The sequence below is a fragment of the Zea mays genome, chromosome 7, assembly GCF_902167145.1.
Source record: "Zea mays cultivar B73 chromosome 7, Zm-B73-REFERENCE-NAM-5.0, whole genome shotgun sequence".
Taxonomy (NCBI): Eukaryota; Viridiplantae; Streptophyta; class Magnoliopsida; order Poales; family Poaceae; genus Zea; species Zea mays.
Genome location: NC_050102.1, coordinates 32,032,784 through 32,104,872, shown reverse-complemented (window position 1 = coordinate 32,104,872; position 72,089 = coordinate 32,032,784).

Genomic DNA, 72,089 nt, shown 5'->3' with positions numbered 1-72,089 from the left:
TCTCGTGAGCTCGCTGCTACTCGTAGCAATACATACAATCAAGCAAACAATGTATATGGTAACAAACAGTGTAATAATATTCTATGCGTTGTAACAAACAGTGTAATCACTAAATTCTGAGTTATGGTTGAAGAGAGATGGTTTTCGAAAGATCTATGTGATTAGATATGAAAATCATATACTTTATGGATTAACATAAAGCATGCGAGAAAGATATTCCGAATAAATAACTATTTCAAATTTAATCTAAGTTTTAACTTTAGTCGTGATCATCTTTTTGTTGGATTATAGACGAATTATCTTTTGATTAGAGAGATTAATCCGTTAAACATAGGTTTAAACAACATCTAATTATATAAGTATGTGATACGGTACAAAGGATGCTATTATTCCGTATAAAATATTATTATAAAGCTAACACAATTTGAACGGATCAAATCAGAGTTATAACAGAGAGATATGATTTATCTAAGCTTTCTAGAATTTACACCTAAAAATTCAATTTCCATATTTTTATTTTAATTAAATAGATCTCATGTACTGCGGGTTCTATTTTTTTAAAAAGTCGAGGGCTAATCTGTTAAAAACATGATTAACCGGTAAGAGTTTTACTATAGAATGGGATTGCGGGTTGAATCTACAAAAACTTGAGGGTTCTTTAACAAAAACGCCCGAGGCGAAGGGGTACAAGTTTATCTGAGTCGTCCGATCTTCCACCAATGGACCAGATTAGATCTATAACCAATTGAACCGGTATGCAGTCCCAAGCAGTTAGATCTTAAATCAGTGGTCGTGATTGCTTATGTTGTATGTGTATCAATTAGTGTTCTTGCAATCCATGTCTTTTTAATATGAGAATCGTGCTTGATTAATTATGGATGTGTGCTTTATAGCTTATTTCTCTTAGATCTTTCACTAGGTAGCTTTTCATTTGATATATCCATATGCCATGATTAGCTCTTTTGGTGTATATGGATAAACATGTATCTTTTTGTATAAATCATGCTGTGTTGTTTTGATAATGATCTATGTGCAAGCATGATAGTTTTGTTTAGTTCATATTCACATAATTTCCTTATCTTGATACTATGTATGTATCAAAATAAGAAATATGTGTTGTGTCTCTAATGCACCCCTTTTGAGCTATGGTGAGATGATTTTAAGGAAGGAGGTGCATGAGCAAAAGGATCCCTCAATTGGTGACAATGGGTGCTCTCATCAATTCTACCTAGAAGAATGGATCTCATGGCATTCAGGTAAAAGTCAAAGTCTCAAGGTGGAAAAGGGAAGATGAGCAAGATATGGAGCAATCATAACTTGGGTACCTCTACAAGTCGAGTAATTGGTATCTAAAGTTGTGAGTAATTGTGTATTTAAATATTGCTCGTGCTCTATGATAGTTGGTGATCCTAGATGCTTGTCTTTAAATATCATGGAGCTATGTTAGTGGTGTCGGGTACCATAATTAGGGGTACCCCCAATACTCCTAAGCATGGCTGGAAAACGTCTTTAAAACAAACCGTAAAGACTGGTAAGAACAGCTCAAAGTAAAAGCCTCATCTGCCAAGGGACGCGATCTCGTCTCGTCCGAGCCCAGCCTCGGACAAGAACAGTAGTCCCGAATGGATTCACGCCTCGCCTGAGGGTCCACTTAGGCAGCAGACGCACCCCCGGCTCACCCGAGGCTAAGCTCGGGCAAACTTTGTCGTATAGAAACCTCGGCTGAATCGCCCAACCACCGACCGTATCGCATGCGCATTTAATGCGGGGATCACCTGACACCTCATCCTGACACGCGTGCCTTAGTTGGCAAGGTCGAAATGACCGCAGTCACTTCGCCCTTTCACTGATCGTTTTGACAAGGTAACAATACTGTTCGCCCCGTTCCGACTACTGTGCCAACCACCAGGGTAAGACTAACAACAGTAAGTCGCGGCCTCTCCCGAGTTCAGCCTCGAGCACAACAAGGAGCTCCGCCTCGCCCGACCCTAGGCCTCAGCCTCGGCCTTAGAGAAGGTCTCCGCCTCGCCCGAACCCAGGCCTCAGCCTCGAGGGAAGGTCCCCGTCTCGCCCGACCTCAGCCTCGGCCTCAGGAGAAGTCACCACCTCACCCGACCTCGGCCTCAGACCGACTACGCTACAGGAGATACATCATTGCCCTGCCCCTAGCTAGCCACCCCAGGCTGCGAAGCAACAAGACTGGTGTCACATCAAATTACTCTAATAACAGGTAATGATGGTTCCCTGCATGCGTCCATGACGTCGATTGTTCTCAGCTCTCTACGAAGGCAAAGAAACATCAGCAGGACCCAGGCCGCACCGCCAGCTGCGCTTCTACAGGGCTCAAGTACTTCTCCGCCGGCCACGTTAGCACATAGCTACACCCCCATGTACAGCTAGACCATCTCCTTGTATCTATAAAAGGGGATGTCCAGGGTCTTCCCACGACAGGCGAAAGAGGCTAACTCAGACGGCTCACCTCAAGGCTGAACCCTCTCTCTCGCGACGCTAGTAACCCCTACTACGAGCGCCCCGGTGCAAGATAATATAAGCCTCATCCTCCCTCTTGTGTTTCATCTTGCATCAACCCATCTGGGCAGGGACACGCAGCGCCAAATTCACTAGTCGGTTGAGGGTCCTCGCGGGTCCAAAACGCCGACAGTTGGCGCGCCAGGTAGGGGTCCTGCTGCGTGTTGACAAATACTTTCCCGTTGAGTTCTAGATGGACAATCTTCAGCAGCCTCTTCAGCCCGGGACGGTGCTCCGCTTTGGGACTCTCGAGTTCATGTCCCCCGACGGCAGCTACGACATGGTACTCCTCCCCCCGCAGCACGACAACAACGGCGATCGTCGGCTCGCCCGGCCGAGGCGAACCCAACGACGACATCTCCCCGTGGCGGAAGAGGAGCACCCGGGTTTGCCCCGCCACCCTCCTCGCTGGAGGAGGAGACAGAGCAACCGTGGCCAGGCACGAAGCAGCACCTCGTCGGCTGTCGGACCGGAGCGAGTCGACGGCACCGGCACCCCTGCGGGGGACATGTCGGGTGTTGTCCTCGCACCTGAGACAACGACGGGTGTCACTTCCCAGCAACGTGCCAACCTCAGGAGGATTGATGACGCCAGCACCCTTGCGAAGGCTTGTCGGGCATTAGTCTCGCACCTGAGATAACGACATGCTCCATCTCCAATGCAACTTCGCCACCGTCCACCAACCAGGAGGTACCATCAGTTTTCCATCCTGTTCCCTTTAGATTTAGCTTCGATCCACCAAGCGACCCCACTTCGGCAAATGCTTTCGCAAGGGCATATCCTGACCTTCCGGGGTACCATATGTGGTCAACTTGGGACCTACTGGTGGCCGTCTCAATCTTCGGACCCGCGGGTTCTGAGGAAGATGACGACCCCGACTTCAGTTGGGATTTCTCCGAACTCCATGATCCCAGTGTCGTGTGAGACTTCATGCTCGCATGTGACCACTACCTCTCTGGCAACTCTGACGATGACCACAACCTTGACAACGAGGGTTACGACCCAACTCGCGAGTGCTTCCACATCGATCAGGAGGATCACGACGAAGACAACCACCTCGGCATGCCAGGGAACGACGATGCCCCTGTGCCTGCGTCTCGCATTGAGATCCCGCGGGAGCTAGCTGTGGCCCGGATCCCCGCCGGGGGTCAAGGCACATAGCTCGAGCAACTCCGCGAGATGCAGGCCAAGCTCGACGAAGAAACGAGGCGACTTGTGCAGCTCTGACAAAACCTCGAGCAGGAGTGGGCAGGCCCAGCACTCGCCGGAGGAGCGCGTCATCAGGCCCGGGACGTCCACCACCGTATTATTGACGACGCCAGGGCAGGACTGCCCCCGGCCTTCAACGGGGCCGGCCAGAACCTAGCTGCAGCGGCGATGTTACTTCGAATGATGCCGGAGCCATCCACCACCGAGGGGCGACGTATCCAGGGCGAACTCAAAGATCTCCTGGAAAATGCCGCAGTTCGACGAGCCGAGAGCTCTGCCTCCCAAAGGCAAGGGTGCCCCTCGGAGCATCGCACAGCGTCCTCCCGACGCATACGGGAGGCCTCGGTCCACACCGAGCGCAAAGGGGACGGGACGCCTGCAGCCCCGGACCGCCTCGGCAGCGAGCAACACCGCCGCGACCGTCGAGCTCGCCTCGAGGAAAGGGTGCACCGAGGCTACCACCCCAAGCGCAGAGGACGATACAACAGTGAGGAGGATTGGAGGCCCTCACCCGAACCACCAGGTCCGCGGGTCTTCAGCCGGGCCATACGACGGGCGCCGTTCCCGGCCCGGTTCCGAGCCCCGACCACCATTACCAAGTACTCAGGGGAGACGAGGCCGGAGTTGTGGCTTGTGGATTACCGGCTGGCATGCCAGTTGCGAGGGACGGACGACGACAACCTCATCATCCGCAACCTCCCCCTTTTCCTCTCCGATGCTGCCCGGGCCTGGCTGGAGCATCTGCCTCCTGCGCAGATCTTCGACTGGGACAACCTGGTCAAGGCCTTCGCTGGAAATTTCCAAGGTACGTACGTGCGCCCTGGGAACTCATGGGATCTCCGGAGCTGCCGCCAACAGCTAGGGTAATCCCTGCGAGAGTACATCCGGCGGTTTTCAAAGCAATGCACCGAGTTGCCCAACATCACCGACTCGGACGTCATCGGGGCATTCCTCGCCGGCACCACTTGCCGGGACCTGGTGAGCAAACTGGGACGCAAGACTCCCACCAAGGCCAGCGAATTGATGGACATAGCCACCAAGTTCGCCTCTGGTCAGGAGGCGGTCGAAGCCATCTTCCGGAAGGACAAGCAGCCTCAGGGAAGGCAGAAGGAAGACATCCCCGAGGCGTCCGCCCAGCGTGGCATGAAGAAGAAGACCAGGAAGAAGGCGCAAGCGAAACGCAACGCCGTTGATGCGGATCTCGTCGCTGCTTCCGAGCACAGGAATCCTCGGAAACCTCCCGGAGGGGCCAACGTGTTTCACAAGATGCTCAAGGAGTCGTGCCCCTATCACAGGGGTCCCATCAAGCACACCCTTGAAGAGTGCGACATGCTCCGGTGTTACTTCAATAAGGCTGGACCCTTGGCAGAAGGTGGCAAGGACCAAGGCAACAACAAGAAGGGGGGTGACAAGGAAGAAGAGTTCCCGGAGGTCCACAACTGCTTCATGATCTATGGCGGGCAAGTGGCGAATGCTTCGGCTCGACACCGCAAGCAAGAGCGCCGGGAGGTCTGCTCGGTGAAGGTAGCAACGCCAGTTTACCTAGACTGGTCTGACAAACCCATTACCTTCGATCAAGGCAACCACCCCGACTGCGTACCGAGCCCAGGAAGGTACCCGCTCGTCGTCGACCCTGTCATCGGCAACGCTAGGCTCTCCAAGGTCCTCATGGACGGAGGCAGCAGCCTCAACATCATCTACGTCGAGACCCTATGGCTCTTGGGGGTCGATCTGTCCTCGATCCGGGCCGGTGTAGCACCTTTTCACGGGATTGTCCCCGACAAGCGTGTCCTGCCCCTTGGGAACTTGATTTGCCCGTCTGCTTCAGAACTCCCTCCAACTTCTGAAAAGAAACCCTCACTTTCGAGGTAGTCGGGTTCCGGGGGACCTATCACGTGGTGTTGGGAAGACCATGCTACGCCAAGTTCATGGCCGTCCCCAACTACACGTACCTCAAGCTCAAGATGCCAGGCCCCAAAGGAACCATCACCGTCGGATCTACATACCACCACGCTTACGAGTGCGACGTGGAATGCGTGGAGTACGCCGAGGCCATCGCCGAGTCCGAGGCCCTCATCGCCGATCTGGATGGCCTCTCCAAAGAGGCGCCCGATGCGAAGCGGCATGCCGGCAACTTCGAACCAGCCGAGGCGGTTAAGTCTGTCTCTCTCGACCCCGGCAATGACGCCGGCAAGAAAGTCAGGATCAGCTCCGAGCTTGACCCTAAATAGGAAGCAGTGCTCGTCGACTTTCTCCATGCAAACGCCGAAATTTTTTGCGTGGAGTCCCTCAGACATGCCCGGCATACCGAGGGATGTCACCGAGCACTCACTGGACATCCGAGCCGGTGCCCGACCCGTGAAACAACACCTGCGCTGTTTTGATGTTGAAAAGCGTAGAGCCATAGGCAAGGAGGTCCACAAGCTAATGGCTGCAGGGTTCATCAAAGAGGTATTCCATCCAGAATGGTTAGCTAACCCCGTACTCGTAAAGAAAAAAGGTGGAAAATGGAGGATGTGTGTAGACTACACTGGGTTAAATAAAGTATGTCCAAAGGTTCCCTAGCCTCTGCCTCGCATCGATTAAATTGTGGACTCCACCGCTGGGTGCGAAACCCTGTCTTTACTCGATGCCTATTCAGGCTATCACCAAATCAAGATGAAAGAATCTGACTAGCTCGCGACTTCTTTTATCACACCTTTCGGCATGTATTGTTATACCACTATGCCATTTGGCTTGAGGAACGCAGGTGCAACCTACCAAAGGTGCATGAACCATGTGTTCGGGGAGCACATCGGCAGAACAGTCGAGGCTTATGTCGATGATATCGTTGTCAAAACAAGGAAAGCCTCCGACCTCCTCTCTGACCTTGAGGTGACATTCGGGTGCCTAAGAGCGAAGGGCGTAAAACTCAATCCCGAGAAGTGTGTCTTCGGAGTCCCCCGAGGCATGCTCCTAGGGTTCATCATCTCCGAACGAGGCATCGAGGCCAACCCGGAGAAAATCGCAGCCATCACCAACATGGGACCCATCAGAGATTTAAAAGGAGTACAAAGGGTCATGGGATGCCTTGCGGCTCTGAGCCGCTTCATCTCGCGCCTTGGCGAGAAAGGATTGCCCTTGTACCGCCTTTTAAGGAAGGCCGAGCGCTTTACTTGGACTCCCGAGGCCGAAGAAGCCCTCGGAAACTTAAAGGCGCTCCTTACTAATGCGCCCATCTTGGTGCCCCCCGCTTTGGGAGAAGCCCTCTTGATTTACGTAGCCGCAACCACTCAGGTGGTCAGCGCTGCGATCATAGTCGAGAGACAAGAGGGGCATACACTGCTCATCCACAGGCCAGTCTACTTCATCAGCGAGGTGCTATCCGAGACCAAAATCCACTACCCACAAATCCAGAAGCTACTGTACGCAGTAATTCTAACACGGCAAAAGTTGCGACACTACTTCGAGTCTCATCTGGTGACTGTGGTGTCATCCTTCCCCTAGGAGAGATCATCCAGTGTCGAGAGGCCTCAGGTAGGATAACAAAATGGGCAGTGGAACTCATGGGGGAAACACTTTCATTTGCCCTGTTGGGGACTTGTTCTCAAATGCTGAGTTAAGAACAAGGCAACACAGAAAATGTTAAATGTTAAAGTCCTTCGTCCTTCGAAGCATTATTTCCCTTGGGATATAATGATTTTCGGACGAAGGTTATGAAGGCCATACCTTCATAGATATCACATATCATAATGAAGAAGGAATCACATGGAATATGAAAGATAACATAAACAATTATATATTATTATCAACTCATTTCTATTTTATTGCTATGGAGAAATAGAAATGACATCGGATTACAAATGTACCTCTGACTTGAAAGAAGGTGACAGTACAAGCGTGATGCAAAAGCAAATGCCAAGTCAGCGTGCCCAGTACAGGGTTACTGTTCATCTATTTATAGGCACAGGACGCAACCCATGTAAAATTACACCTATGCCCTTTACATCTGATAATAACTCTATAATAATTCTTCGAGGTCTAAATAGCCTTTTCATCTTTAAGTCGGTTCCCCTTTCCGCTATCATGCCGAAGCTCTTCTACAAACAGCTTCGGCTCCGCGCCATCCTCCGTACCCCTTCTGTGCTTCTTCATGTTGTTGTTTTAACTCAAGTCCGAAGATACCTATTCACACATTGTACTCCAGAAACATTGTTAAATCATACTTTTGAGGACCTTCGGAAGCCGAAGGCCCCCAACAGTAGCCCCTCGCAATATTAATTTGTTAGAATGATAAATTCAGATTGCGATATGAACGAAGGCCCCGAGCCGAAGGTTCGAAAAAACACCTTCCCTTTGCTAGAATAGCAACAGCCACTGACAAGCGGGACCCTTCAGTTTTCGACGTACTCGGCATATAAATAAGAGCATATTGCGGATTTATTTGACACACTCCCTTGCCATCTGCTTTTGCTTGCCTAATTTTTAGCCCTTGCGCACCAACACTTTCTCGGCTTTGAGTTTTTAAGCTTCGTATTCAAGAGTGGTTTTTCAGCACCTCCGAAGATGTCTCAAGATAAAAAAGCTGTTGCTGAATCGAAACTAAGTCTTTCTGAAGAGAAGAATCTTGGTTTTCTTGAATTAATGGCAAAGACAAATATAGAGAAGATTACCAGGGAGATTTTGGAAGGCTTGTCTGAAGATACTGGTGATAGCAACAATTATGATGTAGAAAGTGGGGGTGAAGACTCCGAAGATCGACCGTGGCGACCAAGTCACACAGTCTTCGGTAAATCGAGTATTAAACAAAGTCATCTTGATAACATGAGGGGGAGATATTTTCGAGACATGTCTACTGTGAGGGCAGATGATGGAGAGAAGACTGTGCCCACTCCCGAAGAGAATGAAGTCGTGATCTTCCGAAGCTTTTTTAAAGCTGGGCTTCGGTTCCCCTTAAACAAATTTGTGGTTGAAGTTCTGAAGATATATGAGGTGTACCTTCACCAACTTACTCCCGAAGCAATTATAAGAATGGGAATCTTTGTATGGGACATGAAGAGCCAAAGTTTGGAGCCAAATGGAAAAAGTTTCTGCAATATGCATGAACTATTATATGAGACGAAACCTTGGGGTAAAGAGCAATATCATAACAATTTTGGCTGCTATAGCTTCGGTGCTCGATCTGGGTCAAGCTGTCCCGTGCCAACCTTTCGAAAGAGATGGCCCGGAGATTGGATGAAGGAATGGTTCTATGTGAAAAACGATTTGAAGGCATGAGAGGATATTAAAGATATCATCATGCGCCCTATCTGGCAGCGATTCGGCCTTTGGAAACCGAAGGTGGATATTGACGAGGCAGCCGAAGAATGCTAGAGGGCCTTCGACGTAGTTTGTTCTTTCATCGGGATAAGGGATTTGATCCAGGAACACATAGCCTTCAGAGTATGGCCACTTGTGGAGAAGTGGGAAATGCCAAAGGAGACTATTACCAAATCTGACGAAGGTGGTTTGGTTAGGATGAAATACACCTTCAGGTATGAAGGTAAGTTTGTTGAGCCAGACGATGATTGGTTGAAATGTATTGAAGCTACAAGCGATGAACTGCTTGGGCCATACTCGAAGGCAGAAGATACTGCACTATCTGCGGCCTTCGGAGGCCGGAAGAAGAAAAGACTCAACCGAGTTTTTGATGCTATTGGGTTCGTTTATCCTGACTACCGTTACCCAATACGGGGTCAAAAAAGAAAAGGTACGACTTCTATGAAGGAAGTTGCTTCGGCCGCTCCTAGTGATCCAGCGCCGAAGAGAAAAAAGACGAAAGTTCTTACGCACCGGCCACGCTATATTGAGCCGGCCACAGTGCCTGAGTTTGTCGGTGAAACCTCTTCGGCCACTAAAGCCAAAGAGCCTACTCATCTGCAGAATATTGAAGAGCTGGCTGCAATGCCGGAGACAGAAAAAATGGAAGAACCGAGGGCTGAAGAAACAAAGACATCGGAAGTTTTAAGTTCTTCAGCAAGAGTTGAGGTGCCAATGCCAACGCCGAAGGCACAAAAGGACCTTACAACAACTCCCAAGAGAAAGAGAATGGTTAATGTGCTAGATGTGCTAGAAACAATAAAATCTTCAAGCTCTACTTCGAAGATAGCTGTCGAAGCTCCAAAAATAGAAATTGAGGCCGAAGCTGCCAAAAGCCAAGTGGAAACCGAAACTAGGCTTTCAGAGCCTGCCAAGAGGGAATTCTTGGAAATGGGAAAAGAAACAGAAAAAGAATCTGTAGAAGAAATTTTATCTGATAAAACCACCATCCCTATTCCCGAAGCATCTTCCAAAGCTCCCAACTATGTTTTACACCATGCTTCGGGTAAAAATCTGACTGAAAAAGAAAAGCGAGAAGCTCAGTTCTATGCGCAAAAATTGAAATATCCGAAAGGGGCGTTGATATTCAATGGCAACGGAGAAGAAGACTTCTTGTATTGCCTCCCAGACAGCAAGGAGATCTCTGTCTGCCGGGAGATGGCAAGAAACTTCGGATTCCCAACTCTAGAAGATGGGCTTTCAGTTTTGTCAAAAGATGAATTGGCCGACAACTTAGCATATAACAGCTTAAAGGTGAGAAAATACACTTTTTGTGTGGTTAAAAATTCGTGTGTTTATTTCTTAATATCACATTCCTTTTGCAGGGCCTTATTCTCAGCAATGCCCTCAGAGCGCAAAAAAGTGTCGAAGATGAAGGGTGCGCCATGGCTTTAAACAACCTTCGTTCCAAAGTAATTGAGCTAAGGAACGAAGGTCTTGAGAAAGATAAAATATTACATTCATTGGTGAATAAAATAAAAGAAGACGAAGCTGCTTCCAAAGCTCAAGCTAAGGCCCAGATGCGCGAAATTGAGGATCTTCGGAAACAGCTAGCTGAAGCTAAAGAAAAATGCGCAGTTGCAGAAGCTAAACGAGAAATCAGTGAACAATGGACAAATCATTTAGAGAAAAACGTTGAAGAACTTCGTGCATCCAAGGAAAGGTGTTATGAAAAGTCTATAGAGTGTGTTAAGAAAATAAAAACTAGCTTCGCCAATGTTGGCGCGTATTCAAGCGAGGAAAATTTCGTAAAAGGCAACCCCGAGGGCCCAATTGAATGGACCAGCCACGAAGCCGAAGCTTTTGAGGAAGTTTTGAATGGCCGCAGAGACATATGTGCCTTCTCGGGTGCTAGGGGGATTGCCACTATTTTGGAGAGTAGAGGCTGCGATCATGTGAAATCCTTGGCACAAGCCGAGGCCGCCTTATCTTCTGAAGATATAAAAGACCCCTCGGCCGAAGCATGCTTGGTTGGTGGTAATTTTTTCACCGAAATCTAGGAAAATGGTGGCCAGGAGATGACTCAAGAAATTATAAGGAAAAGTGAAAAAGGTATTCACGACGCTAGAAATGTAGCAGAGGCCGCTCAGAAAAGTGCGGATCTCGAGAGGCGAATAGGTATTGACTACTAAGTTTTGACTTTATGTTGTAATTATATGATTTCGGACTTATTTACACTTTGTAACACAGCAGCACTATCTTCTCCCCCAGAGCCCGCCGAGCCATTGGCGGACCCCAACGCAAAGGGGGATAACGAAATTAGAAAAATGGCCGAAGCTATTATGGATAAGGTTGTTGATCAACTACTAAACGAAGCTACGGAAGTAGTCTTAAGAGAAGATTAGCTGCTATTGTAAAGACATTGAGAATGTAATTATTTGCTGGACAAAGTGTGTAATATTTTTATAACCTTGAATGTAATATATAAGCTGCTTGTAACTCAATTCTTTACGATGCATGAAACTTTACGTACATACCGTTTTTGAGCCTTCGGCGAAAAAACACCTTCCCTTCTTTTCATGCTTCGTGAAGAATATCCATATTTCATAAAAACATCCAATCCTCGTAAAAAATATTGTGCCTCGTAAGCAATAGGTCTTTTCATTTTAGAGTTTGACGAAGGTATGCTTCTTCAGTAATTATTTTGTGCCTTGGCACTGCTTCTTCGAAACAATCTTCGAAGATCAACATTGAACCCCCTTCTTGCATCATTGATGCAATATGATGTATGATGTTATGCTATGCAAATGATGTGATGATGTGATGTTATGCAAAATGATATTTGTGCCGAAGATCAGTGCTGACTTTTCGCTGCAAGCCTCACTTAGGAGCTTCTTCGCCTTCTATTTCGGCGGAATCAGCGTTTATTTTTCGCTGTAAGCCTCCCTTAGGAGCTTCTTCGCCTTCTATTTCAGCGGAATCAGCGTTTATTTTTCGCTGTAAGCCTCCCTTAGGAGCTTCTTCGCCTTTTATTTCGGCGGAATTAGCGTTTATTTTTCGCTGTAAGCTCTGCATTCCCTTTGGAATGACTTTTGAGCAGAAAACTTACGCTGCGCTCCCTTAGGAACGACTTTTTGTAACTTTGGCAACTTACGCTGCGTTCCGTAGAACGACTTTTTTGTATCTTCGGAGATACTTTCTGTAATCATGAGCTCTTAAGACCGAGCTTTCGTGCTTCGACAATTTTTCTGACTCCGTAAATCTATGGAGAAGATATATTTTCACTATGGTAAAAAACGAAGCTGTTACAAGAAATTGAAAATGAGAAGAAAAAATTAAGCTTTAATGATTGTTCCTTATTTAAACTAATGCAAGAACTGTTGCCGAGGTAGGATATCTTCTAGTAGATGTGCTTCGACTCTGGCACAGTACTGTTGACTGTGCGAGCTTCGGACTCCTCTCTGAAGTCTCGTTGCTGATGAGTGTGCTGGCTCCCTTCTGGCTGCTGGCCTCGTTGCATTGGTGGTGGAGATGGAGGCTGTTGCCAAAATGCTTGAGGTTGGCTTGCCGAAGCAACAGAAGCTGCAGGATGGTTACCCACATACTCTGGAATGTACGGTGAGTGATATGAAGTAGTATGCATAACTTGCTTCGGCTGGCTCTGTTGGGCTGCAGCTTATGCTATCTCTTTCTGTTTCTGGATGGTGACATGGCACATCCTGGTAGTATGGCTCTTGTCCTCACCACAGAATAAGCAATAAATTTTCCTGGGCTGGTCCCCAAATCTTCCTCCGAAGCCCCTGGCGCCTCTGCCCCTTGGAGCTGGCGGCCGAAGATAGCTCTGTTGTTGCCCCGAAGCCTGAGAGGAGTATTGTGGCCACTGTTGCTGACTTCCTCTGTCATCATTTTGAGTGGAATGGATTGATCTTACATGTCTTGGGTGGATTCTCCCTCCGAAGCCCCTGATCATTTCGGAGAACCTGTAAGCTTCCTCTCTTCTTTGACGAAAATCATTATCAGCGCGGATGTATTCATCCATCTTTTGGAGCAGCTTTTCCAGGGTCATCGGGGGTTTCTTGGCGAAGTATTGGGCCGTAGGTCTTGGTCGAAGCCCCTTGATCATGGCCTCAATGACAATTTCATTGGGCACCATTGGTGCCTGTGCCTTCAGACACAAGAACCTTCGGACATACGCCTGGAGGTATTCTTCGTGATCCTGGGTGCACTGGAATAAAGCTTGAGCGGTGACCGGCTTCGTTTGAAACCCTTGGAAACTGGTAATCAACATGTCCTTCAGCTTCTGCCATGACATGATTGTTCCTGGCCGAAGAGAGGAGTACCAGGTTTGTGCAACATTCTTGACAGCCATGACGAAAGACTTCGCCATGACTGCAGTATTGCCACCATACGAAGATATGGTTGCTTCGTAGCTCATCAAAAACTGCTTCAGGTCTGAGTGTCCGTCGTACATGGGAAGCTGGGGTGGCTTGTAAGACGGGGGCCAAGGTGTAGCCTGCAGTTCTGCTGACAGAGGAGAAGCATCATCAAAAGCAAAATTTCTATGATGGAAATCCTCATACCAGTCATCCTCGTTGAAGAAGCCCTCTTGATGAAGCTCTCTGTGCTGAGGCCTTCGGTTCTGCTCATCTTGAGCTAGATGACGAACTTCTTCAGAAGCTTCATCTATCTGCCTTTGCAGATCAGCTAGCCGATCCATCTTTTCCTTCTTCCTTTGTACTTGCTGATGGAGCATCTCCATATTCCTGATCTCTTGGTCCAAGTCGTCCTCCTGGGGCGTTGGACTAGTGGCCTTCCTCTTCTGGCTTCGAGCCTCTCGAAGAGAAAGGGTCTCCTGGTTCGGGTCCAGTGGCTGCAGAGCTGCAGTCCCTGTCGCTGAAGCTTTCTTTGGCGGCATGACAAAGGTCGATGCTTGCCGAAGGTGTTCGAAACTTAACAAGTGGAAGTGAGTTCACCGGAGGTGGGCGCCAATGTTGGGGACTTGTTCTCAAATGCTGAGTTAAGAACAAGGCAACACAGAAAATGTTAAACGTTAAAGTCCTTCGTCCTTCGAATCATTATTTCCCTTGGGATATAATGATTTTCGGACGAAGGTTATGAAGGCCATACCTTCATAGATATCACATATCATAATGAAGAAGGAATCACATGGAATATGAAAGATAACATAAACAGTTATATATTATTATCAACTCATTTCTATTTTATTGCTATGGAGAAATAGAAATGACATCGAATTACAAATGTACCTCTGACTTGAAAGAAGGTGACAGTACAAGCGTGATGCAAAAGCAAATGCCAAGTCAGCGTGCCCAGTACAGGGTTACTGTTCATCTATTTATAGGCACGGGACACAACCCATGTAAAATTACACCTATGCCCTTTACATCGGGTAATAACTCTATAATAATTCTTCGAGGTCTAAATAGCCTTTTAATCTTTAAGTTGGTTCCCCTTTCCGCTATCATGCCGAAGCTCTTCTACAAACAGCTTCGGCTCCGCGCCATACTCCGTACCCCTTCTGTGCTTCTTCATGTTGTGGTTTTAACTCAGGTCCGAAGATACCTGTTCACACATTGTACTCCAGAAACATTGTTAAATCATACTTTTGAGGAACTTCAGAAGCCGAAGGCCCCCAACATGCCCCTCGGAAGGCCATAAAATCCCAAGTCTTTGCTGACTTCCTGGCTGAATGGGTCGACACCCAATTGCCAACAGCTCCAATCCAGGCCGAACTTTGGACCATGTACTTCGATGGGTCGCTTATGAAAACCGGAGCTGGTGCTGGCTTGCTCTTCATCTCACCCCTCGGGAAACATGTGCGCTACGTGATACGCCTCCATTTTCCGGCGTCAAACAATGTGGCCGAATACGAGGCCTTGGTTAATGGGTTGCGCATCGTTGTCGAGCTAGGGGTTCGGCGCCTCGACGCTCGTGGCGACTCGCAGCTTGTTATTGACCAAGTCATGAAGAACTCTCACTGCCGCGATCGAAAAATGGAGGCCTACTGTGACGAAGTTCAGCGCTTGGAAGATAAGTTCTATGGGCTGGAACTCAACCATGTGGCTCGACGGTACAACGAGACTGCGGATGAGCTGGCTAAAATAACCTCGGGACAGATGACGGTCCCCCCGAATGTCTTCTCCAGGGACATATATCAACCATCCGTCAAACTCAATGACACACCTGAACCCGAGGAGACCTCGGCCCAGCCCGAGGTACCCTCGGCCGCCGAGGGTGAGGCCCTGCACGTCGAGATAGAGCAGAATGGGGTTACACCAAACCTAAACTGGCAGACCTCGTACCTGGAATATCTCCTTCGAGGAGAGCTGCCCCTCGACAAGGCCGAAGCTCGGCGACTGGCTCGACGCGCCAAGTCATTCGTTTTACTGGGTGATGAAAAAGAGTTGTACCACCGCAGCCCCTCAGGCATTCTCCAACGATGCATATCCGTCGCCCAAGGACAAGAGCTGTTACAAGAAATACACTCGGGGGCTTGCGGTCACCATGCAGCACCTCGAGCCCTCGTGGGAAACGCTTTCCGACAAGGTTTCTACTGGCCGACCGTGGTGGCCAACGCCACTAGAATTGTACGGTCCTGCCGAGGGTGTCAATTCTACGCGAGATAGATGCACCTGCCCGCTCAGGCCCTGCAGACAATACCTATCACTTGGCCGTTTGCCGTGTGGGGTCTGGACCTCGTCGGTCCCCTGTAGAAGGCACCTGGGGGCTTCACGCACCTGCTGGTCGCCATCGACAAATTCTCCAAGTGGATCGAAGTCCGACCCTTAACCAGCATCGGGTCCGAGCAGGCGGTGGCGTTCTTTACAAATATCATCCACCACTTTGGGATCCCAAACTCCATCATCACTGACAATGGCACGCAGTTCACTGGGAAAAAGTTCTTGGACTTTTGCGAAGGCCACCACATCCGTGTGGACTTGGCCGCCGTAGCTCACCCAATGACAAATGGGCAGGTGGAGCGCGCTAATGGCATGATTTTGCAGGGACTAAAACTGAGGATCTACAACGACCTCAACAAGTTTGGCAAGCGGTGGATAAAAGAGCTACCCTCGGTGGTTTGGAGTCTGCGGACGACGCCGAGCCGGGCCATGGGTTTCTCGCTGTTTTTCCTAGTCTATGGGGCCGAGGCCATCTTACCCACAGACTTGGAATACGGTTCCCCGAGGACAAAGACGTACAATGACCAAAACAACCAGACCAGCCGAGAGGATTCATTGGACCAGCTGGAAGAGGCTCGGGACGTAGCCTTACTACACTCGGCGCGGTATCAGCAGTCTCTGCGACGCTACCATGCCCGAAGGATTTGGCCCCGAGGCTTCCAAGTGGGAGACTTGGTGCTTCGTCTATGACAAGACGCCCGAGGGCGCCACAAGCTTACTCCTCCCTCGGAAGGGTCGTTCATCATCGCCAAAATTTTGAAGCCTGAGACATACAAGCTGGCCAACGATCAAGGCGAAGTCTACAACAACGCTAGGAACATCGAACAATTATGTCACTTCTATCCTTAAAATGTTTCAAGTCGTTCATCTATCTCGCTTTCTTTACACATAAATAAAGTCTAACCATCAAGGAAGGATCAGCCTTGCCTCAGCAAAGCCAGACCCTCCCTCGGGGGCTAGAAGGGGGGAACCCCCTCCGCGTCAAAATTTTCCTCGGAAAAGTTTTCTACCAAAACGACTTTCGTGCCTTTCGACTATATCGATAACGGAATCCTAAAAACGAGCGAGAGAGACCTTAAACGGCAAGGCCGACCGAGCCGAGGGACTCCTACGCCTTCGGGATACGGATACCTCACTCATCACCTTCCGCGAAAAGTAACTCGCGCTCGGATAAGTGATTCTGCTACCGAACAAGTCCTAACGCTCGAAACAAGAGGAAAGAAAACGCAACTTTATACTCTGACACTAAAAATGTTTAGGCCTCAGCGGCCGCAAGAAACATACACATACTTAAAGTAAACCGTTCTCCACAGGCTCAGGTGTCGGCAGGGGGAGGAGCAGCACCCTCGGCGGAATCTGGCCCGGCCTCGGACGGCGACACGGGCGGAAGGATCTCCACCTCAAAAGAGGAAGCCAGCGCCGCGCTTGGGCCCTCGGCAGCTGCATCAAGCCTTTGAACCTCGGCTAAGGCGGCCTCCTCTTCGTCGGGTAAGCAGTAGCCCTCGCTGACCCGCTCCAAATCCACGTCGTAGTGGGAAGCGAGGACGGTGAAGGCCCGCCTAACGCCGTGGTGCAGCGCCCCGCGAAGTCTGCCGCGCACGTGGCCGCCCAAGGCCCGCAGGTGACTCTGGGGGGAGCTACCCGAGGGGACGTTGTCGAGGCCAAAGGTCTGGCAAAAAGCCGAGATAGCCTCGAACATGGCCATGCGGTCGGCCTCCTTCTGCTCAGCCATCTGGGCAAGCGCCTTGCAGTTCTTGACGGACTCGTTAAGAGCCGTCTCGAACCCTGAAGACAGCCGGACAATATTCTTCAGACACGAGGAGAAGAATGAAGACAAAAACAAAATCACAAAGCAGACAAAATAGACCTTCGGCCCGGGCACGCTGCTGTGAGGCCATGGCTTGGGCGGACTGGGCAGACCCGACGACCATGACCAGGCCCTCCGCAAGGGTCCTGGCCCGAGCGGTTGCCTCGGCTAGCCGCTCCGTAACCTCAGCCAGCTGTCCCCTAAGGGCCTCAGCCCGGCTCACGGCCTTGGCAGCTTGGCTCCGGAATTGGTCCCGCTCGCTGGTGACCTGGCCGAGCTCCAGCTGCCGCCGCTGCATCTCCTCGGCCTAGGAAGCCACCTGCTCCCGTGCCGACGAAGCCTCCGTTCGTGCCGATGCCACCTCTATCCGCGCCGCTGCTACCTCTAACTTCAGCTCATCACAGAGCAGCCGAAGGTCCTAAAAACGAGTGAGAGAGACCTTGAATGACAAGGCCGACCGAGCCGAGGGACTCCTACGCCTCCGGGATACAAATACCTCACTCATCGCCTTCCGCAAAAAGTAACTCGCACTCGGATAAATGATTCTGCTATCGACGAACAAGTCCTAATGCTCAAAATAAGAAAGAAACACAACTTTATACTCAAATACCCAAATGTTCAGGCCTCAGCAGCCATAGAAAACAAACACACATACTTAGGATAACTATGCTACATAGACTTAGACGTCAGCAGCACCCTCGGCTGTTTTCCCGACCTGCGGCAGATGTCTTAGTACTTAAAGCAATTACATTTTGCTCTCAGGCAAATACCATTACATTCCCATACAAACGGGACCCCGACTCCATTCCCGCAGGAATGAACTACCTCCACGCCAGAAGGGCTGCGAGATAACAAACTCCAAGCGGCTCCCCGGCAACCACTGCACCAGCAGCGACAACGACCTCCGCCTCGGGCGGCTAGACAGCAGCAACGATTGCCCCAGGGCAAACGCTACTGTGAAAAGGCCCTCACCCCCGTCCCCCTACGAGGGGTGAGAACAAGCCATTAAAGCCAAAGAGCCGGAGGTCCGGCTGCAGGTGGCACTGACGGTCTCGTCGGCGGAGGCAAACCCCTCTGCAGTGGGAAGCCTCACCTATGGCGGCCACCACCTCAGCACCGACGACAGCAGCCACCTGCGCACCAACGTCGCACCAGCGAATGGCGGCCGCCCTAGCACGCACAAGGATGTCCTCACTCCCGTCCTCGCCACAGGAGCGAGGACAAGACTATCCAAGAACGCGGACACCGCCCCTGCGGCTTACGACGTCTTGTACGACCCCCAGTGGAGCCGGCGGCGCGAGAAGGGCCGTGGACGTGGCCGAGCTGCGCACGGCGCGACCGTCGCCCGTGCGGTGGACGGACAGCCACACCCCGACCAGGCGGCAGGTGGCAGTTTGCCTCCTTCGTAAGGCTGGTGAACGCCCTTCTCCCCCGAATGCTGGAGGAAGAAGCGGGTTGCCAGCCCATGCGGAAGGCAGGACACCAACTTGGCTTGCCCTCCTCCCCAGCACGGATGATGAACATCCTTGAAGCTGAGGGCAGGGGGGAGGCCACGGCCCGGCTCGCTCTTCCCCACCACAAGGCTGGCGGTCATCATTCTGGGTGACCACTGGCGGGGAACTGCAGCCGGGCTGCATGATGAAAATCCTTGAAGCCGAGTGATGACTGAAGAGCGCTAACCCCCGCGAGGTCGTGCTCCTCCAACAGCAGCAAGAAGAAGGCAACACGGGTGCACCCCATCTGGAGGCCCGAAAGGTGGAAAGACGCGATGAATGCGAGAAGTGCAAAGGCATGACTACTGCCCGGGAGATTGATCCCTTTTTAAAGGTAGATCACCCCACTCGTGCCCCAAAGCATCACGGGCAAGTCTCCCCCGACGTGCTCCAGGGTTCCCACCCTATGACACGGGGGCTAGGTCCCACATGTCATACAAACTGACCCAACACGCAAAGATCGCGAACTGCCGCACACGGAGCATGCAACCGCCCCGCGGTTAGGCGCTCTCTCATCCTCGCCGAAACCAGTGGTCGAAAAGGCGGACCGCCACGCAAGAAGCATGCAACCGCACCACGGTTGTGCACCCTTTCAGCTTCGCTACAACCGGCGGTCCAGCATGGAGGCCCGGGCCCACATGTCATGTAACCGGCGCACCGGTTACCATGTGCGAAGAAACCGCACCATCACTTGCGCCAATACCGCGTCTTCTCGGGGCTACAGAACCAGTGCAACGACTCGAGGCAGCCCCGCGCATGACCCAACAGCGCTAATTAAGTACGACGGTCACGGGTCAGTCAGCCGCGGGAATAGGCACGACAGTTGATATGACCATAGACGGATCGGCAGTAATTGTAGCAACAGACGTGCGGAAGCAGCGGTCCAACCACCAACCAGGCCCTGGTCCCACCTACAGGCTTGCATCCTCTCCTGAAGCGGCAGGGGAGCCCTCTCCTACAGCATAAAGACGACACACCCGTGTTCCGTTCCTTGAACGACTCACGCACGCGCAACAGATACCCCACGAGTCACCCGTCTCGTCGCATTAACTCCCTGGCAGGGCATGCAACACCTCTGGCAGACGAAGCGGGCGTCGTTTCGCCTCCGTCATGATGACCGCCTCAAAAAAGGTGTGCCACATTGTTTAAATTTATATCCTTTTTTCCTTTTCCCTCTCTCTCTCTCTCTCTTGCCACAGGGATCGGGAAAGGGGATATTTCGAAAGGATCCTTCTCAGCGAAGGAAACAGGCCCCGAGCCCTTCTACTGATCAGGGGTTCGAAGGTTGCGCCCTGCGGGGTTCGGCAACTGCCCCAGAGCACTCAGGCTCTGAGCCCTTTACTGATCAGGGGGTCGAAGGCTGGTACCGGGTCCGGGTCCAGCAAATCACCCGCAGGTACTTTCGGAACGCGCCTCCGGGCCACTAGCCGACCCTTATCGAACAGGGCTCGGGCGTCCGCTCGGATCACCCAATAGCAACTCACTTGAAACACCATGTTCAGCGCCCACCGAGGGTAACATGGCGCTTTCCCCCCCTCCTCCTTGCGGAAAGGCGACGAAGGGGCGTATAATAAAAGTTGAGACGGTCCTTGATCGTCCTCTAGCTCCGTGCAGAGGCTCGGAGGCTGCTCTCGTACCAGGCTACGGCCAAATTGTTGACCACGTCGACAAACCAGCTTAAAAACTTGGAGCCTGACCATGCACCCGGGCTGCGGCTAGGCCGCATGAGGGAACAAGAAGGCCGACCGAGGAATCACAAGAAGAGTTAAGACCTCAGAGGAGTCGAACCCCTCCTCTGAGGCCTTGGGGGCTACACCCGACGGGTGCATTCGCGCGCACCCGTCGGGACAAAATATAACCGAAAAAGGCCAGTCCCCTTGCAAAAATCTGGTAGAACCTCCAAGCGAGTGCCTACACTCCCTTTAAGGCTCGGGGGCTACTGTCGGGTACCATAATTAGGGGTACCCCCAATACTCCTAAGCATGGCTGAAAAACGTCTTTAAAACAAACCGTAAAGACTGGTAAGAACAGCTCAAAGTAAAAGCCTCATCTGCCAAGGGACGCGATCTCGTCTCGTCCGAGCCCAGCCTCGGGCAAGAACAGTAGTCCCGAATGGATTCACGCCTCGCCCGAGGGTCCCCTTAGGCAGCAGACGCACCCCCGGCTCACCCGAGGCTAAGCTCGGGCAAACTTTGTCCTATAGCAACCTCGGCCGAATCACCCTACCACCGACCGTATCGCATGCGCATTTAATGCGGGGATCACCTGACACCTCATCCTGACACGCGTGCCTCAGTTGGCAAGGTCGAAATGACCGCAGTCACTTTGCCCTTTCACTGATCGTTCGGATAGGGTAACAACAAAGTTCGCCCCGTTCCGACTACTGTGCCAACCACTAGGGTAAGACTAACAACAATAAGTCGCGGCCTCTCCCGAGTTCAGCCTCGGGCACAACAAGGAGCTCTTCCTCGCCCGACCCCAGGCCTCGGCCTCAGCCTCGGCCCCAGAGAAGGTCTCCGCCTCGCCCGAACCCAGGCCTCGGCCTCGGGGGAAGGTGAAAGGGAAATGTGCCCTTGGGCCATTTCTAAGTATTTTGGTGATTAAGTGTCCAACACAAGTGCTTAAGTGATAAATTATGCCAAGGACTCAAGAAGTGAAAATCAAGATTAAAGGTATGTTCTAGACTTAGTACATTGTTTTGAAGACTAATGTATTGTGTCTAAGTGCTAGAAATAGGAGAAACACTTATGGAGAAGTTGGCTATGTACAGCCAAAAGGCTGCTCGGTCTGGATGCACCGGACAGTGTCCGGTGCGCTAGACTGGCTCTGGTGAAAAGGCTGCTCTCGGGAATTCGTCGGCGGCGTACGGCTATAATTCACCAGACTGTCCGGTGGTGCACCGGACTGTCCGGTGAGCCAACGGTCAGCTGGACCAACGGTCGGCCGTGCAATCCGCGCGTGACGCGTGGCCGGGCCAACGGTCTGAAGGGGGCACCGGACAGTGTCCGGTGCGCCAACGGCTCCAAAACGCCAACGGTCGGCTGCGCCAAAACAGGAAAGAAATCCGCACCGGACAGTGTCCGGTGGTGCACCGGACTGTCCGGTGCGCCAGGCGACAGAAGGCAAGAATTACCTCCCTAGAATGCTCTCAACGGCTCCTAGCTGCCTTGGGGCTATAAAAGGGACCCCTAGGCGCATGGAGGAGTACACCAAGCATTCTCTAAGCATTCCTAAGCACCAAGACTCCAATTCCGCGCATTTGATTCTTTGTGATAGCAACTAAAGCTCCATTTGAGTAGAGAACTCTCTGGGTTGTGTTGTGAGCTCAAGTTGTGACTTGTGTGCGTGGTTGTGCTCTGATTTTGTGTCTTGTGTGCGTTGCTCATCCCATCCTTACTTCCGTGCTTCTTTGTGAACATCAAACTGTAAGGGCGAGAGGCTCCAAGTTGTGGAAATTCCTCGCAAGCGGGATATAGTGAAACAAAGCAAAACACCGTGGTATTCAAGTGGGTCTTTGGACCGCTTGAGAGGGGTTGAGTGCAACCCTCGTCCGTTGGGACGCCACAACGTGGAGTAGGCAAGTGTTGTACTTGGCCGAACCACGGGATAAACCACTGTGTCTATCTGTGTTGATCTTCCTGTGGTTATTGTGTTTTGCAAGAACTCCTCTCTAGCCACTTGGATTTATTGTGCTAACTCCTAATCAAGTTTTGTGGCATTAAGTTTCAAGTTTTTACAGGATCACCTATTCACCCCCCCTCTAGGTGCTCTCAATTTGTATCGGAGCCGTTCTCTTCACAAAGGGACTAATCACCTGAGGAGACGGATCCTAAGGGAAAGGGGATGGTGGTCAATGATAAGGAGAAGGAGACCATCTTCAATGAGCCGAGGGACGACAAAGCTACTGACTCTGGCTCGAGTCAAAAGAAGAAGGAAGGGAAGAAGAAGAGGCGCATCAAGAAGATCGTCTACTACGACGACAGCGACGAATCTTCCTCTTCCCAAAAGGACGACGACTACGAGAAAAAGAAAACGGTCAATTCAAACTTTTCTTTTGATTATTCTCGTATTCCGCAAAGTTCAAATACTCATTTGCTTTCCATTCCCCTTGGTAAACCTCCTCACTTTGATGGAGAGGACTACAGATTTTGGAGTCACAAAATGCGTAGCCACTTGTTCTCTCTCCATCCAAGTATATGGGAGACAGTAGAAAGTGGAATGCAATTTGATAGTACTGATAGCCCCATATTTATCAATGAGCAAATTCACAAAAATGCACAAGCTACTACTGTTCTTCTAGCATCATTGTGCAGGGATGAATACCATAAGGTGAGCGGCTTGGATAACGCCAAGCAGATCTGGGACACCCTCAAGATCTCGCATGAGGGGAACGACATCACCATGCTCACCAAGATGGAGTTGGTGGAAGGCGAACTTGGGAGATTTGCAATGATCAGGGCAGAGGAGCCAACCCAAACGTACAACCGGCTCAAGACCCTCGTCAACAAAATAAGGAGCTATGGAAGCACACGATGGACGGACCACGACGTCGTCCGCCTAATGTTAAGGTCTTTCACTATCCTTGATCCACATCTTGTAAACAATATTCATGAGAATCCTAGGTACACCAAGATGACGCCCGAGGAAATACTTGGGAAGTTTGTAAGCGAGCGGATGATGATCAAGGAGGCAAGATACATTGATGATGCGTTGAATGGCCCAATCCACTAGCCTCAAACCGTTGCTCTCAAAGCAACGAGGAGCAAGGAAGTGCTACCTAGCAAGGTGGTGCAAGTGGAGGCGGCCGGGCTTAATAAGGAAGAAATGGCCCTCATCATCAAGCGTTTCTAGACGGCGCTAAAGGGTCGCAAGGAGCATCCCAACAAAAACAAGACGAAGGGGAAGTGTTCATGCTTCAAATGTGGTAAGATTGGTCATTTTATCACTAATTGTCCCGATAATGATAGTGACCAGGAACAAGAGAACAAGAGGGAAAAGAAGAAGGCTTACAAGAAGGCTAAGGGCGAGGCACACCTTGGCAAGGAGTGGGACTCAGATTGTTCGTCGTCTGACTCCGACAACGAAGGACTCGCCGCCTCGGCCTTCAACAAATCGTCCCTCTTCCCCAACGAGCATCACACCTGCCTCATGGCAAAGGAGAAGAAGGTAAACACTCGAAAGTCTACTTATGCTTCTTCTAGTGATGATGAATCTAGTAATGATGAAATAGACTATGCTAGTTTGTTCAAGGGCTTAGATAGAACTAAGATTGATAAGATCAATGAATTAATTGATGCCTTGAATGATAAGAATAGATTGTTAGAAAAGCAAGAGGATCTTTTGTATGAAGAACATGATAAATTTGTAGAGGCACAAAAATCTCTTGCTTTAGAAGTTAAAAGGAATGAAATGCTTTCTTGTGAACTATCTACTTGCCATGAGACCATTTCTAGTTTAAAAAGTGTTAATGATGATTTAAATGCTAAACTAGAAGTAGCAAATAGATCTAACTCTTGTGTAGAACATGTTATGATTTGCAATAGGTGTAAAGATTTTAATGTTGATGCTTGTAGTGAACACCTAGTTTCTATTGCAAAGTTAAATGATGAAGTGACTAGTCTTAATGCCCAACTTAAGACTAGCAAAAATGAATTTGATAAACTAAAATTTGCAAGGGATGCCTATACTATTGGTAGACACCCCTCAATTAAGGATGGGCTTGGCTTTAAGAGAGAAGCCAAGAACTTAACAAGTCATAAGGCTCCCATCTCCGCAAAGGAGAAAGGGAAGGCCCCTATGGCTAATAGTGCTCAAAAGAACCATGCTTTCATGTACCATGATAGGAGATATTCTAGGAATGTTCATTATGATAGAAGTTACAATGATGTTGTTTCACATGCCATGATTGCTTCAAGTTCTTCTATTATGCATGATAGAAGTTTGGCTAGGAAAAATGTCATTCATCATGTGCCTAGGAGAAATGTTCATATACCTAGGAAAATTAATGAACCTTCTACAATTTATCATGCTTGCAATGCTTCCTTTGCAATTTGTAGAAAGGATAAGAAGGTGATTGCTAGGAAATTAGGGACAAAATGCAAGGGAGATAAAGCTTGCATTTGGGTCCCTAAGACCATTATTACTAACCTTGTAGGACCAAACAAGAGTTGGGTACCTAAGACCCAAGCCTAAATTGCCTTGCAGGTTTATGCATCCGGGGGATCAAGCTGGATTATCGACAGCGGATGCACAAACCACATGACGGGGGAGAAGAAGATGTTCACCTCCTACGTCAAGAACAAAGATTCCCAAGACTCAATGAAGCGCCCCAATCCTCTGGGACTCAAATGTGATACAATTACTAGTCCCAGGAGGCTAGTAAACACATTTGTACATCAGATGATTACAGATCTGCTTAAACGATACAAACCTATAAAGGTGGTGAACAACTTTAAGAGTTGGTCCACAACTCGGGACATATCATCAGAGTGGGGCTGGAGCAGCCCGATATACGCAACGAAGCAATTCAACGGTCCAACAACCACAGGCAAGGTTGAGAACAATCGTAACACTTACCCGATCTCCTTTTTCTGAAAAACAAAAAATAAGCAAGGGTGAGTACAAACGTACTCAGCAGCCCACCTTCACCCACGGAATGGGGAAATCAGATATAATGCATGGAATATCTGGAGCTCAGGATATTTTGCAGAAACAGTAATATTTTATGCAGAGTTGTTTTGTAAAACATTTTGTATTTTGCAAAGCGCATCCTCTCCCAAAGGAGCAGGAAGTTTTTCAATATAGAACAAAATCCCCTGGACTAAACCATCCAGGTATCTCAGCAGTTTCCCACTGGTTTTCATTTTCAAAAACAGCTACTGGACTTCCCATCCACCATAGCTCACGGCTCAACCGCCGGACCTTTTAAAAACCATTTTTCTCAAACGCACCTTTTTTGAGAACAAAACATTAATTGCCATACCATACCAGACTCGTCCATTCCTGTGGACACGGACTATTCGAATAGGTTTTCAAACTCTGCGCAGAGGTGTACACTTTACCCACTAGTCCGACTCTGCAATCCCATAGCTAGTGAGACCCGAATCCGAATCTCTTTCTTTCCTCGCACGTCCTAACCTTAACGGTTATACCGGAAGGAGTCAGGCCACCACTATGTCCAAACCGGACAAAACATTCCCCCTCCTTATCCTCCCGGTGCTCCCCAGCCTTCATAACCCTGGGGTTGGACCGTACGAGTTCAGATTGAGTGACTGCCCACACAGTCTCGAGTGGTTGTACTTATCATGAGTACAGGTAGTGAAGGCTGACAAATCGGTCCTTATGTGAGGGGACAATCCTTCTGCTCACACCTAAACCAACTGAGCCATCACCTTAGGCCCTCCCCTAAACCAGGGAGTCCCGAATCATCCCTACTCAAAGGTGATAAGGGTGAAAACCCTTCATCATACACATTTTGAAAAGCATTTTCTTTTGAAAACTCACACCTTTCCTCAAATCATTTGTAACAAATATATCAGGGATTGATTGCGGCAAGCGGCTGGGTGGTCATAATAACTTGTCTCAAAATCATATCATGCATAAAATAACAGGCTGAGGGTTGTGGTTGAAAAATCATAGGTAATTTATGCATCAAAGGGATCTAGTGAGCTTGCCATGCTTATCCGGCGAAGGGGGAAGGAGAGCTCGCGGAACTGGCTTCTGGCTCCACCGCCTGGCGTAGACTTGCAGATCTAGCCTCCACGAGACGGCACGAATGCTTCGATAACTATGCAACATGAACAAGCAAACATACAAACCAACAAGTATACCAACAAATATTTAGTATAGTGGTCAGAATAGCGATATATGGATGGATAGAGTCTTGAGTAGAATCTGTGTCATGTGGTGTTGAGATACTGCTGGTGGTGGAGCGAAGGTGCTTACCAGGAGGGTGGACTGAAGACGAAGCGACACTATGCGTGTATCCAGCAGAGCGGAGTAACTGAGTGAGTGGGGTGTTTGCCTTGGCTGAGGGGTGTTGAGTGTGTGTGGAGACAGAGAGGGTAGCTGGGTGTATTTATAGCTGGGTGTATGTGGTGTAGCACAGTGAAGTTCACTGTTGGTGAGAATAGTGACGAATGAATCGTCTGACTTAATATGAACGGGAGACTTATAGGCAGAATATGGGACAAGAGTATTTTGCGAGTTTTCTGGAATATGAACCATGCTTAAGGGATGACATGGTTGGATAGGGAATAGTTTGACAAGAATTTTAGAAACAAGAATGACTGAAATCTGAGTTTGGATGGAGGAGTTTTGGATTTTATAATCATAGGGAGAAAAAGAAATGAAAGGAATATTCTTAGAATATTCTAGAATTTGAATATTTAGAGATATTTGAAAAATCAAAAATACAGATGTATTTTTGAGCGGGGTGCGAGGAATTATTTTTGGGCTTTTCTTGGGCAGAGGTTTATGTTGGTGGAAACTGTTCCTACCTACTGTGTCACATCAGACAACAGTGAGGCGGGACCCAAATAGCTGGAATGCTGTGGTATTTTGGTCTGAGTGGGCTGTGGTATCTTGGGCCAGGTTTTATAGGATTGAAGACGTATCCATACAAACATGGTTTGCCTTTCTTTTTGGAAGTCTGGCTTGAAAGAATCCCAAAGTTAAGCGTGCTCAACTTGGAGAAATCTGGGATGGGTGACCAGATGGGAAGTTCCCTACTGGAATGAAAATCACACTCACCGGAGTTCGTATGACTGGAATATGGGTCTGGCTGGTCTTAGGTGGACTGGACAACATGATGGATGAGTAGTTAAAATTCGGGGTGATCGGATGAACGATGAATAGTAACTGTGAACAGTAATGGTGAATAGTGATGGTGAATAGTTCGTATGAACGAACGATGAACGGTGAATAGTGACGATGAAAGAACGATGAATAGTAACTATGAACGAACGATGAACGATCGAATGATCGAACGAACGATCGGAATTTCGGCAGCATAACGGCAGGAAAAAGATTATTTGGACGGACGAACGATCGAACGATCGGACGAACGGACGAACGACCCATGAACGATCGGACGAACGATCGAACGATCGGACGAACGAACAAACTAAGAACAGGGGGACAAACGATCGAAGAAGGACCGAACGATCCTTGTGCTAGTGGGTGCTTGTGTGGGAGGTGGAGTGGGAGTGGGCGTGTGGGTGTGGGGGGGAGGGAGGGAGTTGCCATGAAATGGCTTGGGGTGGGATGAGAGGAGGCCCTTGCCCCTCTATTTATAGCCATGGTGGGGGGATTAGGGGGAGGGATGAGAGGATTAGTGGGAGGATGAGAGGATTAGTGGGAGATTAGCATGGATTTGTCTTATATGAGTGTAATTAGCTTGTAGAGCTCACCGTATGACACCGGAGGCATACGTATACGTATGAGCATGACGAAAGTTATGAAGAAAATATTTGTAGGGACTTGAAAAATGATTCTAAAGGTATTTCTTAAGAAGAAAAATACTTGGAGATATATCGGTGTAATATTTGGGCAGTATTTCTGAAAGAGTTTGAGGGTGATCACTTGGGAAATATTTGTAGGATATTTTGAGGAGGATTTTAGAGAGAATATAGACCACTATATTTTACTTGTTGATATCAACTTGCAAACAAACATTTTGAAACAAAATTTGAAATTCATTTTGAATTTAGAGCGAGTTTGAGAATATTACAGAATTTGAATTTTTGGGATGCTACAAATCTACCCCACTTAAAAGGAATCTCGTCCTCGAGATTCGGCTTAGAAGGGTTATGGGTATAGCTTTACTTCAGCTACATATCTTCACTTTGCAACTCTTCGAGGAGATGGAACTTCAACAAAATCTGGCCTTTCAGGAGCATCCGGTTGCTGATTGCAAACGCTGATTCTGGCTAATCAAAGATCATCTTCAGGCTTCTAGCTTTCGCTTGGCAGCTAGCTTATTGAAGAAGCAACAATGCCAACATGCAACCTTTCTCTCGCGAACTCCCACATGGATTCCTTCCTTGATTAGTCTTCTGGTGCTTCATCAACAAAACTTGGGTGACCACTTCTCATCCAGAAACTTATATGCTTGGATGATCGGGTCCTCCACAAGCTTGCTACATGCCTTCTTCTTTTTCTCCATAGCAGGAACCTTACTGGAACACTAGCCCACTTAAAAAGAATGAGGGTAGAACTCTTCAATCTTGGGGATTTGAACTCCTTGAAGTACCTCATAACAAGGGTGTTATGGATCCTTCTTCTGCTGTTGTTGCTTGAGCAGGCTGCAGAGAGATGACTGACATAGGGTTGATTCCGGGAGAACCTTCTTCTTATCTTCTCTTCACTATCTTCTTTTCTCTTCTCACTTTTAACTTTTCACTGCCTCTTTCTTTCTCTTTGCTCTTCCCACTGGAGGATTCTATGAAAGAGTATTACTATCATACACTAGAGGAAACCAAAGACTATGAACCATGTGCAACAGTCTTCAACTCAAGAATCACCAAGCATTGTGATCTTAGGGGCGAGGGAGTGGAAAATGGAGTTGCTTGCTATTTGGCAGAGGAGTTTTATCTGGAGTGTTTTGCTTGGGATGGGAACTGAGGGAGCTGGTGGGGGGTTTTATAGGCGAGTGTGGGTGCTTGGGTGCGGAGTGGCGGTGATGGAGTAGGTGACACGAGGCAGCAGGTGCGACAAGGGGAAGGGGGGCCTGTTGCCAGCGACGATGGTGGTGGGTGCGGTGCAAAAGGGGGCGTGGGTGGCGGTAGTGCGCTGCAAAGGGGGCGTGGGGCGGTGGTAGTGCGCATGGAGGCGGGCACACGTGCGGGGGGCACGGGTGAGTGGTGGGGTCAATGACCCTGATGTTTGTGGTCTCTGGTTCCAAGAATCTTTGCCTCTCTGTATGGTAATAACTCCTTTTGTCCTCTTTTCCTGTTTACTTTGACTCAGGGGCAGTGCTTTGATTCTCATGATCGGTCCTTTTGACAGAGCGATTGGACAGGTTTCTTCTGTAGCTTATTCCAGGCTTCAAGGGTAAGCTTCTCGGTATCTTCTTGGGTAAGGCGCTTTTCTTTTGAGATGAGTTAAGATGAGAATGGAAGCATAAGGTGAGGATTAGCTCTAATTTGTGATCTATGTTTTTAGAGAAAACCTTTCTTAAAAAGAAAGAAAACACACAATCTCGGCAATGATAAGCACAAACAAATCAAATGTTTTGAATAAGGAAAGACTAGAGTTTTTCCAAAGCACGGACTACTCAGATTCGGGGGCTAAGCATAACTACTATTGCTCGGCTTCTGAATTGAGAACTATGCTAAATGCAACTTATGAGCACTAACGTTAAAGCATCACATATGCACTCAAAAGGGAGGAAAACATCAAGCGAAATTCATTTTGAAATGCCCTAGGGGGCCACACAATTAGAGTTTTGCAAAACACGAGTCTACACGATTACCTCTCATACATGCAGGGCTCTAGCCAAAGTGAAGAAAAACTTCACTACCCAATGCATGCAGAGGACTTGGCATAACTAACTCAGACCAGGCAGCTTTTCTTCTGGCAAGGCTTGCACACAACTTCAATATGAGACATCTCCTGGATGGGTCAAGAGGGAGCTGATGTTGATGACTCCTTCTGGCGGTGACTGAGCTGGCAACACGGGGTCGAACTCTTCTTCAAGCAGGACTGGCTCTTGTAGCTCCTCGGAGGGCGGTGGTGCTAGTGGGGTGCTTGCAGCTTCTTCTTTGATCTCACGGGACGGTGCTAGAATCTTCTTCATGGTGAGGGGCTCAAACAACTCTGGCGGGGGATCTTGGGAGGACTCGGGGTGCTCTTGCTTATTCATAGCCTGAGGGAAGACTGGAATTCCTTCCAAGACTATGGCTCCTTCCGGGAGTTCCCAAGCCTTCTTCTCTCCTTTGATAGAGACCGGGTGACCTTCAAGAATCTGGGGGTCTTCAGCTCTGATGGGTTGAACAGGGTTGGATGAAGAGGGCTCTTGGATTCGTAGGGCTCTACGTTGGTTATGGGTTACCAAGTAGGCCTCCATCAACTTCTGGACATGCTCATCCTTGGCTTGCTTCAGGGCTTCAGCAGCAATGGCTTCACGACTTTCCAATGCAGTTGCACGGGCTTGAGCTGTGGTGAGATCCACATGGAGCTTACGGTTGAGCTTCTCTGCATCTTCTGCTCGGGCAATCATCTGACGGTGGTGCCGAGCCAAGAAATCATACTGTGCATCCAGGGTGAGCAGGTATGCAGTGAGGTACATGACTGTGGGGTCATCCTCAAGCAGCTGCTGCACTTCCAATGCACGCATCTTGGCCATCCAAACGAGACGGTCTCTCTGAAAGGGCGGAAAGAATCTGAGCGGTGTGTCGGCCACTTCTTCTTCATAGATCTGACACAGAGCCCTCAATGCCTTGCGAGCGACGACTTGACAGGTATCTTTGAATCTGTGCCCAGCAGCAGTGACACTCCATTCCACATGGTGCGGACTGGATCCAATGTATACAGCCACGACACACTTCTTTGTGCCATGCTCGACGAATTCACGACCATCATACTCTGGCTGGCTCCTGATTTCGAGGCGGACTGTGCATGCTCTCAGCAACTTGGGGAAACCATCTTCATTCTGGCACAAGCTAGTTTGGCAGCGGACCTCCATCTGACTTCTGAGAGAAGGAAAGGGGGAAAACATTTTTGAAATGAAGGGATGAGAGCAAGATTTTTTTAAGAAAATAGTTTTGACTCAAAAACTTTTGATCAGGCTAAGGGTTACGTCCTGCGGCCAACCTAACAGCTCTGATACCACCTGAAGCGCCCCAATCCTCTAGGACTCAAATGTGATAGAATTACTAGTCCCAGGAGGCTAGTAAACACATTTATACATCAGATGATTACAGATCTACTTAAACGATACAAACCTATAAAGGTGGTGAACAACTTTAAGAGTTGGTCCACAACTCGGGACATATCATCAGAGTGGGGCTGAAGCAGCCCGATATACGCAGTGAAGCAATTCAGCGGTCCAACAACCAAAGGCAAGGTTGGGAACAGTCGTAACTCTTACCCGATCTCCTTTTTCTGAAAAACAACAAATAAGCAAGGGTGAGTACAAACGTACTCAGCAGCCCACCTTCACCCGCGGAATGGGGAAATCAGATATAATGCATGGAATATCTAGAGCTCAGGATATTTTGCAGAAACATCAATATTTTATGCAGAGTTGTTTTGTAAAACATTTTGTATTTTGCAAAGCGCATCCTCTCCCAAAGGAGCAGGAAGTTTTTCAATATAGAACAAAATCCCCTGGACTAAACCATCCAGGTATCTCAGCAGTTTCCCACTAGTTTTCATTTTCAAAAACAGCTACTGGACTTCCCGTCCACCATAGCTCACGGCTCAACCACCGGATCTTTTAAAAACCATTTTTCTCAAACGCACCCTTTTTTGAGAACAAAACATTAATTGCCATACCATACCAGACTCGTCCATTCCTGTGGACACGGACTATTCGAATAGGTTTTCAAACTCTGCGCAGAGGTGTACACTTTACCCACTAGTCCGGCTCTGTGATCCCATAGCTAGTGAGACCCGAATCCGAATCTCTTTCTTTCCTCGCACGTCCTAACCTTAACGGTTATACCGGAAGGAGTTAGGCCACCGCCATGTCCAAACCGGACAAAACATTCCCCCTCCTTATCCTCCTGGTGCTCCCCAGCCTTCATAACCCTGGGGTTGGACAGTACGAGTTCAGATTGAGTGACTGCCCACACAGTCTCGAGTGGTTGTACTTATCATGAGAACAGGTAGTGAAGGATGACAAACCGGTCCTTATGTGAGGGGACAATCCTTCTGCTCACACCTAAACCAGCTGAGCCATCACCTTAGGCCCTCCCCTAAACCAGGGAGTCCCTGATCATCCCTACTCAAAGGTGATAAGGGTGAAAACCCTTCATCATACACATTTTGAAAAGCATTTTCTCTTGAAAACTCACACGTTTCCTCAAATCATTTGTAACAAATATATCAGGGATTGATTGCGGCAAGCGGCTGGGTGGCCATAATAACTTGTCACAAAATCATATCATGCACAAAATAACAGGCTGAGGGTTGTGGTTGAAAAATCATAGGTAATTTATGCATCAAAGGGATCCAGTGAGCTTCCCGTGCTTATCCGGTGAAGGGGGAAGGAGAGCTCGCGGAACTGGCTTCTGGCTCCACCGCCTGGCGTAGACTTGCAGATCTGGCCTCCACGAGACGACACGAACGCTCCGATAACTATGCAACATGAACAAGCAAACATACAAACCAACAAGTATACCAACAAATATTTAGTATAGTGGTCAGAATAGCGATATATGGATGGGTAGAGTCTTGAGTAGAATTTGTGTCATGTGGTGTTGAGATACTACTGGTGGTGGAGCAAAGGTGCTTACCAGGAGGGTGGACTGGAGATGAAGCGACACTATGCGTGTAGCCGGCAGAGCGGAGTAATTGAGTGAGTGGGGTGTTTGCCTTGGCTGAGGGGTGTTGAGTGTGTGTGGAGACGGAGAGGGTAGCTGGGTGTATTTATAGCTGGGTGTATGTGGTGTAGCACAGTGAAGTTCACTGTTGGTGAGAATAGTGACGAATGAATCGTCTCACTTAATATGAATAGGAGAGTTATAGGCAGAATATGGGACAAGAGTATTTTGGGAGTTTTCTGGAATATGAACCATGCTTAAGGGATGACATGGTTGGATAGGGAATAGTTTGACAAGAATTTTAGAAACAAGAATGACTGAAATCTGAGTTTGGATGGAGGGGTTTTGGATTTTATAATCATAGGGAGAAAAAGAAAGGGAAAGGAATATTCTTGGAATATTCTAGAATTTGAATATTTATAGATATTTGGAAAATCAAAAATACAAATGTATTTTTGAGCGGGGTGCGAGGAATTATTATTGGGCTTTTCTTGGGCAGAGGTTTATGTTGGTGGAAACTGTTCCTACCTACTGTGTCACATCAGACAGCAGTTAGGCGGGACCCAAATAGCTGGAATGCTGTGGTATTTTGGTCCGAGTGGGCTGTGGTATCTTGGGCCAGGTTTTATAGGATTGAAGACGTATCCATACAAACATGGTTTGCCTTTCTTTTTGGAAGTCTGGCTTGAAAGAATCCCAAAGTTAAGTGTGCTCAACTAGGAGAAATCTGGGATGGGTGACCAGATGTGAAGTTCCCTACTGGAATGAAAATCACAGTCACCGGAGTTCGTATGACTGGAATATGGGTCTGGCTGGTCTTAGGTGGACTGAACAGCATGATGGATGAGTAGTTAAAATTTGGGGTGATCGGATGATCGATGAATAGTAACGGTGAATAGTGATGGTGAATAGTTCGTATGAATGAACGATGAACGATGAACAGTGAATAGTGACGATGAACGAACGATGAACGATGAATAGTAACTATGAACGATCGAATGATCGAACGAACGAACGATCGGAATTTCGGCAGCATAACGGCAGGAAAAAGATTATTTGGATGAATGAACGGACGAACGATCGAACGATCGGACGAACGGACGAATGAACCATGAACGATCGGACGAACGAACGAACAAACTAAGAACAGGGGGACGAACGATCGAAGAACGACTGAACGATCCTTGTGCTAGTGGGTGCTTGTGTGGGAGGTGGAGTGGGAGTGGGCGTGTGGGTGTGGGGGGGGAGGGAGGGAGTTGCCATGAAATGGCTTGGGGTGGGATGAGAGGAGGCCCTTGCCCCTCTATTTATAGCCATGGTGGGGGGATTAGGGGGAGGGATGAGAGGATTAGTGGGAGGATGAGAGGATTAGTGGGAGATTAGCATGGATTTGTCTTATATGAGTGTAATTAGCTTGTAGAGCTCACCGTATGACACCGGAGGCATACGTATACGTATGAGCATGACGAAAGTTATGAAGAAAATATTTGTAGGGACTTGAAAAATGATTCTAAAGGTATTTCTTAAGAAGAAAATACTTGGAGATATATCGGTGCAATATTTGGGCAGTATTTCTGAAAGAGTTTGAGGGTGATCACTGGGGAAATATTTGTAGGATATTTTGAGGAGGATTTTAGAGAGAATATAGACCACTATATTTTACTTGTTGATATCAACTTGCAAACAAACATTTTGAAACAAAATTTGAAATTCATTTTGAATTTAGAGCGAGTTTGAGAATATTTCAGAATTTGAATTTTTGGGATGCTACACTCAATCATATTCGGTGATGGGAATCAAGGCAAGGTTAAAGGACTAGGAAAAATAGCTATTTCTTCCGAGCATTCTATCTCTAATGTGTTTTTAGTTGAATCACTCGGATATAATTTGTTGTCCGTTAGTCAATTATGTAATATGTGATATAATTGCTTATTCACAAATGTAGATGTGTCTGTCTTTAGAAGGAGTGATGGTTCATTAGCTTTTAAGGGTGTATTAGACAGCAAACTCTATTTAGTTGATTTTGCAAAAGAGGAGGCCAGTCTAGATGCATGCTTAATTGCTAAGACTAGCATGGGCTGGCTATGGCATCGCCGTTTAGCACATGTGGGGATGAAGAACCTTCACAAACTTCTAAAGGGAGAACACGTGATAGTTCTAACAAACGTAACCTTCGAAAAAGATAGACCTTGTGCAGCTTGTCAAGCAGGTAAACAGGTGGGAAGCTCTCATCATACCAAAAATGTGATGACCACATCAAGACCTTTGGAGTTGCTTCATATGGACCTCTTCGGACCCGTCGCCTATCTAAGCATAGGAGGAAGTAAGTATGGTCTTGTTATAGTTGATGATTTTTCCCGCTTCACTTGGGTATTCTTTTTGCAGGATAAATCTGAAACCCAAGGGACCCTCAAGTGCTTCCTAAGGAGAGCTCAAAATGAGTTTGAGCTCAAGGTGAAGAAGATAAGGAGCGACAATGGGTTGGAGTTCAAGAACCTTCAAGTGGAGGAGTATCTCGAGGAGGAAGGAATCAAGCACGAATTCTCCGCTCCCTACACACCACAGCAAAATGGTGTGGTAGAGAGGAAGAACAGGACGCTCATCGATATGGCAAGGATGATGCTTGGAGAGTTCAAGACCCCCGAGCGGTTTTGGTCGGAAGCCGTAAACACGGCTTGCCATGCCATAAACCGGGTCTACCTTCATTGACTCCTCAAGAAGACTTCCTAAGAACTCCTAACCGGTAACAAACCCAATGTTTCATACTTTCGTGTATTTGGGAGTAAATGCTACATTCTAGTGAAGAAAGGTAGAAATTCTAAGTTTGCTCCCAAAGTTGTAGAAGGGTTTTTGTTAGGTTATGACTCAAATACAAAGGCGTATAGGGTCTTCAACAAATCATCGGGTTTGGTTGAAGTCTCTAGAGACGTTGTATTTGATGAGACTAATGGCTCTCCAAGAGAGCAAGTTGTTGATCTTGATGATGTACATGAAGAAGACATTCCAACGGCCGCAATACGCACCATGGCGATTGGAGATGTGCGGCCACAGGAACAAAAGGAGCAAGATCAACCTTCTTCCTCAACAATAGTGCATCCCCAACTCAAGACGATGAACATGCTCATCAAGAGGAGGCATGTGATCAAGGGGGAGCACAAGATGATCATGTAATGGAGGAAGAAGCACAACAGGCCCCTCCAACCCAAGTTCGAGCGACGATTCAAAGGAATCATCCCGTCGACCAGATTTTGGGTGCCATTAGCAAGGGAGTAACTACTCGCTCTAGATTAGTTAATTTTTGTGAGCATTACTCTTTTGTCTCTTCTATTGAGCCTTTCAGGGTAGAAGAGGCCTTGCTAGATCCGGACTGGGTGTTGGCCATGCAGGAAGAGCTAAATAACTTCAAGAGAAATGAAGTTTGGACACTGGTGCCACGTCCCAAGCAAAACGTTGTGGTAACCAAGTGGGTGTTACGCAACAAACAGGACGAGCACGGGGTGGTGACAAGGAACAAGGCACGACTTGTGGCAAAAGGTTATGCCCAACTCGCAGGTTTGGACTTTGAGGAGACTTTTGCTCCAGTGGCTAGGCTAGAGTCAATTCGCATATTGTTAGCCTATGTCGCTCACCATTCTTTCAGGTTGTTCCAAATGAACGTGAAGAGCGCTTTCCTCAATGGGCCAATCAAGGAGGAGGTGTACGTGGAGCAACCCCCTGGCTTTGAGGATGAACGGTACCCCAACCACGTGTATAAGCTCTCTAAGGCGCTCTATGGACTTAAGCAAGCCCCAAGAGCATGGTATGAATGCCTTAGAGACTTTTTAATTGCTAATGCTTTCAAGGTTGGGAAAGCCGATCCAACTTTATTCACTAAGACTTGTGATGGTGATCTTTTTGTGTGCCAAATTTATGTCGATGACATTATATTTGGTTCTACTAACCAAAAGTCTTGTGAAGAGTTTAGCAGGGTGATGACTCAGAAATTCGAGATGTCGATGATGGGCGAGTTGAACTACTTCCTTGGGTTCCAAGTGAAGCAACTCAAGGACGGCACCTTCATCTCCCAAACGAAGTACACACAAGACTTGCTAAAGCGGTTTGGGATGAAGGACGCCAAGCCCGCAAAGACTCCAATGGGAACCGACGGACATGTCGACCTCAACAAAGGAGGTAAGTCTGTTGATCAAAAAGCATACCGGTCTATGATAGGTTCCTTGCTTACTTATGTGCTAGTAGACCGGATATTATGCTTAGTGTATGCATGTGTGCTAGATTTCAATCCGATCCAAGGGAGTGTCACTTAGTGGCTGTGAAGCGAATTCTTAGATATTTAGTCGCTACGCCTTGCTTCGGGATCTGGTATCCAAAGGGGTCTACCTTTAACTTAATTGGATATTCAGACTCCGATTATGCTGGATGTAAGGTCGATAGGAAGAGTACATCAGGGACGTGCCAATTTCTAGGAAGGTCCCTAGTGTCGTGGAGTTCTAAGAAACAAACCTCCGTTGCCCTATCCACCGCTGAGGCCGAGTACGTTGCCGCAGGACAGTGTTGCACGCAACCACTTTGGATGAGGCAAACCCTCAGAGACTTTGGCTACAATCTGAGCAAAGTCCCACTCCTATGTGATAATAAGAGTGCTATCCGCATGGCGGATAATCCTGTTGAACACAGCCGCACAAAGCACATTGACATCCGGCATCACTTTTTGAGAGACCACCAGCAAAAGGGAGATATCGAAGTGTTTTATGTTAGCACCGAGAACCAGCTAGCCGATATCTTTACCAATCCTCTAGATGAGAAGACCTTTTGCAGGCTGCGTAGTGAGCTAAATGTCTTAGATTCGCGGAACTTGGATTGATTTGTAGCATACATGTGTCTTATGCTTTGATCATATTCCTTTATGCATTTTGTTATGTATTTGTGGTGTTCAAGTTGTACAAACACTCCCCGGACCTCACAAGTCCATTTGCAAGTGCTGCACATATTTAGGGGGAGATGTGCTAAAACTTGACTCTTTGGGACTAACCATATGCTTGAGTGTTCTTAAATTAGTCTCAAAGGTGGATTGAAAGGGAAAGATGGACTTGGACCATGAAAGACTTCCACTGCACTCCGTTGAGAGGGTAACTTACTCCAAGTTCATCTCCGTGTCTCTTATTGCCTTTTGCTCTTAATTGACAATTTTGGTGAGGCAATGAGGTTTAAGGGCCAAGATTGATCCCGTTTTGGTGCTTGATGCCAAAGGGGGAGAAAATAAGGCCAAAGCAACAAATGGATCAGCTACCACTTGAGAATTTTGAAAATAGTAGAGTTAGGACTTTTGATTTGTCAAAATTCTAAATGTCTCTTTTTGTCAAAAGTTGGTCTCTTGTGGGAGAATGTTTGATTATGGGAAATAGGGGGAGTTTTTGAATCAGTGATCAATTTCTCTTGGAATATCTTTCTCTATGCCTCAACAAGTGAGTTTGACTTAGAGATAGGAAATTGAGTTTGATTTGCAAAAACAAACCAAGTGGTGGCCAAGAATGATCCAAATATGCCAAATTTGAATCAAAACAAATTTGTGTTCTTTTTGCATTGTTGTTGCACTTGTTCTAGTTGCTTTGTGTTATGTTGGCATAAATCACCAAAAAGGGGGAGATTGAAAGGGAAATGTGCCCTTGGGCCATTTCTAAGTATTTTGGTGATTAAGTGTCCAACATAAGTGCTTAAGTGATAAATTATGCCAAGGACTCAAGAAGTGAAAATCAAGATTAAAGGTATGTTTCTAGACTTAGTACATTGTTTTGAAGACTAATGTATTGTGTCTAAGTGCTAGAAACAGGAGAAACAATTATGGAGAAGTTGGCTATGTACAGCCAAAAGGCTGCTCGGTCTGGGTGCACCGGACTGTCACCAGTCTGGCTCTGGTGAAAAGGCTGCTCTCGGGAATTCGTCGGCGGCGTACGACTATAATTCACCGGACTGTCCGGTGGTGCACCGGACTGTCCGGTGAGCCAACGGTCAGCTGGACCAACGGTCGGCTGGACCAACGATCGGCCGCGCAATCCGCGCGTGACGCGTGGCCGGGCCAACGGTCTGAAGGGGGCACCAGACTGTCCAGTGTGCACCGGACAGTGTCCGGTGCGCCAACGGCTCCAAAACGCCAACGGTCGGCTGCGCCAAAACAGGAAAGAAATCCGCACCGGACAGTGTCCGGTGGTGCACCGGACTGTCCGGTGCGCCAGGCGACAGAAGGCAAGAATTGCCTTCCTGGAATGCTCTCAACGGCTCCTAGCTGCCTTGGGGCTATAAAAGGGACCCCTAGGCGCATGGAGGAATACACCAAGCATTCTCTAAGCATTCCTAAGCACCAAGACTCCAATTTCGCGCATTTGATTCTTTGTGATAGCAACTAAAGCTCCATTTGAGTAGAGAACTCTCTGGGTTGTGTTGTGAGCTCGAGTTGTGACTTGTGTGCGTGGTTGTGCTCTGATTTTGTGTCTTGTGTGCGTTGCTCATCCCATCCTTACTTCCGTGCTTCTTTGTGAACATCAAACTGTAAGGGCGAGAGGCTCCAAGTTGTGGAGATTCCTCGCAAGCGGGATATAGTGAAACAAAGCAAAACACCGTGGTATTCAAGTGGGTCTTTGGAAGGCTTGAGAGGGGTTGAGTGCAACCCTCGTCCATTGGGACGCCACAATGTGGAGTAGGCAAGTGTTGTACTTGGTCGAACCACGGGATAAACCACTGTGTCTATCTGTGTTGATCTTCCTGTGGTTATTGTGTTTTGCAAGAACTCCTCTCTAGCCACTTGGCTTTATTGTGCTAACTCCTAATCAAGTTTTGTGGCATTAAGTTTCAAGTTTTTACAGGATCACCTATTCACCCCCCTCTAGGTGCTCTCAGAAGGTCCCCGTCTCGACCGACCTCAGCCTCGGCCTCAGGAGAAGTCACTGCCTCGCCCGACCTCGGCCTCGGACCGACTACGCTACAGGAGATACATCATTGCCCTGCCCCTAGCTAGCCACCCCAGGCTGCGAAGGAACAAGACCGATGTCACATCAAATTACTCCAATAACAGGTAATGATGGTTCCCTGCATGCGTCCATGACGTCGATTGTTCTCAGCTCTCTACGAAGGCAAAGAAACGTCAGCAGGACCCAGGCCGCACCGCCAGCTGCGCTTCTACAGGGCTCAAGTACTTTTCAACCGGCCACATTAGCACATAGCTACACCCCCATGTACAGCTGGACCATCTCCTTGTATCTATAAAAGGGGATGTCCAGGGTCTTCCCACGACAGGCGAAAGAGGCTAACTCAGACGGCTCACCTCAAGGCCGAACCCTCTCTCTCGCGACGCTTGTAACCCCTACTACGAGCACCCCGATGCAAGATAATATAAGCCTCATCCTCCCTCTTGTGTTTCATCTTGCATCAACCCATCTGGGCAGGGACACGCAGCGTCAAATTCACTAGTCGGTTGAGGGTCCTCGTGGGTCCAAAACGCCGACAAGTGGTGATCTTTCAATTGGTAGCCTTGGTAGTGTGCTCCAACTGATATCTTTCGGTGATCACTAGAACCACTTATGCCACAATACTATAACTTGTTCTAAGTTTGGTGTCTTAGTAACAAGAAAAGATCAGGATAAAGGATCAGGCACAAGTGTGGAGGATCACCCTGGAGATAGAGCTTTCAAGGTGGAAATCTTAAATTGATGACAAAGGGAACTCCGCAATCTAGATGGAAAGTACACCATCACATGGTAAAGGTACAAAAAAGGAGGTATTGACTTTCTTATATTAAGAATTTGTACCTTAATTTCCCTCCGATACTGGTATTGCATATGCTTCATATGTAAGGGGAGAAATGTTAGAGTGTTGCATTTTCCCCGCTTCATACCCTGTTATCCCTTGACATCATCCTATGTTCTTATTTGAATATGATTTTGGTGTTTGATGTCAAAGGGGGAGAATTTGTGCATTAAAGCTTACCTCGACATGAGAGAAAATCTTATCTTTAGGGTGAATGTGTTTTGAGTGCTAAAGGGCTCAAAGTTCAACCTTGTGATGAGGATGGGCTCACCTTGGTTAAGGTGGGGTTTCCCTAAGTTCCTTTTGACCTTAAGTGGGAGAATGATTTGCTTGCTGCTTGTTGTATTATATGGTGATAATGCATAATTAGTGCTTCTGTTGCTAATTGACGCTTTAGTGTTGATATCATCTTGTGTTTGGTGTGTAGATCGATCAATTGGTATATATCATGCTTCTTGTTTATCTTGTGATAGATATTAATGTTTTTCTTGTATTTATGGTGCTTTAAATTGGTATCTTGATGGTGAATAGTGGTAGGTTGATATCCTTGTGGTATATCTATTTAATTGATGTTTAACTCTGATTTTGTGCATTTGTGTGTCATGCGCATCATGGTTTGATTCTTGACGCTTTGCACACCACGGATGCTAAGTTGTAGTAATGCCTCACACTTAGCTTAAGTATGTGCTATTAGGCATATGAGGCTAAATTTAAGATTTTCATGTAAGCACATATTTTGGGGGAGCATTCTATAGTGAAGGAAACAAGTGACACCTAAAGGGGGGGGGGTGAATTAGGACTTCTAAAACTTTCACTAAACTAGGCCTCAAATAAATCCCTAGAGCAAAGCCTATGCAAATAATTAAACTAGAATGTGCAAACTAGGTTTTGTCTAAGTGTTGCTATCTCTACCGTAATAGCTAAGTTTCAATCTAACATAATATAACTATAAAGACAAGATTGAAACTTAAATGCTTAATATAAATGTTGAAGCTAAAGAGCAAGGTAGAGATGAAAACTCTCGTGGATGACGCCGGTATTTTTACCGATGTATCCAGAACCGCATAAGGTCCCGACTAATCCTCGTTGGTGCCCCTACGCAAAGGGAAGCCTGAAAGCCCTCTTGAGGGTTTTGGTGTTTGGATGACAACCCATTTAAAAGACTAACAAGTGTGCTAAGTGTTGAACAGGTGATTAATGCAAAGCTAACAGGGTTCAACACAAGTGAACAAGTGTGATGGTCCAAAGACTGGATTATCTATAGACAATGAACACTGCTTAAGAGAGCCTCGATGTGCGTAACTCAGAGACAACCGATCGAGGTACTGAGTGCACGGGAGAAGGTCAAGGAGACCAGGAACCCAAAGCCAGGGGTGAAGAAGAAGACTTGCAAAGTCAAGGATGATCGAGAGTTATGGTGCATCAAGGATCACTACAAAAGGACATGACTTACAACTAATGAGGTAACATTTACAATTATGTGGTGTAAGTCATAAGGCTCACGATCAAGCTCGAGAAGTGAACAAGGGGTTGGAGCTCAGATATGTCAATCTAGATCAAGTCAAGATTGACTTGATGGCTTAGAGTCCAACATTGACCTCAAACATACCAAGTGTTAAAGAGATGCAAATAAAGAGTAAAGTTAAGCTCTAGATGCTTGGTCAATTATGTTATATGTTAAACATTCTTGTCTCAGTGCCAGGGACCAATTTGAGTAAAATCCAAAAGAGCAAAGGAAGTCCAGCTAAAAACCAGCAGAGTACTTGCTGCGGGTGCACCGGACTATCCGGTGTGCACCGGACAGTGTCCGGTGCCTCAGCTGCTCGGCTGGGGAACTCGCAGCTCTTAGGAATCAATTGGGCGCTACGGCTAAAATTCACCGGACTGTCCGGTGAGCCAACAGCGCCCGCGCCAACGGTCGGCAGCGCAATCAGCGGGCGACGCGTGGCCTGAGCCAACGGTCAGTTGGCGCACCGGACGGTCCGGTGCGCCAAGAGGTCCGAGGGGCAACGGTCAGCTTCGCCAGAAAAGGAAGGAGATCGGGCACCGGACAAGCACTGTTCATTTCCGGTGGTGCACCGGACTGTCCGGTGCACCAACCGGCAGAAGGCAAGAATGGCCTGCCAAATGAAGCTCCAACGGCTCCTAGGCCCCTTGGGTCTATAAAAGGGACCCCTAGGCGCCTCCAACAAAGACACAAGCGCAACCAACAAGTGTATACATCATTTGGATCAATTCTCTCTCTCCCTCTCTTGTATATCTCTCTAGTTGTGTGGAGGCAAAGCTATAAGCCTTTAGAGAGTGGAGAAGTGCTGCTGAGAGCTAGAGCAAAATCTTGAGCACGTTGTTACTCTGCCGGAGTGCTGTCAAGAAGACTATAAGCAGCCACGGCGTTGTTGTAACCAATATCAACATAGTGGAAGGCTTCTATCTGTCATACGGATAGATCTGAGCAAACGGAGGAAGGGATTGAAATAGACTCCAAGCCCAGGTGTGGCTAACTCCAACGAGGACTAGGCAAGCATTTCAGGCTTGGCCGAACCTCGGGATAAATCCCTGTGTCTGTGTGCTCTGCTCTGTGCTGTGTTATGTTTCTCTGTCTTATTTGTTGTTTATACTTGCACTTCTATATTTATATGTGGTACAAGTCGTATTCGAAGTGCAGGGCATTTTAAGACAAGAACTTCTATTCTGCTGCAACCTACTCGAAGGGTCTTTCATTCCACTGCAATCCAGCCTTCGAGTAGACTAAGAATTTCCAGTTTTAAAGTGATAATTATTATTCGCCTATTCACCCCCCCTCTAGGTGACATCCAGTTCCTGTTCCCGGGCAAAGGGAACTTTCAATTGGTATCGGAGCTAGGCCTCTCCAGTGTTGGCTTAGCTGTCTGGAGATGACGATGTCGTCACAAGAGGTAACTCTAGAACTTCTTCTAGGTGATGGTTCTAATTATAAATCTTGGTCTGTCTCTATTTATAATGCTTTCATGTATGTTGATCCTGATTTGAGACAGATATTTAGTAGGAGTATTTTTCCCTATGATATTAGTAAAAATCCTTCTAATGCTGAACTAAGATGTCTATCTCTCAATCACCATGCTTGCAACATCTTAGTTGACTCTCTTTCTAGATGTGCTTATTTTGCCATCATGAGTAGTGATAGTGATTTATTTGTTTATGCTCATGATCTATGGACTAAAATTAAGTTAAAATTTTTTAAGTCCATATGCACTGCTTCTGCTCCCTCTATTGCTGGTGGTACTAACTTGTCCAAGGGAGAAGAATAAGAACGATGGACACCAAGCGATGGATCCTCCTCACCGACAGGTTCGTCTTCCAATAGTTATAAATGTCTTATTGCTAACAATGATAGTGGAAGCAAAAGCAATGATGAGGAGGAATATGAGGATGGTAGCGAGGATGAGTCTTCATCACCACAAGGTACATTTTTCTGTATTGCTTCCATTGATAATAATGACAGGGAAAATGAGACCGACGATGTGGAAGAAGAGGAGATACGCCGGTTCTACACCCATCTCAACAAAGAAGATAAAGTGCTCTTGGTTAAGCTATTGAGGAGGAACAAGGAACAAGGCGAGACGCTTCTCAGGCTACAGGAAACTCTCATCAAAACCAACGATAACCTGGAGAAGATGACCAAAGAACATGAGGAGCTAAAGTGCTCTCATGACAATTTGGTCCAACGGTATGAATCTGTTTTATTTGAGCAAAGAAATTATCATGATGTGTTATCTGATGTTGCTCAACTTAAAACTGAGAATTCTATGCTTAGAAGTCAAGTAGAAATGATGAATTTAGAAAAACTTGCTCTAGGTGAAAAGTATGATATGTTGTCATATTCTCATAGTGAATTAGTTGATGACCATATCATGCTCAATATTGCTCATGAGGTAGTAATTACTAGTTTAAACTCATGTGAACCTCGTTCTTGCACAAGTGATCAATGAGTTAAAGTATTATCATGTGCTGACCTCCACTGCCCCAAGAAAGGCCAATCTTTGATTGAGAAACAAGTTGAAGGGTCAAAAAGAAAAATGCTTTGGAACAAGAAACAAAGACAATTGAGGAGTAGACGCCATGCTCGACTTCCTCAAGATATTTACAAACATGTGGTGAATAAGCTTGAGGAAGGAGGAACTGAAGCAAGGGTCAAACTCCGTGAGAAAGAAGCTCCCAAGGCAATCAACATGAACAAAGAAAAAGGTAAAGATTCAATTAGTCATGTTGTCTGCACTGATCATCTCTCTATGTTGTCCAAGAGCAAAAAGAGTAGAGGAAAAAGGAGGTGCTTCAAGTGCAATGAGTTAAGCCACCTCATTGCGTCTTGTCCATACAAAGACAAGGATGAAGGGATGAGGAGATGTTTTGGATGCAATGACAAGGATCATATGATCACTGCATGTCCGCTCATGAAGAATCAAACACGTGCACCCTCCAGGATGACCCTCACAAAAAAGACAAACAACAAGCATCATGTCAGGTTGAGCAACGCTTCAGCTACATGTGTGGTGAGCATGGTCATCTACCTAAGGTATGTAAGAAGGGTAAGGTTTCTAAGCAAGTAAATTTATCTCAATGTTATTCGCTTAGGAGACCCAAATCATACACTTGTGCTAGATCAGTAATGAGATCACCTAGAACTAGCACAAATGCTATTTTGGTACCAAAGGCTCTTTTAGATGAACGTTATGGACCCATCCCGAGATGGGTACCAAACTGTGCCAACTAGACCATGCAGGTGCCTCGAGATGGACTGGAGATCTTGGGAGAGCTTAAGATGGTTAATTCAAATTCTATGCTTAAGCTGTCGATTTCTTTGTCTATTTATTGTCCCAAGGTTGAATTATTGTGCAATACTAATCTCATGTTCATCTCGAGTTAAATAAGTTGTAGATGTCCTTAATCATTATTCGTGAATCAAGCAAAGGACTTTTGATGAGAATCTGCAACTCACTCTCCAAAGGACGGTACCCGTGTATCTTAAGTGCATTATTTCCAATCAGTATTGCTCTTAAATTGGATTGTTGTGCTTTACCTACCCTTGGCGTAGTTATGCTTTTGAGATTGCTTGTGTTGAATATCTTTCAATTAATGATTCATGACTTCCAAGATCATAATCATGCTTGCTCAATCATGGTTGTGTGCTTTATAAGTTATATCTCTTGAATCATTCAATAGGTAGCTTTTCATTTGATATATCCACCATGATTAACTCTCTTGGTGTATGTGGATAAACCTATATCTTTTTGTAAGTCATGCTATGTGGTTTTTAATGATTAACCTATGTGCAAGCATGATAGTTTTGTTTAGTCCATGTTCACATGATTACTGTGTCTTGGTACTCTGTGTATACCAAAACAAGAAATCCATGTTGTGTCTTTAATGCACCCTCTCGAGCTATGAAGTGCATGAGCAAAAGGAGCCCTCAATTGGTGACAACAGGTGCTCTCACTCCACACCACCTAAAAGAATGGATATCATGGCATTCAAGTAAAAGGCAAAGGTATGAATAATGGAACTATGCATTTTCTTTGAATATCTTGAAGTTCCGTTGATTGTGATCATAGCTATGTTCTTGCCATTCAATTGGTAGTATCTTGGCTTAGGTGCTTTATGCTTTAAAATGTTGTTTCCTTTGGTGTACCTAAGAAAATACTTCTTAATCATGGTGTGCTTAGACATTTTGCATACTTATCATTTTTCAATTGGTATATGTGTTGCAATGATCATCATGTGTGAAGCGTGCCTAGGTTGCTTTTAAAAGGTTATATATCTTGAGGCATGCATTGTTTCCACTAGTCATAAGTTGTATTATGTTGTATATTCAATTGGTATCTTTTTGTGATGCAATTGATATATTATGCCTAGACCAAGGTATGTTGTGATCCCCCTAGTTCTGAGAACACTGGAATATGCAAGGTGCGAGTCATTCAAATACTTGATGCACAACTTTAGGGGGAGCAAACATAACTTGTGTCTTTTGAGACTAATTATTTCTTGAGTGATCCTATATAGTATCAAGGTGGAAAAGGGAAGATGAGCAAGAAATGGAGCAATCAAGACTTGGGTACTAATTGGTATCTAAAGTTGTGAGTAATTACAAATTTAAAGATTGCTCGTGCTCTATAATAGTTGGTGATCCTAGATGCTTATCTTTAAATATCATGGAGCTATGACAGTGATGATCTTTCAATTAGTAGCCTTGGCAGTATGCTTCAATTGGTATCTCTTGGTAATCACTAGAATAGAAGCTTCATCTTGTGCCACAATACTATAACGTGTTCCAAGTTTGATGTCTTAGCAACAAGAAAAGGTCAGGATAAAGGATCAGGCACAAGTGTAAAGGAGCTCCCTAGAGATAAAGCTTTCAAGATGGAAATCTATAATTGATGACAAAAGGAACTCCGCCTACTTAGATGGAAAGTACACCATAACATGTAAAGGTACAAAAGGAGGTATTGACCTTTTGCGTATTTGTACCTTAATTTTCCTCCAATGCTTGTGTTGCATACGTTTAATGTGTAAGGGGGAGTAATGTTAGTGTGTTGCATTTTCCCTGCTGTCCCTTGACATCATTCTATGTTCTTGCTTGAATATGGTTTTGGTGTTTGATGTCAAAGGGGGAGAATTTGTGCATTAAAGCTTACCTCGATCTGAGAGGAAAGGTTATCTTTAGATTTTTGTGTGCTAAAGGACTCAAAGGGGTTTCCTTGAGTTCCTATGATCTTAAGGAAGAATGTGTTAGTTTTGTTTTTTGATAATACTTATCATATGTTTCTTGTTGTATTATATGGTGATAATGCATAATTAGTGCTTCCATTGATATGAATCAATTGATATCTATTGTGTTTGTCCTGTAATAGATATTCATGTGGTCCAGGTGCTTTAAATTGGTATCTTAATGGTGAATAGTGGTAGGTTGATATTCCTGTGGTATATCAATTTAATTAGTGTTTAACTCTGATTCTGTGAATTTGTGTGTTATACGCATCACAGTTTAATTATTGACATAATGTATCCCACGAGTGCTAAGGTATAGTCATGCTTTGAATTAGCCTAAGTATGTGCAATTTGGCATATAAGGCCAAAGTTAAGATTTTAATGTAAGCACATATTTGGGGGGAGCATTCTATAAACTTAGAATTCAAAATTTGTGCTTTAAATCTTATTCTTATGTAAGCTTTAATTGTGTTGCCATCAATCACCAAAAAGGGGGAGATTGAAAGATCTCTTGAGGGTTTTGGTGTTTGGATGACAACCCAATTAAAAGACTAACAAGTGTGCTAAGTGTTGAACAGGTGATTAATGCAAAGCTAACATGGTTCAACACAAGTGAACAAGTGTGATGGTCCAAAGACTGGATTATCTATAGATAATGAACACTGCTTAAGTGTGCCTTGATGTGCGTAACTCAGAGACAACCGATCAAGCCAAGGATGGAGGCAAGAAGAGCTTCGAGGTACCAAGTGCATGGGAGAAGGTCAAGGAGACAAGAAACCCAAAGCCAGGGGTGAAGAAGAAGACTTGCAAAGTCAAGGATGATCGAGAGTTATGGTGCATCAAGGATCACTACAAAAGGACATGACTTACAACCAATGAGGTAACATTTACAGTTATGTGGTGTAAGTCATAAGGCTCAAGATCAAGCTCGAGAAGTGAACAAGGGGGTTGGAGCTCAGATATGTCAATCTAGATCAAGTCAAGATTAACTTGATGGCTTAGAGTCCAACATTGACCTCAAACATACCAAGTGTTAAAGAGATGCAAATAAAGAGTAAAGGTAAGCTCTAGACGCTTGGTCAATTATGTTATATGCTAAACATTCTTGTCTCAGTGCCAGGGACCAATTTGAGTAAAATCCAAAAGAGCAAAGGAAGTCCAGCTAAAAAATCAGCAGAGTACTTGCTCCGGGTGAACCGGACTGTCCGGTGTGCACCGGACGGTGTTCAGTGCCTCAGCTGCTCGGCTGGGGAACTCGCAGCTCTCGGGAATCAATTGGGCACTGCGGCTAAAATTCACCGGACTGTACAGTGTGCACCAGACTATCCGGTGAGCCAACAGCGCCTGCGCAATCAACGGGCAACATGTAGCTTGAGCCAATGGTCAGTTGGCGCACCGGACTGTCTGGTGCGCACCGGACAGTGTCTGGTGCGCCAAGAGGTCCGAGGGGCAACGGTCGGCTTCGCCAGAAAAGGAAGGAGATCGGGCACCGGACAAGCACTGTTCATGTCCGGTGGTGCACCGGACTGTCCGGTTCACCAACCCGTAGAAGGCAAGAATGGCCTGCCAAATGAAGCTCCAACGGCTCCTAGGCCCCTTGGGTCTATAAAAGGGACCCCTAGTGTAGCACCCTGAATTTGGGGTGTAAAATTTTCTTTTTCTAATATCGACCAAATTCAGGTGTTACTCTCTTTCTTTCCTTCTTTTCTACTCTTTTTCGAAATAGTGGAGAGTTATATTGTTTTATATATGTAAGCCTAGTAAAATAAAATCCTAAAGGTGCTTTGATTGTCGCATCATGCTGGAGCGTGCTTTCATTTTGGTTAATGAGTGAACTCATGAAGCATGTCTTGTTTTGAATCTAAAAGCTAGAGCCTTATTCAAATAGAAAAAAGAAAAATAGAAATAAAAAAGGGAAAAGCCCCCAACCAGCCCACGCGCGCGGCCACCCAGACCGGCCCACGCACGCGGCCCACTCGGTGCCAGCGCGCCCCTCCCCAAAAAAACCTAGCGCCGTCGCCCTCACCTCCAGCCGCCCCTCCTCTCGCACGGCCCCCCTTCCCCTGCCATAGACAGCAACCGCCTCCCCCTGCTTCTTGCTCCTCCTCCCATGGACGAACTCACCCTCCTGCTGCCCGCCCCAAACCCTAGCCGGCCCCAGCTCGGCGGCCCTCCCGGCGCACAGGCTCGCGGGCGGCGTGGCAGCTCGCGGCGCCCGCGGCGCGGCCAGCCCGCGGTGTCCCTGGCGCCCCGGCACGCGCAGTGCCTTCGGCCATGGCGCCCGACGCATGCGGCCTGGCCCCGGCATCGTGCGGTTCGGCCCGGCATGGCCAGCCTGCGTGGCGCCCCAGCGCGCCCTCGCGCGGCCCAGCCGCGGCCTCCTCGACCAGTTCTTCCCTGGCGCACAGTGTGGCCGAGCTCCCCTCGTGCGAGGCACGGTCTGTGTGCCCACGGCTCGCCCAGGAGCAGCCCCGGCATGGCCCGCGGTGCCCTCGCTCGGCTAGCGTGGCTCGAGCAGCCCCGGCGCAGCTGCTCGCTCCCTTGCGCGTCGTGCAAGACTGGTTCGTGGTGAGATGGATTGTGGCCACACGAGATCCCATCGTATTGAATCGTGAACGAGTACGTATTCAATGTGTATGCATAGCAGATACATCTGATCCTGTTTTAATTGTGATAACTTCGTAATCATGTCGAATGCACGTTAATAATAGTATTTTGTCGCATCACAGGTTTTGGCTAACTAGTGTATTGTTCGTTTGTCTAATGATTAATAAAATGACATTCTAATTTAAGTGTAGCTTTAACTTGCCCTTTTATAAATACCTATTAATATGATTACATCAATTCAAATGTTTGTGAATAAATACCTGTTTTGTATAAACACAACATTTATTTAGTGGTTCCCGCGCTTCGCGCGTGCTGATTTACATGTCATTCGCGCGATGTCGCGCATATGGATTCGCGTGTACTGTTCCACACGTGGTGTCGTGCTGGGCCATGCGTTGTCCGCACGCTAAGTTGTGTGTATCCGCGTGTTATTCGCGAGTGTCGCGCGTGCTCTCCGCACACATTGTCGCTCGACGTTCGCGCGTATCGCATGTTATTCGCGCGTGAGATTAAGCCGTTTGCTTATAATCACTCATGACAATTAATTAACTATTTAATCGTCCACTATTAAGCTAGTAAGTTAGTCATAACTATATAGTAGTTTTAATCTACATTTGATGTCAATTAATGTGATTGCGTCGAATTAAATGTTCTAACTAATACTTAGTAGCGTAAATGTTATAACTTCTCGACCCTAGCTTCGACTATCGCGGTTCTTTTCCTCGCATAACCGTAGAAGCGCTATCTATTTTATATTGTTCGATCTTATAACATTTTATATTGTATGGTGTAATGTTCTTATGTATATGTATATGTTTGTTTGCTTGTGCTTGTTCGTCTTCGCTTCGCGTTGCGATTAGATCGCGACTCATTTCTGAGCTTCGAGGAATCGACGATCAAGCATGGCGACCAAGTGATCGAACTCTTCGAGTTCTACGAGATCGAAGACCCTGAGCATCTGTTTGGTGAAGGCAAGTGTCCTCTGACCCATTATGTCCCATTTACTTTATAATTCACTGTCCCGCATACTATGAACAACATAAGGATTGACTAGCTTTCTATTTACCTTGTCCTTGATTACCTTTTGGGTTACTATGGTTAGATCCATGCTATTGCTTTACTTTAATCAATAAACATGATGTGAACACTTATGATACGATGTTGTCATTATGATTATGATGTTGGACTGGTGATACTTTAGGGGGCTCGAGCGGTTTCTCAAGTGCCTCTCCGTAAGGACCTGTTCGTTGGATGACCGCCCGGGAAAACAGTGCAACCATGAGGGTGGAATCGGACGCCCTTAGCTGAATAATTAGAGGAACTGGTGTGTAGTTCGCTTCGCTGTCGTGCCGTTAATAGGGCTCGGTGTATGCGGCTCGCTCTGCCAAGGTTGGTTCACCCCTTGGGGAGGAGTGTGGTGCATTTAGGAAACCTAACGGGCGGCTACAACCTCAGGGAATCTTTGTAAAGGCTTCGTAATGAAACCCTGGCCATTCACCTTGCAAGCCCGGGCTAGAGAGGGAATCACGGCTTGTGGGTAAAGTGTGCAACCTCTGCAGAGTGTTATGAAACTGATATATCAGGTATGCTCGCGGTTATGAGCGGCTAAGGGAGCTCCATTGATTAGAGATACTTTGATCAGAGATGGTGGGTTTGCAGGTGGTGATGGGGATGATGGTTTTTGATTATGATTATGGTAACGGTAAGTGGTATTCTTTCCGTTTGGAAAGGGTACTTTGGGTTAAGAGCGTGGGTTAATGCTAAAACCTGGCTTTCTACTAGTAATAATAACCTGACCAACTAAAAGCAACTGCTTGACTTAACCCCACATAAAGCTAGTCCACTACAGCCAAACGAGACATTTGCTGAGTACGTTGATGTGTACTCACCCTTGCTTTCACAAAACACCAGGTTGCCTTTGGTGCAATCTATGCTCAGGTAAATAAGGTGTCGAGGCGGATCTCCAGGAGTTCCAGGACTTCGACGAGTTCGAGGATTAGGCTAGCGACCTCCCCCATTCAGCTGCCTGTGGTGGGTTGTTTACGTTGGCTATGTTTCGATTCTGTGTACTTTGATTTATATTATGTAAATGGCTCTAGTCTGTAATATTATTACTTACTCTTTATTGTAATTCGAAGTATTGTGCTATGATGAGTCATTTATGTAATCGTTGTGTACGCGAATTACTGATCCTGGCACGTACATGGTTCGCATTCGGTTTACCTTCCAAAACCGGGTGTGACATAAGTGGTATCAAAGCTGTGCTGTCTGTAGGACCGCTGACCTAGAGTAGCATTGGCCGTTTTAAGGACTCCTTGACTGTTACTCCACCTCATCCTTGATTCTGCTTCAAAATTTTAGTCATCTCGACTAATTCTATGTTGTGCTCCTATATGCCCCCTTGTCAAAAAGTATTTTATTCTAGTATGGTCTATACTTCTCTTAATCTATTAGATCTGATCTCACTCTTGTGCTTGCAACATCTTTGTGGATGCCCCCTGACCATAACCTTCTTGTCTTTTAGGATTCTTTCCTTTTTCATCATTAAATTTGTTACCATCTGGCAAACTCTAGTCCTTCGGTATTTGACATACTCGTATCCCTGAATTTTTTGATTCTCTTGTTTCAAATACTCGCCTCTAAATTTTGACTGCCTACTTAAATATTTCAGTTTATATGACCATGACCTTCCTGTCTTCTGAGACCCTTTCCTATTTCGTTGTTAAGTCATTACCTTTCAACAATTTCTATTCCCTTGGTCTTAGTATGCTCGTGTCCTTGGAGTCTTGCATACTCTCATATTTTTATGTATGCTTATCTTTCATACCCCAATGACTGTTCAAGACATTTCAGTCAATATATCCTTGACCACCCTTGTTTCTTAACGATCCATGAGTGATCATTTTATTTTGCACACCTGTGGTAATCCCATTGTTTCCTTGTAACTCCACTCGGTAATGACTCTTTACTTCAACCCTTCTGTTGGAACCTTACCGATCTTACCCTTGATTGTTTTCTCCACTTTGTCATTTTGCGAGTCTTGTCTTAACTGTACCCTTTGTTATGCTTTTAATTATTATCATATGCACCCTTGACACCTCTATATCCTACATTGATGTTTGTCTCATACCTGCCCTTTAAAATCGCCCCTCTTCCGTCTCATACCTTCTTTCTCTTGGTCGTATCGTCTTCTTTGGCTCGTGAGTTTGTAACCTCATCCTTTGTTGTGCTTTTGTTTCTTATTGCCTTTACCCTTCTCATCTCTCAATCTTACCTTGGTGATTACGTTATGTTCGTTATCTAAAACCTCCAATCTCCCACCTTAGTTCAAGCGTGGTCTCTTACTTATCTCACCCGTGGTTATATCCTATACTTTACCTCTTGCAAGACTTATCTTATCTCTATGCTTGATTGTACCTAGATTCCTGGTTTTTTATGCACATTTACCTCTTCCCTTATATCCTTGCCTATTATCACCTTTGACCCTTGACCTCTCTCCATATTTACCATGATGTTTACCTATTTTTTAGCCTCACTTATTCCATTTCAATCCGAGAGTGTTTTTTCCCTATCCCGCTCTTGTTCGTTTCCTTTCCCTTTGTCGCTTTACAAGTCTTGTCTTACCTTAACTTCATCCTTTGTTGAGCTTTTGTTTGATATCATCCTTACCTTTGTAATCTGTAGATCTTGCCTTGATACTTATCTTAGGTCTGCTTGTTGAAATCCCCTCTTTTCTATCTCAATTCGAGAGCTATGTTTTACTTATCTCACCCTTGAATATATCCTCTTCTTTACCACGTGTAGGCCTAGACTTAACTCCATTCATTATTGTATTTGTACCACTTGCTCTTCTATGCCTTTATCTTTTCTCTTACACCCTTCTCCGTTATCACCTTTGGCCCTTGCGATATTTATGTCTTCTACCTAAATGCTTACCTTAAACTTATCCTTTAAATCCTCCCCTTTCTTTTAACCCAGTTTGAGAGTTGCGAGTTACCTACCTCTCCCTTGATTTCTTTTCACTTCTTGTCGCCTTACAAGTTTTGTTTCAATTCCATCCTTTGCTATGTGTTTTATTTGCTATCACCATCTCCTTGTCATCCATCAATCTTGCCTTGATACTCATCTTTATTCTGGCTCTTTAAAATCTCCTCTCTTCCACCTCAACTGGAGAGTGGTTGTTTACCTATCTGGCCTTTGGACGTACCTCCTTCTTTTTCATTTGCAGGTCTTGTCTTAACTCCATCCTTTGTGGTATTTATATTCTTGGTTCTTATGCACATTTACCTCCTCTCCTACATCCTTGTCCATTATCACCTTTAAACCCTCGTGATACCTATGCCCTTGCCCACATGCTTACTTTGAACCTACCCTTTAAAGCCACCTCTTTTTCATCGTTGTTTGAGGATAATGCCTCACCTACTTCACCATTGATTGCTTCCCCTTCTTTGATGCCTCACAAGTTTTGTCTAAAATACATCCTTGGCTGTGTTTGTCTGTTATCACCTTAACCCTTGTCATCCCTTGATCTTTACCATGATGCTTATCTTGCACCTGCATTTTAAAGCCTCCTCTCCCATTTCATTTCAAGAGTGATGTCTTACCTATCCCGCTCTTGTTCGTTCCCTTTTTCCTCTGTTGCGTTGCAAGTCTTGTCCTAACTCTATCTTTTGTTGTGTTTTTGCCTTTCACCTCCCTTACCTTTTGATGAGGACATCACTTCTATACATACAATGAATGGACCGATAACACGATCTCGTGCACGACAGCTAATTCTCTAGGTACGTTCTACCCTAGTCAATTGTGTTTCAGAGCTTACGCTTGGGGCCATGGATGTTTTGATGATTAGGTACCTTGGATAGGACCAGCAAGGACTCGGGAAAGGACAAGGTGTTGAGGAGGAGCAGCAAGGGCGGCCACAACAGGAAGGAGATCAAGTCTGACTCGGCTGCGACTCCATCTCGGGTTCCAGGACCAGTCTGCACTAAAATGGACCCCCAGGATGCATCCGAACTCCGATTGCGACGGACTTGATATGGTTGGAAAGATAAGAAGATTATCTAACCAACTCAACTAGTTTCACCTTAAAATTCATCTGTAGTCAACGGGAATCGTCAAAAAAAGTCAGCGTTCATATTCTGTTTTGGTGCTGCAACACCGTCTGTTGCGCCGTTGGGTCGTGTATCGCGTCGAAGCCCATTAGGGGCGAGTCCAGGGGTCACACATGCCCTAATACTCTATTTATTCAGCAACCGCCGCCATATTAGGTTTTGGGTTTTTCTTAGATCAATTCTGTCATCGAACAGTGTCGCCGTCATCGGTTTGTGAGACCCCATCCCGTAATCAATACAATTTGGTTGCGTTTCTTTCCTGTTCTTGCTTGTATTCTTGATTGCGCTTGCAGGGATAAGCCTTCGTGGCGAGGTCATTCGTGTGTCACGGGTGATAACCAACGGAGGTGTGGTGTAGTGATTGCGAGGAACCGTTCGCTCGGAGCCTTGGATCATCAACGTCGAGATCTCCACTCAATCAAAGTATCGCATCTCACGGAAGATCGGGACGCGTCTACTATCAATTGGTATCAGATTTCTAGGTTGCCAGTGAGGTATAATCCTACCTTTAGTATAGTTTTGTTTTGTCCCATAGTCCACAAAAAGCCAAAAAAATATAATTACGATCAGTTTATTCCGACCTAAAACCATCGCCTTAGCTTTTGCACAATTCAGTTTTAGAGTCCGCAGTCCTGAGTTCGTGTTCTAGGTTGAGTTTGGTTGCTGGTTTAGATTTGTTTTGGTTCAGTTTGATTCTGTCCATCCGCTTCCATCCTACAAAATCGACCCTATCTACAAAACAGATTCTATCTCTAAAACCGACCCTATCCACAAAACAGATCCTATCTCTAAAACCGACCCTATCCACAAAACAGATCCTATCTCTAAAACCGACCCTATCCACAAAACAGATCCTATCTTTAAAATCGACCATATCCACAAAACAAATCATATCTCTAAAACCGACCCTATCCACAAAATAGATCCTATCTCTAAAACCGACCGTATCCACAAAACCGAACCCCCACCCTTCCAACACCTCGACAGAAACCCTGATTCTGAGTCCAAACTTAAAACAGCCGTAACTTTCGCCTCGGAACTCGAATCGAGCCCATTTTTTTTCAAATCGCACAGAATTAAATTTTGCATCTGATTATTTCTACCTTTGCTGGATTCGCTGTTTTTAAAATTCCCAAATTCGGCATGGAAATAGGACTTCTCATTTTCCAAACATTTATTCCGATTTTAGGGCAAACTTGTAGAAATTCTAGAGGACACGTCATTGCACAAAAAAATCTGAAACTTGGTGTATTTTCTTCTTATGTGCGGCTGCAAAAGAGAAAAATATAAAAAAAATATTTGAAAAAAAATCGCAAAAAGAGAAAAAAAAAGAAAAGAGTAGCACATAAACAGAAATGCCACTGTTCTGTGCACCTCTGTGATTATTTTGCCCCATGCATGTTTCTTGCTGCACCTAGATACTTGTACCTCCTTTCTTGTGCCTTAGTCCAACTGTTCTATTACATTTTCTAGGCCAGCAACTAGGACGAGCTCTTGTAACAGTTATTCAGCATTGCTATCTGTTACTGACTTGTGTGCCACATATATATATTTAGTCAGCCTTCCCAGCGCCCCAGCTTTCTCTCGAGCAGAATAGGTACTCCTTTGCAATCACACCCACGCTCATTGGACAGTCACATCGGTCACCGTTTGCCACCTGCAGTGCTGGTAAGAACCTTGTAAGAGCGAGGTAAGACGCTTCATAATTTGTATTCCACCACCTCCACCACCACCCTGAGAGATAGTTGTGGGGTTCACATTGTTTGTTGCCTTTTTGTCTCTGTTTTGTGCTAACAATGACAAGACCAAAGAATGACAATGACAGGGCCTAAGCCTAACGACGATGAGTGTGTCTCTCAGATGGAATTGAAGGAGATGATGTGTGCGATGACTGAAGCTTTTAAAAAATACCAGGACTCTGCGGCGACATCCTATGAGCAGCTGGATCGATGAGTTGCTGAACTTGTTACACGCATGGACGTACTGGAGGCTCGTCCCCCAACACCAACTCCAGCCCCAGCTCACTCTCCTGTGGACGATGATGATGATGACGATGATGTTTATGCACCGCTGCGACAACGCCTTGCACGTAATCGACAAGGTATGGGAGGTAATGGTAGATGTCATCATAATCCTGAACCAGACCATGATCCATTTGCTAAGATTAAGTTCTCTATTCCACCGTTCATGGGTTCTTATGATGCTGAAGCTTACTTAGACTGGGAGAAGACGGTAGAACAAAAATTTAATTCCCATCTTGTTCCTGAGCAGCATAGGGTTAGACAAGCCACTAGTGAATTTAGAGATTTTGCTATCATTTGGTGGAATGAACTTGTTAACACACATGCTGCACCACAAACATGGAATGCATTAAAAGAGGAGATGCGAGCTCGCTTTGTTTCCCCTTCTTATAGACGTGATCTTCGAAAAAACTTGCAACGCTTAGATCAGGGAGACATGTCGGTACAGGAATACTACCAAGAGCTTCAGAAAGGTATGCTACGATGTGGGGTAGTTGAGGATCCGGAGGATCAAATGGTTAGGTTTTATGGGGGATTGAGGTGAGAGATTCAGGATATTGTTGATTATAAAGAATATCATTCTATACAACGCTTGTTCCATCTTTCTATGTTGGTAGAAAAAGAATTACAGGGTCGTCAACAGCGGAGGAGCAACACTTTCGCGCCACGCCAGCCACCGGCGCTAGCTAAGGCGTCATCATCTTTGGGCGTACCGACGTCCACATCTTCCGTTGTGCCTTCGGGTGTTGCAGCAAAACCTGCTACGACCAACTCTTCCACAGGCCGCTCCTCCGACATCAAGTGCCACCGCTGCCAGGGACTTGGCCATATTCAACGAGATTGCTCCAGCAAATGGGCATACATTGCTACTGGTGATGGTGGGTATGTTAGTGCTTCTGATGTGGAAGATGAAGATACTGTTGGAGCTAACATTGCAGAGACTTATGATGGTGATGAAGAGGTTCTTGGTACAACAGCGACCGAGACCTATAAGGCCTTGATTGTGCAACGAGCTTTGAGTGCCACGGCTAGTGACGACGACAACAGACAGCGCCACAACCTCTTCAACATGTTCCTCATCGTCAAGGACTGTCGTGTACATACCATCATTGACGGTGGTAGCCGCAACAACTTGGTGAACGTTGATTGTGGTCAAGAAGCTTGGCTTGACCACACAACAGCATCCCCACCCTTATCACATTCAATGGTTTAACAACAACGGTAAGTTCAAGGTAACAAAAACAGCAAGAGTGCATTTTTCTATTGGCTCTTACCATGACTTTGCTGATTTCGATGTGGTGAGTATGGATGCTTGCTCTCTTTTACTGGGACGTCCTTGGGAGTTTGATACTGATGCTATTCACCATGGTAGATTTAATAAATATACTTTCATGCTTAAGGGAAAGAAAATTGTGTTGCTTCCTATGACTCCCACTGAAATGGTCCACTTTGAACATGAGAAAAAGACTAATGCTAAGCAAAAAGGTGTTTTGAACTCTGAAAATCAGCAACCTATTAAGTTAAAAACTCCTACTTTGCTAGCCACTAAATCAGATCTTGATGAGTTACATGCCTCTGTTGGACTTTGCTATGCCTTAGTGTGCAAAAATGTTTTCTATTCCATTGATGATATGTCTATTGCTTTGCCACCAGCTATTACTAACCTTTTGCAAGAGTATATGGATGTGTTTCCCTCTGAGATAGCCCCTGGATAACCACCTGAGTTGCCTCCAGATTTTCGGGTTAGTTCCACCTTTAACATTTTAGATTTAAAGCCATATATGGGTGACGAAGATGAGATCAAGTCGAGGACGACTCCAATTCAAGAGGAGGAGGATGATGAGGACATCACTTCTATACGTACAATGAATGGACCGATAACACGATCTCGTGCACGACAGCTAAATCTCCAGGTACGTTCTACCCTAGTCAATTGTGTTTCAGAGCTTACGCTTGGGGCCATGGATGTTTTGATGATTAGGTACCTTGGAGAGGACTAGCAAGGACTTGGGAAAGGAAAGGTGTTGAGGAGGAGCAGCAAGGGCGGCCACAACAGGAAGGAGATCAAGTCCGACTCGGCTGCGACTCCATCTCGGATTCCAGGACCAGTCTGCACTAAAATGGACGCCCAAGATGCATCCAGACTCCGATTGTGACGAACTTGATATGGTTGGAAAGATAAGGAGATTATCTAACCAACCCAACTGGTTCCACCTTAAAATTCATCCGGAGTCAACATGAATCGTCAAAACAATTCAGCGTTCATATTCTGTTGGGCCAGTGGGCCGTGTATCACGTCGAAGCCCATTAGGGGCAAGTCCAGGGGTCACACACACCCTAATACTCTATTTATTCAGCAGCCGCTGCCATATTAGGTTTTGGGTTTTGCTTAGATCAATTCTGTCATCGAATAGTGTCGCTGTCATCGGTTTGTGAGACCCCATCCCGTAATCAATACAATATGGTATGCGTTTCTTTCCTGTTCTTGCTTGTGTTCTTGATTGCGCTTGCAGGGTTAAGCCTTCGTGGCGAGGTCATTCATGTGTCACGGGTGATAATCAACGGAGCCGTGGTGTAGTGATTACGAGGAACCGTTCGCTCGGAGCCTTGGATTATCAACGTCGAGATCTCCACTCAATCAAAGTATCGCATCTCACGGAAGATCAGGACGCGTCTACTATCACCTTTGTAATCTCTAGATCTTTCCATGATGTTATCTTATGCCTACCTTTTGAAATATCATCTTTTCCATCTCGATTTGAGAATGGTGCTTTACCTATCTTGACCTTGGTTGCATTCTCTCCCTTGTCGGTTACAATCATTGCTTTAGCTCCATCCTTTATTATGCTCATGCCCCTACCCTCCATGTCTTATTATCCCCCTTGCCTTTTGTTGGCCTTAGAGTAGTTTCCCCTTTGTAAGGAAAGACCACCATCTAGTTAACATTAACGTGTAGCCACGATATGTTTGTTGTTGTATGCTTGTGCCGTTTGTCTTTGTGTTAAGACTGATTTGCTTCTTTGTGATGAGTGTTGATGTGCTGTGGCCCTTGGTCCTCAATGACATCAGTTTACTAGGTGAGTGCCATAGAGTTAAGTAGTTGGGTTCTCCCCCTGCTCTCTCTAATCCATCTATACTTACCTTTTCTCGCTATTCTTTCCTCTCGCACCTATCCAGTTGGCCACCTCCAACTCCTCCAAATCAGTCAAGATCAGAGTCGGCAGCATCTTCACCAAGTGCATATCAACGCTTCTGTTAAGGGGGTTAGCCGCTAACCCCAATGAAGACAATGCGATCAACGTCAACCAACAAGATCAAAGTGGCGCAACACAAGCGTGTGTGGGTCCTAACCCACAGGTCCAAGAGATCCTCAAGGATTGCATCAGTGTGTCATGATCATCTGAAGGTCAAAGCAACAAGTCCACAAGATAAAGTTGCCAAAGTCAAAGTTGAGTCATAAGAAGCTATGAAAGACCGATGAACCAATCTCAATTTATTGCTAGCCTCTCCTTGAATCTCGAGGGCGAGATTCTGTTAAGGGGGTTAGATTTGTAACACCCTGAATTTGGGGTGTAAAATTTTCTTTTTCTAATATCCACAAAATTCAGGTGTTACCCTCTTTCTTTCCTTCTTTTCTACTCTTTTTCCAAATAGTGGAGAGTTATTTTGTTTTATATATGTAAGCCTAGTAAAATAAAATCCTAAAGGTGCTTTGATTGTCGCATCATGCTGGAGCGTGCTTTCATTTTGTTTAATGAGTGAACTCATGAAGCATGTCTAGTTTTGAATCTAAAAGCTAGAGCCATATTCAAATAGAAAGAAGAAAAATAGAAATAAAAAAGGGAAAAGCCCCCAACCGTCCCAGCCCAGCGGCCACCGAGGCCGGCCCACGCGCGCGACCCACCCGGTGCCGGCGCGCCCCTCCCCCGAAAAACCTAGCGTCGTTGCCCTCACCTCCAGCCGCCCCTCCTCTCGCACGGCCCCTTCCCCTGCCATAGACGGCAACCGCCTCCCCCTGCTTCTTGCTCCTCCTCCCATGGACGAACTCGCCCTCCTGCTGCCCGCCCCAAACCCTAGCCGGCCCCGGCGTGAGCCCGGCTCGGCGGCGCGGGCGCGTGGCCTCGGCGGCCCGGCGCGATCCCGGATCGACGGCGCGGGCGCACGGTCTCGGTGGCCTGGCGCGGCCCCGGCGAGCTTCCCAAGCCAGCCGCTCCTGCCCCATGTCCGCGGCCCGGCAGCCCTCCCAGCGCGCAGGCTCGTGGCCGGTGGCAGCTCGCGTTGCCCGCGGCGCGGCCAGCCCGCGGTGTCCCTAGCACCCCGGCGCGGTGCACGCAGTGCATTCGGCCATGGCGCCCGGCGCATGCGGCCTGGCGCCGGCATCTCGCGGTTCGGCCCGGCATGGCCAGCCTGCATGGCGGCCCAGCGCGCCCTCGCGCGGCCCAGCCATGGCCTCCCCGACCGGTTCTCCCCTGGCGCACAGCGTGGCCGAGCTCCCCTCGTGCGAGGCGCGGCCTGCGTGCCCACGGCTCGCCCAGGAGCGGCCCCAGCATGGCCCGCGGTGCCCTCACTCGGCCAGCGCGGCTCGAGCAGCCCCGGCGCAGCTACTCGCGCCCTTGTGCGTCGCACAGGACTGGTTCGTGGTGAGATGGATTGTGGCCACACGAGATCCCGTCGTATTGAATCGTGAACGAGTACGTATTCAATGTGTATGCATAGCAGATACATCTGATCCTGTTTTAATTGTGATAACTTCGTAATCATGTCGAATGCACGTTAATAATAGTATTTTGTCGCATAGCAGGTTTTGGCTAACTAGTGTATTGTTCGTTTGTCTAATGGTTAATAAAATGGCATTCTAATTTAAGTGTAGCTTTAACTTGCCCTTTTATAAATACCTATTAATATGATTACATCAATTCAAATGTTTGTGAATCAATACATGTTTAGTATAAACACGACATTTATTTAGTGGTTCCCGCGCTTCGCGCGTGCTGATTTACATGTCATTCGCGCGATGTCGCGCATATGGATTCGCGTGTACTGTTCCGCACGTGGTGTCGTGCTGGGCCATGCGTTGTCCGCACGCTAAGTCGTGTGTATCCGCGTGTCGTTCACGAGTGTCGCGCGTGCTCTCCGCACACGTTGTCGCTCGACGTTCGCGCGTATCGCATGTTATTCGCGCGTGAGATTAAGTTGTTTTCTTATAATCACTCATGACAGTTAATTAACTATTTAATTGTCCACTATTAAGCTAGTAAATTAGTCATAACTATATAGTAGTTTTAATCTACATTTGATGTCAATTAATGTGATTGCGTCGAATTAAATGTTCTAACTAATACTTTGTAGCGTAAATGTTATAACTTCTCGACCCTAGCTTTGAATATCGCGGTTCTTTTCCTCGCATAACCGTAGAAGCGCTATCTATTTTATATTGCTCAATTTTATAACATTTTATATTGTATGGTGTAATGTTCTTATGTATATGTATATGTTAGTTTGCTTGTGCCTGTTCGTCTTCGCTTCGCGTTGCAATTAGATCGCGACTCGTTTCTGAGCTTCGAGGAATCAACGATCAAGCATGGCGACCAAGTGATCGAACTCTTCGAGTTCTACGAGATCGAAGACCCTAAGCATCTGTTTGGTGAAGGCAAGTGTCCTCTGACCCATTATGTCCCATTTACTTTATAATTCACTGTCCCACATACTATGAACAACATAAGGATTGACTAGCTTTATATTTACCTTGTCTTTGATTACCTTTTGGGTTACTATGGTTAGATTCATGCTATTGCTTTACTTTAATCAATGAACATGATGTGAACACTTATGATACAATGTTGTCATTATGATTTTGATGTTGGACTAGTGATACTTTAGGGGGCTTGAGCGGTTTCTCGAGTGCCTCTCCGTAAGGACCTGTTCGTTGGATGACCGCACGGGAAAACAGTGCAACCATGAGGGTATAATGGGACGCCCTTAGCTGAATAATTAGAGGAACTGGGGTGTAGTTCGCTTCGCTGTCGTGCCATTAATGGGGCTCGGTGTATGCGGCTCGCTCTGCCAAGGTTGGTTCACCCCTAGGGGAGGAGTGTAGTGCATTTAGGAAACCTAACGGGCGGCTACAGCCTCAGGGAATCTTTGTAAAGGCTTCGTAGTGAATCCCTGGCCATTCACCTTGGGAGTGAATAAGGGTCTTGCAAGCCCGGGCTAGAGAGGGAATCACGACTTGTGGGTAAAGTGCGCAACCTCTGCAGAGTGTTATGAAACTGATATATCAGATGTGCTCGCGGTTATGAGCGGCCAAGGGAGCTCCATTGATTAGAGATACTTTGATCAGAGATGGTGGGTTTGCAGGTGGTGATGGGGATGATGGTTTTTTATTATGATTATGGTAATGGTAAGTGGTATTCTTTCCGTTTGGAAAGGGTACTTTGGGTTAAGAACGTGGGTTAATGCTAAAACCTAGCTTTCTACTAGTATTAATAACCTGACCAACTAAAAGCAACTGCTTGACTTAACCCCACATAAAGCTAGTCCACAATAGCCAAACAGGACATTTGCTGAGTACGTTGATGTGTACTCACCCTTGCTTTCACAAAACACCAGGTTGCCTTTGGTGCAATCTATGCTCAGGTAAAGAAGGTGTCGAGGTGGATCTCCAGGAGTTCTAGGACTTCGACGAGTTCGAGGATTAGGCTAGCGACCTCCCCCAGTGAGCTGCCTGTGGTGAGTTGTTTACGTTGGCTACGTTTCGATTCTATGTACTTTGATTTATATTATGTAAATGGCTCTAGTATGTAATATTATTACTTACTCTTTATTGTAATTCGAAGCATTGTGCTATGATGAGTCATTTATGTAATCGCTGTGTACGTGAATTACTGATCCTGGCACGTACATGGTACGCATTCGGTTTACCTTCCAAAACCGGGTGTGACACCTAGGCGCCTCCAACAAAGACACAAGTGCAACCAACAAGTGTATACATCATTTGGATCAATTCTCTCTCTCCCTCTCTTGTATATCTCTCTAGTTGTGTGGAGGCAAAGCTATAAGCCTTTAGAGAGTGGAGAAGTGCTGCTGAGAGCTAGAGCAAAATCTTGAGCACGTTGTTACTCTGCCGGAGTGCTGTCAAGAAGACTGTAAGCAGCCACGGCGTTGTTGTAACCAATATCAACATAGTGGAAGGCTCTATCTGTCATACGGACATATCTGAGCAAACGTTAGAAGGGGTTGAAATAGACTCCAAGCCTAGGTGTGGCTAACTTCAACGAGGACTAGGCAAGCATTTTAGGCTTGGTCGAACCTTAGGATAAATACCTGTGTCTGTGTGCTCTGCGTTCTGTTTCTCTGTCTTATTTGTTGTTTATACTTGCACTTCTATATTTATATGTGGTACAAGCCGTATTCGAAGTGCAGGGTATTTTAAGACAGGAACTTCTATTCCGCTGCAACCTACTCGAAGGGTCTTTCATTCCACTGTAATCTAGCCTTCGAGTAGACTAAGGATTTCCAGTTTTAAAGTGATAATTATTATTCGCCTATTCACCCCCCTCTAGGCGACATCCAGATCCTGTTCCCGGGCAAAGGGAACTTTCAAAGCCCACGAGAGGGCCAAGCACCACGGTCGAGTAACTCCGTAGAGAGTAGTGGGCCTTCTTCACGCACAAGTGGAGCTCCGCTTCCGGCTCTTCTCAAACGCTCCCCGCCATCTCCACTATCGAGCTTCCGGCTGAAAATGTCGCGGGCCTTGTTCCCTCTTGTGATACCCGGTTTGCAAAGAAGAGAAGTTGGGGGTTGTTTTTTTTTTGTTTTTTTCCCTCATCCAGTTGTTGTTTTGGGGATTTGGAATTTTGTGAATAACATTCGCAACTAGGGCAGTAGATTTTTTTTTGGTTTGACATTTGCGTTGCGGTCGGGAGCTGTCGCGTGGGTTAGTTGGGCCGCAATTGGTGTTTCGGCCCATTAGGCCTCCCAAACCCTAGCCGCCACCCTCCTATCTACTCCCCCTCAAGGCTGCCGCCCCCCCCCACTCCTCATTTCCCCTTGGCCGCCGCCCCCCCTCTCCACCTCCTCCTCCCTCCATTGTTGCAGCCACCAAAACCCTAGCCGCCCCCCCCCCCAATCCCCTCCTCCCTAGGTGCTACTCCGTGCCGCTCGGATCATCGTCTTTTGGTGCGAATCTCCAATCATTTTGGTGGAAGGAAGAAGTGAGGAAGGAAAAGGGGAGAACCCAAGGTGGTGGACTTCCGGATCGTTCTTAGGGATTTTGCCCTAACTTCGGTAAAGGCAAGTAAAACAGTGATGGTTATTTCGTCTTTTGATTGAAGAGGCTCATACTTGATTATGTTTGTGCTATTTGTGTTCGTATCCATTTTCCTAATTGGGTACCATCGTTTGAAATTATTTATGCTTTATTGATTATACATGTGGAGGGTGTGGTTTGATCATGTTACCCATGTGGTTATTGATGTGAAATGGGTGGAAGTATATGTCTAGCACATTTTATTTGGGAAGAACTCATGTTGTTGACATGCATAATGCATTCATCATCCATTGCATTGAAGTTTTCGTCGCGATCTTATGGTCCGACCGTACCGGTACAAATGAGCATCATATGTTTCCCGAGAAGGGGTATGATGCAGCTTCATATCCTTAGAGGTATGAAGGCAGAAGTCATGTTGCATCTGTAGCCATGTGCATTCATGGGTGAAGTGTGGAACCTATTTTGGTGATGTGGTTAAGGTGGATCTTTACTTTGGAATTCATCTTGGCATTGAGTAATTGATTACTTGCTTACTTGCTGCAAATTAATATTTAAGGAAGAAGTGGGGAACCATGTGGTTGCTTATGCACGGTTGGCTTGCATTGTCCAACTGTTGTTTGTTTTTTTTACTTGCTGAGATGTGTCATCTCACTCTTGCATTGTCTGATGCAGGCACCTGATCTTTGCTTTGGGAAAGAAGGGATGTAGCAGCACGGCCACCACACTTTTAAATAAAGGAATAACTGTTTATTAATGATATTAAACAGGAAGGGTCAAGTCTAGGGAATTATTACATTCTAATCTTTCATGGTAGTTGAACTGTTTAGTTTGGTGGGCTGAGATGTCTATCTTTTGTCTGGTCATGAATGTTTTTTTTCTACCGTTGCATTTTGATTATACTATGGCAATTATCTTTCTTTTATATCCTGTATAAACTATATGCTTCCCTTGTTATGCTACTTTCAAGGGAGGTGCTGCCGGATTTTGCAGTACTTTCTTTCTCTATGTGTTGCATGAGTCTTGTAGAAAGGTTTTTTTTGGTATCATCCATTGTGTGGGATCAGTGGGGTGTTACAGTTGGTATCAAAGCATAGGCTGTAGGTCCTAGCAAGTGGAGTAGTAATAAATTGACACACTGCACATGTAGGATGGGTTTTCGGTCTTGCTATTGATATGATTATGTTATTCTCTGTGCTAGTTTTGACATTATCTAGAGAGATGCTATGCTTATCTCATATACTTATTATTCTCATCCCTGTGGATACAGCTATGCCGCCTCGTAGAGCTCGGGGTAGTCCGCAAGCTCCTAGTGGGGACTCGATGAGTCCGGCGGCAATGTTAGCCGCGATGCAGGCCATGCAGCAGGAGTTGGCCCTTCTGAGGCAAGCCATTCCTGTCGCCCCTGCAGGTGCTGCTCAGGGAGCTGGAGGTGGAGAAGTGCCCGGGGGCGCTGTCCCTGCGGGTGCTGTTCCTGGTGGCGGGGCCGGGGTGCCTCTTCCTGTCAGTGGTCTTTCTCTGATGCAGTGGATGGGCATGAAGTTGGATTCTTTTGATGGCAGTGGTACTCCGGTCGAGGTGGCAGATTGGCTGACTTATGTGGAAGATAAGATGAATGTCTTCGAGATTGCTTATGAAGATCGGGTTCGCTTTGGCACTCAGCTGCTGAAGGGTGAGGCGCAGATTTGGTGGAGAGGCGTGCAGGCAGCGCACTCCTCCTCACCAGGAGTCCTATCATGGGATGTTTTCATCAGGCAGTTCGAAAGGAGATTCTACCCGGTCACCTTTCTGGAGAAAATGAAGATTGACTTGCAGTCCTTCAAGCAGGAGAAGAAGTCTGTCACAGAGTATGAGGTGGGCTTCAACAAAATGGTCCGCTTTGTCCCTCATGTGGCTTATAATGAGATGGAGAAGACGAGCCAATTCCGTCAGGGTCTGAAGCCTTCTATCAGGCATGCTCTGGGGGCCTTTCCGTTGGTGGACTTCCGTACCACAGTGGAGCAGGCGCTGGGTGTGGAGATGCAACACCAGTACACCATGGAGTCGCAGAAGTCTTCGGGTGTTGATCAACCTCGCAGCCAGGACACGAGGAGGGGCAACACTGGAGGTCCAGCTCACAAGAGGGGCAAGTCTCAGCATCAGCGCCACCATCCTTACCGTGGCAAATCTTCTGACTCAGGTACTTCAGGAGGAAGTACTCAGAGGTTTCGGGCCGTTCCTAAGCCCGGGTTGGGGCTGGTGTGTTTCCGCTGTGGAGATGCGCATCGCCGTGCAGAGTGTCAGTGGAGTGGCAGGTGTTCTATCTGCAGTCAGGACCACAAGGATGTGGTGTGTAGGAGGAATCCCAATGGGAAGCTCAGATGGGAGCCGATAGCTTCCTCCTCTTCTCAGGGCACTATCAATATGATGTCAAGTGCTGAGCAGCAGTTTTCAGTTCCTCTTCCTCCACAGCAGCTTTATGTGCCCGGGACTTCTCAGTTCGTGCCGATGCAAGGTTTTCCGCAGTATCAGGTTGTGCCTACTCCTGCGCCGTCTACCCCTATGCTGTCTCAGTTTGGAGCTCCGCGCCAGCCTCCTCCGGTGGCTCAGTGGGGTTCTTCTGTTAATGTCACTCCGGGAGCTTCCTCTTCTGCGGGTATTTCTGGAGCTTATGTGCTACCCGCTACGGATGGCAGGGAGCAAGGAGACGTGGTGACAGGTATGATTTCAGTTGATTCATTTGCAGCCCATGCTCTTTTTGACTCTGGCGCTAGCTATTCGTTTGTTTCGGAGGATTTTGTGTCGCGGGCTGGTCTTTCGGTGCAGAGGTTGGGTCACCCAATTTTGGTCAGTTCTGCTAATGGCTCCATTAGTAGCTGTTCAGTTTGTCAGGGGTGTTCCGTCATTCTTGCTGATGAGGTTTTTTCGGCTAATCTGGTGGTGATTTCCTTGGGGGCATTCGATGTTATCTTGGGTATGGATTGGTTATCCCAGTATCGCGCGGTTATATCCTGCTTCTGGAAGACAGTGTTATTGCAGGCGCCGTCGGGTAAGGAGGTGGTATTCTTGGGAAGTTCTCCGAAGTTCACATTATCCTTGTTGGCGCAATTGCTTCCTGATCGCTGGTCAAGGAAGTCGGGGATCTTTTTCTCTATGGTGGTGGAGGGCGAGGCTGCCTTGCGGGTGCAGGACATCCGGGTGGTGTGTGACTTTGCTGACGTGTTTCCAGCAGAGCTTCCAGACATTCCTCCGGAGCGCGATGCAGCTTTTGAGATTAAGCTGATCCCGGGTACGCAGCCTATTCATAAGGCCCCGTATCGAATGGCTCCAAAGGAGCAGATTGAATTAAAGCGGCAATTGGATGATCTGCTGGCTAAGGGCTTCATTAGGCCTAGCAGGTCTCCATGGGCTTCCCCAGTATTGTTTGTTGAGAAGAAGGATAAAAGCAAGCGGCTGTGTGTGGATTATCGCGCTTTGAATCAAGTGACAATCAAGAATAAATATCCGCTTCCCCGAATTGAGGTCCTCTTTGAGCAGTTGAGGGGTGCCCAGGTGTTCTCCAAAATTGATTTGAACTCTGGTTATCATCAATTGAGGATTCGTGAGGAGGATATTGAGAAGACTGCCTTCTGCACCAGGTATGGGCATTATGAGTTCATAGTCATGTCCTTTGGCTTAACTAATGCCCCTGCTGCGTTTATGGAAGCAATGAATAGGATGCTGCATGAATTCTTGGACGATTTTGTGGTCGTATTCCTAGATGATATTTTGATTTATTCAAAGACCGAGGCCGAGCATGATCAGCATCTCCGTCTCGTTCTGGGTGCCCTAAGGAAGAATCAATTCTATGGCAAGTTGAAGAAGTGTGCCTTTTGGCTATCTGAGGTGGCTTTCCTGGGGCACGTGATTAATCAGCAGGGTATTGCGGTTGACCCCAAGAATGTTGCGGCTGTAGTGGAGTGGAAGAGACCTTCTAGTGTCTCTGAAATCCGAAGTTTCTTGGGGCTTGCTGGGTATTATCGGCGTTTCGTACCAAATTTTTCCAGCATTGCTAAGCCTTTGACTAGGCTCTTGGGGAAGGGTGTTCCCTTCGTCTGGTCCAGCGATTGTGAGATCAGTTATCAGTCATTGAAGAGCAAGTTGGTGGACGCCCCTATCCTAGCTTTGCCTGAGAGCGGTAAGCGTTTCACAGTTTATACGGATGCTTCGCGTATTGGTCTTGGCTGTGTGCTGATGCAGGAAGGCAGGGTGATTGCTTATGGCTCAAGGCAGTTGAGGAAGCATGAGGGGAATTATCCAACTCATGATTTGGAATTGGCTGCGGTGGTTTTTGCTCTAAAGTCGTGGAGGCATTACCTTTATGGCGAGGCTTGTGACATTTTCACTGATCACAAAAGTCTCAAGTATATTTTTACTCAGAAGGAGCTGAATTTGAGGCAGCGTCGGTGGCTAGAATTGATTAAAGATTATGATTTGTCCATTCATTATCACCCGGGGAAGGCTAATGTGGTGGCGGATGCCCTTAGCAGGTCCGGGGTTCCAAAGGTGGCCTTGCCGTTGATCGCTGATCTGGACCGTTTGGGGATCGCTTTGTGTTATGTCGGCACCGCTAGCGAGGAGACTCAGATGCTTATTCAATCCTCACTTATGGAGAGAGTGCGTGCGGCTCAGCAGCAGGATCGTCTTTTGCAGGAAGCCCGAAGGAGGGTTGGTGATGGTAAACCGCGGGAGTTCACCATTGATGAGAATGATTTGGTTCGTTTCAGGGGCCGTCTTTGTGTGCCTCAGAAATCAGAGGTGAAGCTGGATATCCTGCGAGAAGCTCATAAAATGCCTTACACCGTCCATCCTGGCGAAACCAAAATGTACCGAGATTTGAAGCAAAACTTCTGGTGGAAGCGGATGAAGGTTGACATTTCTAAGTTTGTGGCCGCCTGTGAAGTATGTCAGCGCGTGAAGGCCGAACATAAGCGGCCTGCAGGTTTGCTGAAGCCATTGGAAATTCCAGAGTGGAAATGGGAGCATATCACCATGGATTTTGTGGTGGGTCTACCTCGTTCCCCTCGTGGCAGGGATGCTATTTGGGTGGTAGTGGATCGCTTGACTAAGTCTGCGCATTTTATTCCCATGAAGACCACGAATTCAGCTTCAGATTTGGTTCCCTTGTATATGAAGGAAGTAGTCAGGCTTCACGGGATACCTAAGTCTATTGTTTCTGATCGAGACTCCAAATTTGTATCCAAATTCTGGGAGAGTCTCCACAGTGCATTGGGCACCAAGCTTTCGCTTAGTGTCGCTTTTCATCCTCAGACGGATGGTCAGTCAGAGCGAACAATCCAAACCTTGGAGGATATGTTGCGTGCTTGTGTTCTGTCATGGAAGGGTAGCTGGGAGGATCATCTTGCTCTGGCAGAGTTTGCGTATAACAACAGCTACCAAGCTAGCATCAAGATGGCACCATTTGAGGCTTTGTATGGCAGGCGGTGTATCTCTCCTCTGTGCTGGGAGACTTTGGGAGAGAGATCCCTGGTTGGTCCTGATTGGGTTCAGCAAACTTCTGAAAAGGTTCGGGAAATTCGTCAGAATATTTTGGCAGCTCAGAGTCGTCAGAAGAGTTATGCTGATGTGAGGAGGCGGGATCTGGAATTTGCTGTGGGTGACCAAGTCCTTCTCAGGGTATCACCCACTAAGGGAGTTGTTCGGTTCGGTGTCTCTGGGAAGCTCAGCCCAAGATACATTGGACCGTTCACTATCTTGGCCCGAGTGGGCAGCCTGGCTTATCGCTTGCTGCTGCCGGATTCCATGGCAGGGGTACACCCGGTTTTTCATGTCTCTATGTTGAGGAAGTTCTTGCGGGATCCGGACCATCAGATTGAGATGGAACCAATTGCGGTGCAGCAGGATCTGACTCTGGAGTGTCGTCCGGTGCGTATTTTGGAATTCTCGGAGCGTGTGTTGAGGAAGAGATCAATTAAGTATGTCAAGGTCTTATGGTCTAATCAGTCAGAGCGCGAGGCTACGTGGGAACTTGAGGAGTTGATGCGGCAGAAGTACCCGGAACTTTT